A 72,089-nucleotide genomic window follows, 5' to 3' on the forward strand; every position below is an offset into this window, starting at 1 on the left:
AGATCTTGGTTTGGATGATTGTTAAACTTTTGTCAAAAAACATGAGTGATAACAGATGTTCAGTGCAATGTTGGGTCACTTTTTTGAATTGTTGGAGAAAGAAAGACCAAAAAACATGTTTTTGTTTAATGACAACCGAGAACATAGAAAAAAAATGCAATTATCATGATTCAGGGATTTGTTAAAGATCCAGTTGCAGTTAGGACTGAAGACAGCACCGGCTGGTGTAAGGATGCACTAAGAGCTGAAAACAACAGGGAATAAAGGGAGGAGTGATTGCATTATAGGAATCAGGTGGGTTATTTGAGGCAGTTTGGTATATTGGAAAGACATAAAGATATACAGCACAAAATACATGGGGGAAAAAGTTTCTGGACAGACTTTAAAATAAAATAGGAACTATGGGAAAAAAAACATAGTATTACCACTCACATCTAAACAGAAACAGATTTAAATACAAAACAGATGTACAGAAAGAACTAAATACAGAATACCAAACCAGAGCCACAAAATGAGTCCTAATGTAACATTTAAGTAACAAACATCATAGAACAAATACAAAAAAATAATATTTTCTTAGAAAATAATATGTTTGGAGTAAAAGGAGTAAACATTTCATGCTGAGAAATTATTTTTGAAACTTCATCCAACCAACAGCCTCATTTTTCATAATTAGGTTGTGTAAGGTTATTGCTCTTTTCAAGTAGTCAAAGGAAAAGTAGTTGGATTCTTCCTAGACAGATAGCCACTCTTTCGGGCACACATATAATAAATGAGACACACAACCATTCACACTTAAGGGCAAGTTGAGGGAATGACGGACCTGACATCCATTTTTTGGGACCCCGGTGAAGAACATCCCAAAAAAAAAACACACGGACAGAATTGAATTGACTGGAATTGAAACAAGCCATGTGCCTTTTAATTTTCCAACTTCTTTAACATATTAGTTTTGATCAGTTTTTTAATATTGTTGCAATAAAATAAATACCCACCAGAGGGCTCTATTGAGACATAAATGATTTTATTCCAAAATCTTAAGAAAAGCTTGAATTTTTGAAACATATTTTTAGAATTATTATTATTAACATCTGACGTCTGTTGTGTTTAATGTACAATGTATTTAAGTAGAATCAATGTGAAAGAAAATCTATTAACAAATAATTCTTTCTTCCTATAATATTTAAAGTGACCAAAATATAAATGCTTTACAGGGATGGATTTCTTGTCCCACAGTGTAATGAGACAATTGCTTTCCTTTGGTGGCTTGACTGTTATCATTGATGTGTGACTTTCATTTTCTACTTTCTACCTTTCGTTACACATTCCTTATTAGTCTGTCACAAGATTTTTTTTTAAAGCAATAACATCATTAAGCACTTGCAGTTTTACTGACAGAACATTTTAAGGACATGAAATCTTACTGGCTTACTCTAACCTACAAAATTCTCACAACTTTAAGAAACAGCTCATTTAAAAGCTTTTGTGTTTCCTTAACTTTTTTTTTTTTTAAATATTGTTTGTAATTATGTATAGATAAAGATGTATTTAATATCTCATGTTTATCTGCAGTTCTGTTAGCACTTTTGGTAAAAATGTTTTCTTTTTGTCATATGAACCAGATCACCACTTCACAATAATTTTGAGGCTATCTCTATCTTTCAGCTAAATTCATCAGACACTAAAATGCATCTGATCATCGGCAACCATTCTTCAAAGATTTTGCATACCAAACATTTTATTTCCAAAGCAACTGCTCTAACCAAGCAGTCCAACAACCAGGAGTGAGCAACTCCATGGGAACATAAATGGAAATCCATCTTGAAATTAAAAAAGAGACGCCACCGTCAAATTTCTATTTTATATTTTACCCTCAGTTCACCTCTATGTTGTAAACCCTCCAAATGCTGAGATATTTTTCTGATTGTGGACTAATGTTATTTCTACTGAAGCAGAAGCTTTTCTGTCAACAGTTTTGATTGATTTGTTTCATCTTTCACCATTTTGTCATCTGGCTTTAAACCAACAAGCATTAAACCATGAAACAGTTAGTTATACATTCTTTACATTGCTGTGCAGACTAGAGTTTGTTTCCCTCTGCTGTAAACATGCATTTCTACGATAATGTTGAAAAGCAAGCTTATTAGAAATACCAAAAGTAGTAACAGTCATGCAAAAATATTCATTTCCCTTGAACGTTTTCACATTTGGTCACTCTTAGAATGGCGCTTAGCGGCTGGATTAAGTAGGAGACTTGAGGCAGAGAAACGGTGCAATCCCACCAATATTTAACAGACAACCCTGCTTCACAATGACCTAAGGTATCAGCAGCAACAACTCTCAATGTGGCCAACACGCAGCCTTTTATAGTCCATGGCTGCTCCAATTAACAAACCTTCCCAGAAGCAGGATAAAACAAAAATACATACACAAACAAACTTGACAAACATAACCAAATTATCAGAATAATATATATTAGCCAATTTAAGCACATCTAAAAACACATTCCCAAATATATAAATCCAACATTAAACTTCTAAAGTGCATAGTTCTTTTGCTTCCACCCCTTCAATCCTCAACAGTCTCTTCTGGAACTTTTAATATCTGCCCTTGCCCCCAGGTAATCTAGAGCTGATCACTCGGCATAGGACGAGACAGAGAGAAGCCACATCTACACAAAGCCTCCAAACATTTCAGTGCATTTCAAACACTCACATATGTTTGTTTTATTTTAACAGAACACCACCAGATCCAGCTGAGCTGACACTGCGTACAAACACACAATCAATAAAATCCTTCAATCTGTTTGTTCCTTTTTCTTGTATCATTCAACACACATTTGAAGTGTTTTCCAGCCAGATAACGATGACCTTCATTTCAGTCACATTAAGATCTTAAACCTCAATGTATTTAATTCTGTTTTAAATAACAAAACAACAAACACAAAATACATCTGCTCTCATTTATCAGTCTTTGCTGCAGTTGCAATTGAAGTTTTTGTACTATGGTGTACATTTTGGAACATCTCAGGTCCCAGGAAAACGTTCTCACGCATTAGAACAAATAGCCTCAGATGTCAGACCAAAGACCATCAGGATGTTTTGTACACCTTATAGCTCAAGCTCAAGTCAAATTAGTTGGCGAGTTTTTGTAAACTTCAGTTTTCAAGACTTGTTTGATACTCTCATGGAATAGGTCATGAATATGCTTTGATCTAAACTACTCTCTTCCATTATAGCTCTGGCTTAAAGCTTAGGGTTGCGTTTTGTTTTTGTTTTGTTTTTTCTGTTGAAAAGTCTGCCTCTCTCCCAGTCAAGCCTTTATATCCATAATCCCCTGTATATGAATAAATCCAGCTGGTTGAGTTGGATTTGAATTGGGGTTGTTGTAATAAAGACATTGGAATAAAGCTGTGCATCACATTTTTCAATAGAAATCCCTATGACATACATTGAAAAATGCAGTTGTGATGTGATGTGAAAAAAAAAAAGACTTCAAACAGTGCGAATAATTTTGGAAGTCATTGAATTCGACTTCAGCTGCTCTTGTGTGATGAGGCTTCTAGTGCCCGTGCTAATTTCCTTACAGACGCTATTTGAAATGTTACAATTAAATAAATATATATTCCCTCAGTCTAAACCAAAATGAAAAAGGTAACCCAAACATTAAATCTACCAATAGAGTCCTGTCTTCACTTGAGCCACGGTAAATATTTTACAACTCAAAACACATTTAGGCATTCAATTTCTAGTGGTTTTCAACAAACCAAACACAGACCAGGACAAGTCTTAAAACCAAAGTCAGACAATAGACTTGTTTTGCCCCGAAGATGCTCATGTTTAAAGATCCTTAAAAGAATTTATCACATTCCTTTGATTCCACATCAATAGTGTTTTGGTTGCAAAACCACATACAGTCCCACGAACGTGCAAAATGTACATGGAGAGAGTTAATAGCACCAACACAAACAGACTGTGTGTACTGACACATTTTGCAGCTGATGTGTGATTTAGAGTGTGGGTGTAAAATGCAAGTGAACTGAAGAGGAGTGTAAATGTGACATTTACTGCATAATCGGTTACCAAAAAGTACCAGATTCATATACCTCTTTAGGTCGCTTTAAGGTTTTTTCTATTTGAATTTAAACATAATATAATTAGATATTAAAAGAGTCACATATATAACACTCTTCAAAGGTTTGTTTCAAAGGAGGCCATTTTATTGTCTTCATTAGTAGTTCTACCAGCTTTCTCTTGCTTAGACTTTCTGGAGTTTATTTTGGCCTTTTGGCTGTGCTACCATTCCCTGTACCAGACAATGACAGCATATTGTGTAATATGGGCTGTGATACTTTTATGATACTTTTTTTAGAAAATGAATAAGAAGGAGTGAAGGTACTTAACTCACATAATCACATTCATCTGAAAATATTCAGGGGTTGGACTAACGATGAGAGAAACAAAACCTAAAAACCGAGGGATAAGAAATGCTGAAGAAATTTTGCTCAGAATCACATTCACATCTTGCAAGTAAAATTTTAATTAAATCAAGAATTATGTACTACTTTTGTACATAATTTTCACAGTTCTATACAATTTATTATGACAGTGAAACCATGCAGAGACCCGACAGCCACCAATGACAGAAACTTGGGTCTGATCTGAGCAGCACACACATCCAGCCCTGAGCTCTGAGCCCTGAGCTCTGGAAAAAAACAAAGATTTGTTTTCTTGCTGAGAGCACTCATTACAACAGTTTAAAGACCTTACCACGAGCACAACTCCTTGACCTGTGCTGGGAGTGAATGAAAAGGACAAAAGCCAGGCCTAAACCACAGAGGCCAACTTCAAACCCTGCCAACATCACCAGAACCACGTCAGCCCTGTAGTTTTTGAAAGTTCTGAGAACGTCAATTCCTCTGATGGTGTGTTCTAATGCAAGTTTTATACACACGTGTATATATATATATATATATATATATATATATATATATATATATATATATATATATATATATATATATGATTTATACATTTTGTTCACCCAGTCATGCAACACCTCAGCCTACAAACATACAGTTAACAAGACAATGAAAATGCTAAATTACCATCAAGAGTATAATATCACTGACATTTTGGGTAAGCCAATGTCTACTGAGGTTTTAAGCAACAGACGTGGCTGCGGTGGACTGGAGCACTTTGTTAAATGGACACCAAACACAAAGTTGAAAAATATACAGGCCAGCACACAAAAGAAAGAAGAAATAAGGATCCACAAACCTGACTTTGTGTTTTATTGTTTGACACGTGGCAGTCTCTTTTCAAAAATCCTTCATTTTTTATGTAAAATTCCTAATACAATAGCTATACAAACTTGTGTTTGAGTGGTTTAATTGTAAATTGTTTTGACCCACCCTGTCAATCACATTATTTGATCAAATTAGTGACTAAAGGAGAGATTGATGCAGTCTCCTCTGACGTAATAAAGTTACATTTCAATCGAGTGAAACTCTTAATCTACTCATGAAAAAAAAACTGAAAGTAGGAATGCACCGATATGAACATTTTACTTTGGGGAGAATAGAACCAACAAGAATCAGATGGCAAAAAGATAAAAATAAATATTGGTTGTTCATATTGTCCCAGTTTTATTTATCAGACCAATGCCCGTACGTTAAAAAAATGACTAATATCATCCAATACCAATCTAGCTCATGCATCCCTACTTGAAATACCATTAAGATCTCCTTAGAATTGAACTAACAGTAGACACTACACAATCAAGTATCAACTGACATAATCTATACCAGGGATTTTGAAATCCAGGCTTCGAGAGCTGGTATCATGCAACTTTTAGATGTTTCTCTCCTTCAGCACACCTGAGTCAAATAATGAGGTCAATAGCAGGAGAACATGATTGCATGCTGAGGAAGTCATTGCCATTTGATTCAGAAACACATCTAAAATTTTCAGGACACCGACTCTCAAAGTCTGGATTTGAAAAATCCTAAGCTATACAAATTACAGATTTGATAAAACAAACACTGATTTGAGAAACCTTTTTCGTGAAGCAAAAAATGGGGATATTCCTCATTTGTCTTAAACTATTAAAGAACTATTGAAGAAGTAGACAAGCATTGTTCAACATAGATCTAATTATTGAACTAAACTGGTATGAGGCCTGATGCAATCTGATAACCATTAAAGTCTCAGCTAATAAAACTTCTAAATCTTCCCTCATTACTTTAGACACTCAGCTTTTACTCGTTACAAGTGCAGTAAATTAGTTTGATTTATTATTTACTTGTAATTGGAAATCCTTTTTAAAATACTGTCTATAAATTTTATTAACAGTTGCTTGTGTCAGTAACTTATGGTCTATTTCATAAATATTTTTAGAAAAACTTATTGGTAGAGTTTTGCAATATATTGAATTACTGGCACTGCTGGATGCAGGCACTGAACAGTGAATTCAGAACTGGTGTTTTTTGAGGCCTCTGCTTTTTCACATACTTATATGGCAGCTAGAGATCAGGGTGATGCTGATCAGGTGTGAATGGTCACAGCTCAGCAGCAGCTGTGACAATTACAATCATCAGTGAAAGTTTAATGTGTGGAATATCACAATCACACTAGACAGACAGGACAAACTACAATGATTTGTCTGTAGACCTCTGTAGAAAATTCCAAAATTCAGTAAGGCCACAGACAGGGATTTGAACCCAAAATGTGAGTTAACTGAAAATAATATCACAACATTTAGCACTAAAATTGAGGGCTTAACAATAGGACCAAAATCATAGCAATAATAAACAGATGAAACTCCTTTTTAAAATATAAAACAGTGACACACTGACATCAGTTCCTGTTGGATTTGACTGAAATTGTTAGAAAGTCCAGGAAAAGACAATTAACTTCACTTGATTGATGAATTTACTGATGAATGTATAGCATGAATTGATTATTAATAAACTAATACAATTTTACTCAGTGATAACATCTTTAACAAATTTAAGATTATTAGGTCTTCAGTTGGTAGCTTTAATAATAAACCTGATTATCAGGTAACATGGAAAATTGCTCAGGGGCAAAACGACAATGTTTTGTCTCATAATCATGTTTATGTTCGCATCCTAAATAAGAGCCATGTAGATTCATTTTAGACTAACTGTGGTGGTTGGCGAAGTGGAATGAAGCAGAATTTTTTAATCAGTTGACAAACGTACAGAAAATCTAGCAATAAAATGTCTTGGACATGTTTAACAGAGAAAAAAGATATCCTCATTTAAGACCAATCATATGATCATAAAACCATTGCTTTTAGAGTGTGTGTCCTGTCTGACAGTTCATTTTCAGCCTCTGACCCTTCATGTTAGCCCATCATTTTCCCTCTTGTCCCTTCTTCTAATAAATCCAGAGAGGGCCGTGTGTTAGCTGACCCCCTCCAGATGAAAGTGCCATGGAGTAACTCCAGATGTGAACATCCTCCCTTTCTGTCTCTCTCCTCTCTTTCTCCCACACTCATTTCTCTCTCTGTGCTCCACCATTGCCCTCCCCCATGCAGCTATGACTTTTCCATCTCCTTTTTTGGTGAAAAAATCTGAAACAGAGGCAGGGAGGAGGACATTTCGCCAACAGCCGACAGGAGAGTGGATCTGGTGTATGTGCACTCCATCAAGGCAGGAAAACAGTCGACTCAGCATAAACAGGAGTGCATTCATGTCCAATCAGGGGCAAAACGACACACACGCGTTTCTTTGTGTTTTGTTCTTTGTACTTGCACATATAATTATCTTAAGTGTATGAATACACTCGCTTTTTACTTCCTGATAAACATGCATGCTTTCTCCAACACTTTCTCTCACACACATTTTCAGACCCCCTCTCTCCTTAGCTCTACTTGCACACACTTTCTTTCCTAGAAAGACATTTTGAACACTCCAACGGGGTTTTCTTTGGCGCAGGCCTTAAACACAAGTCACCAGAAAGCCATGCTGGCTTAGACCAGCAATAGATCTTCAGCATAACCACAAAATCTAAAAATATAAAAAAGCTGTAAACACATATCAGTCAGTGTCAATTTGTTTAATTGATCTTTAAAAATAGAAGCAACAATTTATCCACAACAATCACAAACTGATTTACAGTAAATTACAAAAGATTATCATTTTGATGGCATATTTTCAATCTTAAAACATGTATTGGCCAACTCTGACTCACCAGCATCAAAGCTGAAAGAAACAAACATAATAACTATGCTGCTGTGAAAAATAAAGCATTTGCATCATTACTGATTGTTTTTTTTTTTTTTTGTCACACTTGAAAGTTTGAAATCATCAAACAAATTTTAATGCCAGAGAAAAATTACCAGAATAAGATAAGATAAAAAAAATCCAAAAGATTTTATTTAAAAGGGATAAAAGCTATGCATATCAACCCACACCTACAACTCATAAATAGAACCTGTCTGACAACATGAAGTAGGATTAAAAAAGCTCGAAATTCAAAATGTGAAAGGCATTGTTGTCTGTCTTCCCACTATCGACAAATAAATACAATATGGAAAGGTGGAAAATGTTCTGAAAAGTGGCTGGATGACCAGAATTACTCTACAAGCTCATCAGAAGATCATCAGAAGATCATAGAAGAGCCCAGCCAATATATAAAGTGAGTGGCTTCAATTACCTGAGTTAAGGTCCTTGTTCATCATTTAACACTAAGAAAATGGTATCAATAGGAAAGTTTGAAGGTGAAATTCACTGCTGATCTTTCAGATCTCATCTGTAAAAACAACATCTTCTTTCCCAAAACATTTAGGAAAATATACTGTGCATTGACTAGACAAAAATAGAACTTTTTGGAGGATGTGCATCCTGTTACATCTGGCATAACAATAACAGCTTCTTAGAAAAGAGCATTATGCAACCAGTAATACCGAGTGGTGGTAAAGTGACTCTGAGGCTGCTTTGCTGCTTCCTGATACGGATGACCAGCGATAAATGATGCAACCATAAATTGTCTGGCCATCAGTTTGTCAATTTGTAACTTTATCTGAACACTATGGTTATGCAGCAGAATGGTAATCTATACCATCCCAATATGTCCAACTCTGAAGACCTCAAAAAAACAATAAGGAAGGTTTGGAGTGGCCAAGTCAAAACCCTCAATTGAATTGAGATCCTGTGCAATTAACTTGAAAAGTAAGTTTATGCTGGAAAACCATCAAATGTTGCTGAAATAAAACAATTCTGCAATGAAATGTTTGAAAAAAAATCCTTGAAAGACTCACTGCCTCTTGTTGCAAATGCATGATGACAGTTGTTACTTCCAGGAGTTACAAAGCCAGTTATTAAGTGTACTTTTCACAATGGACCAGGTATATGGAATTTCTACCTCAATAAATAAAATTATGATGTCAAAACTGCCTTTCCTATTTTTCTCCAATATGGGAATTTTGTTTGATGACTTAAAATGTGTGACAAAAAAGCCAAACAGAAGAAATTGCTAAGAGTGCAAATAGTTTGTTGCAACACAGTAATTTTTGACATACATGACTGTAGCTAACAATAAAAAGAACAACAAATTAAGTAATGAGAGAAACAGTGGCAAATGAAGGCATGCATACTTTTGCAATGCAAAACAGTTTTGCATTTTCATTCAAAGTTAAACATATTGACTCTTTGTGAACAGATAATAAAAATACACATTAAAATATAAAAAAAGAAGACTGAACTGAACATTATGTAAAATAAGATAGGCAGACAAATGGCAAAAAGAGATCTGTTGCTTTTGCCATGTGTTTCAACTGTGTAATTATGTGCACATAACAGAAAATAATGAAAGCACAAAAGCACATTTCTTCCAAAGTGCAAATGACATGTCCTGAAAACCAAAAGCTTCCTACACCAACAAATCTTCTACATGTTTTCACTTTAAATTTAAGGAAAAGTATGTCCAATATTTGGCCACTTTTTACAAAAAGTGTCACACCTCCTTCTCTGTCACTGTGTACAGTGACCTGTTCAAAATGCATAAGGTAAGACATAAGATAATAAAGCAATAAGAGAAAGGTGATACAAAGGGACATTCAAAATGCATGGACCTGAAGTTATAAGAGCATTAGAATAGTAGCTCTACCATACAACTCAAATATAGACCACAGACACTTTATATTAGTGTTCTGAGTCTTTTCTTTAGAGCCCTGAATGAAATAATATTAATTAAGACATTTTTGGCAAAGTGGCAAGCATTTGCAGATTTCTATTTCAACACTAAATAACAACATGTTTGTAAAATAATAATGTTGGTAATAAGGCACTCAATTTTTAACTTTCGCTGATTTAAAAAACATAGCGACATCACGATTTTGAACACTAACATTGCTTCTCCTATATGACAAGGTTATTGAGAAACTAATGTCTTTATGTTAATTCGACCTGAGGCTGAATATTTAAAGCCTGTTGCCCTCCACGGCAAATCTGGGTTGTTTAAAAAAGCTGTTGAAGAACAAAAGGAATGGTGAGATCAGCTTAAGTAAGTGCTTTATAGGTTGCTGTTGCAGTCACGGCACAGAATCTTGTCGCCATCAGGGAAAAAGCCAGCGCCCACAAGTGAGATGGAGCACTGGGAGCAGGTGAAGCATGGCTGATGCCACTGACGATCTTCAAATGAGATGTACTTTCCTCCTCCAAATCCTAGAACAAGAAGTCTGGGTTTAGAGGACTGCTGGCTGATCTTTTAAATAAGTTTAGTTGCACAAATGTACACTTGGTTGTAGTGAAGTCTGAACCAAATAATCATTTTTCTGTTTGAATTGAGAAGATCTAGAATGGGTTCTAATTGTTGTTGTTTGAGCAACTGCTTCACAGTATATGTTAAGCCCTGATGAGAAATGAGGACAAATTGATGGAATCAAAATATAAATATCAGATCTTTTTACTTTTCAACTAAATAAGTAGATAAAAAGTGGGGAGAAGTTTTCGTTAGGGCCATTGAGTCAAACTTTCTTGAAGAACAAACTTTCGCTGTAATTGCAGTAGTAGAAACTCTTAGCCCTAAAACACTAAAACACCCACATTTCTCCATAAAGCCCAGTCAAGGTTTATCAAGGTTTATCTCTTTGAGACTTTCACAATTCATACAAAAAAGTTCTTCTAACCTACAGGACACCAACTGATAAAACTTTGTTAAATATTAAGGGGCTGTTTTTGACTTTCACAAATTGGATAAAGTAAAGTAATTTCATCTTGCCTGTAATTGGTTTGCTGCAGGCCTCACACTTCTTGGCATACAAGCTGCCAAAGCACTTCAGGCAATAGGGGCTGTCATCTCTGGAGGTGAAGTGTTGACCCGCCAACTGCGTCTTACAGTTTGTGCACACAAAACACTCCTTATGCCACGGCTCATCCCGATAGGTCACACCACCTTTAGCCAGGGCCTTAACAGAACAAATGTGGGATCATTTCTCACATGGGTTTCTGAAGCTTAGAATTTTTTCCTCTGCCTTACATAAAGGAAAGCATGTTATACTGTAGATATTTGACAGATTTACAGACCTTTTTACAGCGTGTGCAGCGGGGAGCAAACTTTTCCTCATAGCAGGGCACACAGTAGTGGTCGTCCTTGTCAGGAATGAAGGACTTGGAGCCAATCGGCTGTTCACAGCTGTGACAAATGAAGCAACCCTCGTGCCATGTGGAGCCTGCATACTCCAGTTTTCTTGTACCTGCAAAAATAGAGATCAAGAGGAATAAAATATGACAGGGTGCTCACTTAAAATGGGAAATAAGATACTTGATTGCACAGCAGCATATAAAAATCCTTGTATTTCACATTTTGATTGAATATGAATACTACACACCCATGCTTCTTTTCTACGGCAGCAAGCTTTAAACAAAAAAAAAAAAAAAAGCAATACAGTTTTTCCCTCTGTTACGCAAACCAATTGATCTTCCTGTAAATCCCCTGGATGTTGAGTTTATTATGCTGTGATCCAGTGGTTTATGTGTGGCTGACATTTCCACAGATTGCTTACGTTTCAGTGCTTCAGACTTTCTGTGCTGCTCCCTAATCAAAAACATGAAAATAACCTGGAAAAGTCTTTCCAGATTACAAACTCATGCAGGGCACACTGTGGCTCAAGATGGATAACAAAGCTGTTTGTTGTACATAGGTAAAAGCGAGGACCAGTCTGAAAGTCTAAAATCGAGTTGCACAACAACTGAAAAGTGTTTCTCAGAGGTGCAAAGGAAGAAAATGTTACACTCCTAGATCATTATGTAATTAAACATATTTAGTCATTTGAAAAATAACACATGAAAACCTGTAAATAGTTTCAGATTCCAAAATAAACGAGATGCGTTTTTAGGTGGTAGGGATCAGGGGCGGAGACACAGCCTCTCTTTATCAGAGGATTTGACTCCAGGATGAAAAGAATATCACTGACAATAGGAGCATTTTAGCAGCTAAATCAAATAATCTTGTTAAAAGCTTCTGCTAAAGACAATTTCACAACTTCCTTGTGAGTTTATTTATGCTTTCATATCAGCTGATGGTGTAAATCTGTTTGTTATAGATTTGGGTCCTGGCTGGATATCAACTTGAGAACATTAACATTAAATTAAATGTAAAAAAAAATATGTAGTAAACATACAATTGTGATAGTTAAGTGGTTCCAGCATTTCCTGCATAACTCACTCAGGTAACGCTGAGTGAGTTTGTGACCAACAATTCTGCATACATCTGAATGCTGCAAGAATTAAATAAATAAGTATTTTTGTTTCCATGTATTCAGTGAAATATATGGCACAAATCTGGTGCAAACATAAAGAACAGAGCATGCACAAAATAGTGGCCAAAAAGCAGAGCAAACATCACAGTTTTGTGAGGTATTTGTCTTTTCCTATAAACTTTTCCATCATTGCCGTAAGAGTCTATGTGTGACATAAAATAAAAATAAAAATAATAATAAAATTATTAGCAGTCTTTCTGAATTTGAGCCACTTGAGCTTTTCTACATAAACAGCAGCAGAGATGTTCTGGGCTCTGTAAGGTGTTGTATAGGTGCTGGCTAACTGACTTTATCTCCTGTTGTCATTGTTCTGCTGGTGGCTTCCATACCCAAGGATTCAATTTACTGACAACAAATGATCCAGAGAGATAAACTGTTACATTCATTCTTGGTGGCTGCTTAAATATTTTTTTTCCTGTTCCTTTTTTTTTTTTTTTTTTTTTCTTCCTCTTACTTTGTTTGATCTAATATGTAACAACTTTCATTCATCACTGAACACAGTTAGTTACCTCTCTTGCATGTTCCAAAATCATTTGCCTATTATCATTTACTACATGGTATTTAAGAGGAGGAACAATGAGGCTTTGTACATGAGGGAACATAAAAGTATGTATTGTATAACAAATATTTCCATAAGTTCCCAAATCTTTTTTTATGGATTTATGGGTATTTCTTATTTCAAAAAACAATTTAATCAGATTTGTAAAACACAACAACAAAAATTTCTGTCTATTTTCACCTTCACCTGGCATGACTATCTTGTCACAGGCGACGCATTTGGAGGAGAACTCATTACAGTAGCAGTCGTTGCAGAGCAGCGCATCATCCTGGCTGGTGAAGGGCTCATCTGCCAGCGAGCGGTCGCAGCGGAAACAACGGAAACAATGCTCATGATAATGTCTGTCCTCATAGAAGAGCTCCTAGAAGTGGAAAAGGGAAGAAACAATGAAGAGAGTGGAAATCATTTTTTACAGCTGTAAAATCTCCACACATATTAAGTCTCACTGTCAGTGACTTGGGAATCAAACAGGCCAAATAAGGGAATGACAGGAAGACTTAAAGTAAACAGGCACCCATATTTACAACAGGAGCAAAGAGGAGTTTTAAAGTGAAAACCAGATTTCTGCACAGTGAAACAAGGCAAACCTACAAATAAAATGAAATTCTTGGAGCTTGTTCACAGTTTGTTAGGTTACAACCACAGAATTTAATGTTTTTTTTATTGGGATTTATGCAACAGACCAACACTAATTACGACATAGTTGGGAAGAGGGTTTACAAGAACAAATAAAAATGTAAAAGTTGTGGTAAGAAAATTTGTCTTCATTGACTCTTTACTCCTAAATGTCATCCTTCAGAAGTCTCCTCCCTGCTACCTGCAGTACCTTTCTGCAACTGAAACTCAGTTCAAGTGCAGCTGTTCTGTGAGAGTCTCAGAGACTTATTAGAGAACATTAGTTCGCAAACAGTACCATGAAAACCAACAAACACAACAAGCAGATCAAGGAGAAAGTTGGGAAATAGGTTAAAGCAGTTAAGTAAATAAAAAAAAAAAAAGAAAATTCCCAAATACTCTGAACATCTTAGAGGAGGGTTTAGACTATTTTCTGGAAATGAAGGGATTAAGCTACAGCTGGATCTGAACCCAAACAGACAGGCTGGGCAAGGAAAGCACTTATCAAAATAGTATTCAAGAGGACCATGTTAACTCTGGAGAAGCTGTAGAGATCAATAGCTCAGGTAGGAGACAAGTCAACCACTCAATAAATAAAATTTTTATCAAAGAGTGGGCAAGAAAAAAGCAATTATTTATAGAAGTACATAAGAACTCCTGTTTGCAGTTTTTGAAGCCATATAAGCAACAGCAAATACATTTACAAATGAGTTTTTTCATACATCCTTTCTCTTGAGCAATTTTCTTCATGTACAATTTGGAGTTGGAGCCCTTACCCTTGCATCATGGCCAATTAGCTCTTTGCATTCGTCGCAAGTGTTTGAAAACAGACTGTCGTAACAGGGGATGCAGTACGGGTTGTCATCAGATTGGATGTACTTGCGGCCATACAGGGATTCTTTGCAGTTATCGCAGTCGAATCGGTCAGCCATTGTAGTTTTCTGAAAACCTGCAACCCAAAAAGAGGAAGGTCAGCACAACAGTGTTTAAAAAAAACTAATGAAAGAAAAAGAGTAAATAAATCAGAAAGATGCAGAGATGAGGATGAGAAAATGTGGAAGTAATGGAGTGAGAGTCACAGCATCAGCAGTAGCAGATGTTATAACAACAATAATTGGCTGTTCTCAGCTTGGATGAAACCCTGACCAAAAATGGAACCTAATGAAAATAAAGAGTAAATATCCTGTTGCTAAAACTACAGAAAGGACAAAAAGCTTTTGCAGTCTTATCTTGCATTAGACACACAACACATAAGACACACCTATGAATATATATAAAGTATTTATGTGTTTACCTGTCTTTGTAAATTAGGCTTTGAATGACACGATTAGGTAAGAATCTCTCGCTCGATACTTCATGTGGTTTTCCATATCTATGCCTGAAGGGAAGCACACATAAACCCGACTACTTGATTCAGTAGAGTACTTGATTAGTTATAGCCCTAATATAAATACCAAGATCCCTGAACAAATAGCTCCTTTTCAGAATAAAGGTAAAACTACATAATTCCCATAGATTTAGGGGGTGCATGATCTACCATCCTTGTTGGCCCCATGACCATGACTGAGCACACAACAAAGTCACAGAATAACATTATGAGAGTATTACGGCAACAATATCAGGTTGCCTAAACGTTACGACATGGCTGGAGGGCAGCCCGGTGATAAGTGATCCGGTCCTCTGGCAGAGCACACGGCTGGATATCCATTCCCACCACCCAGGAATAATAATCAACACTGATATAGCAATCAATCAAACTTCAAACCAGACTCGTGCTGCCCATCTTACACAATCAAGTGTAATACACACACAAAAGCGCACAAGGGGGATGTAAACACACTCCCACACAAAAACACAGTGACATAGGAGAAAAGGAAAAAGAACAAAACGAGACAAATTGCACACAATCCATCATCAAACAGAGAATCAAGTTTGTGTACGAGCCTTCTGCAAGACAAAGGCTCCTAATGAGTCGGGGTGAGAGAGTCATGATCCAACAGAGTTTACCTGCTCTCAACCCCTATGTGAAGCCCTTTGACAGGCTTTTTGCTGTAGAATGACACATCTATCCCTAAGGCACTTTCACCCCTTTCAGTGACCTTAAAACATTAATTATGAAGTCTAAACTCACGACAGCCCTGCAGCCCAGTGTTTATAGCACCGTAGCTCACATTACTACAGCAACATCTCTAAGTGTACTCAGAGACTTGGCTAAATACATCACAAATATCTAATCACTCATGTTACAATATCCATCTGGAGGTTATGGCTAAATATCTGAGAGAGCAGCTGTGGTTGGTCTGTGAAATGCAACATTAAGGCAATGAACTTGTCTGCATGTGTTCAACATCCGCTGAATTTCACAAGTCCATCCATCCCTAAATTCCAGCAATGTTGCAACCATAAGTCTACATCAAGATTACGAAGAGATTAGATCAAGAAGGTATATTCCTAAAAAGGAGAACTCGAATCATGTTGTAATCAGCAGTGCCAGGTGAAAAAGGTACAGAATGTGCTGTCTGCGCCTGCCGGGTGAGTGAACGAGATGAGGCATGACTTACAACGACACAAAAGCAACACTAATTTCCAAAGTAAATTGTACTGCTAAGATATTTATTGCCTCTAAATGCGCATGTATAATTTACGTATCAGCACGCTAGAAATGCTGCAAGAGTGAGTTCAGAAACTACTAAGTCAAGACAATTTTACATCCTGGCACATGCTACTTGAAATACAGTACTGTGAAGAATAATTCTTCGTCTTACAGATGTATTCTGTGTTTTCTTTTTGGCCACACCAAAATCAGTTTTATCAGATTATAAAACTGATTTTAGACAGTAATAGTTTTCAAAAAAAAATTTGAATTTCTTAAACCATTATTCAAAATATTGTGTTCGTATATGAAAATATAGTGCTCCCGTGTTCCTTGTTAAATCCTGAATTAACTGTGATTAACCACATTTTTGTAGTTTAATTGGACAAGCAGTACCCATGTCTGACTACTGTCTGACTAGCACCTGTACAACTAAGAAACCAGCTAAAAAGACGATGTTTCATAACATGAATTAAGTCATGAGCAACAAAGCATGTTTCGACTTCTGTCTGTTACATCATATCTAACATTAAACAGCATTTTAGTAAAATAAAACACAGTACTGGCAGTCAAATAGCTTGGTGGTATGTCATCCTGTGGGAATGCTTCAGAACTGAAAGATTTGTTCATGAAAAAAACTAACTTTGCTTGTAAAAAATCCTGATTAATGATGTCTATTCTGCTGGATTTTTATAATGAGGAGTGATTATGTATCGGCACATAATCACATTTTATAGCACAATCACGTAACATTGTCACTGTCAGTTGTTATGAAAGTGTTGTATATATCAAACTTAACTTGACTTTGCATCATAGCCATAGCTGATTTCATGAAATCAGCCTGTGACTCTTTAAGAACCTCCAATCTTCTCCAGCTCTCTCCCTTCATCATGTTATCACAGCAATGCTTCTTCCTGACATCCACTGATGCAAATTGGTCTTCAGAGTTCAACAGACATGCATTTCTATCACGTTTGCTTGTTGCTGCTGCTGCTAGTCTGGTGGAGCTGTGTGGGTGAAGGGGTGCTCTGTTGAAAACTTGGCCGAGAATTCCAAGAGTAACGTGAACAACTACTTTTTACCATTGCAATTATTTGCTAGCAGTTGGTGGTACAACTACTTTCGAGGGTTAGGCAGACTTTCATTGCATGAGGCCAACCTAATGTGAAAGATTTTTATCCCCCAAATAATCTAATGATAACTCCAAAAACCATTTGTAATGTAATGTCTTTGATTTAAAACGTTGTGTGATGATCAAAAGCATTAAAAGGTAACAAAAATATGTAAAAGTGGTAGAAATCAGCAAGGGGCAAATACCAATAGGACAAAAAATTACAGTTTCCCTTCAAACTTTGCGTTCTCAGAAAAAATTAAATAAAATCTGAGGGAGCTCTAGTGATTTGGTACACCAATTAAGACTGAACAACTGTGAAAAAGACTAGAAAGCCTAAAAAACACATATTACCCCATAAAGAAGAGTGAATGCTTGTTTTTCCTTGCAGTTTCGTCTGCAGATTTGCTTCCAGTATCAGTGTTTGACAAGCCAAAGTAAGGCCTGTAATGAACTTCCGATGACACGGTCTCACAGAGAGGGGCATGACGTCAACCCCCTGACCCCAGGGGTGATGGACAAAGACGTGAGTGCATGCACATGTTGCTGACCCGAAAGAGAAGAGAGAAAAGGTTCCAGACGTGAGGCTGTGTTTCTCACAGCGCTGTTTACAGTCTCTACTCTGGTTGTTCCCAGCAGAGGTCCATCTCCTTTATTTCCAGTGCTCACAGACGAAGAACTTACTAATAATCCTCCAAAATACCAGAGCTATGACTGATTTTAGGCCCCTGGGAAACTTGTGGGCTTTTTCAAGGAAATCATTATTGTACCAACACAGAACAAAGAATCACGTTTATTGTCTTGAGCTATTTTTGGTATTTTTCAACCTTCCTAAGATTATACAATGGTACGCATTATTACAGTCAGTCTGTGTTAGTATTGCAGATGATTTTAGTACCTTTCAAGGGCCTCACATATATATTTTTTACCTTTTTAGGAAAAATTCCTACTTTTTTCTGAAATCCCATCACAAAGCAAATTATGTATTACAAATAAATAACTATTCAGACATAGAGATTCAAGACATTACAGAATACAGGTAAAATGCAATATGGTTACTACCAGTCCCAGATGTTTACTATAACAGAGGACAACTAATGTAACTTTTCATATTCTCATAGAGAACTGCAGTTATTGTACTTAAAAGGACAAAAATGTGCATTTAGAAGCATGAATAATAAACATGAATGTATCTAGTACGGTGTTTCTATTGAGGGTTAAATTACTCTTAAACTATTTCACATCTTGCTATTAGGTTGGCATTGTTAAGAAAGGTGTTTCACATAGGGCTGAGCAATACAACAATAAACAAAGAAAAAAAAAACTGAAAATTATAAAAAAAACAAAAAAACAATGATGAACGAAAGACAATTTTTTAGCCTATCATTGCTGGTGGAGCCACCATTAAAAGATGGAGAAGAGATTACAGCCAGTAATGTAAACTTCAGTTGCATTATTTTATGTGCATTTGTACATAAAAATATTGGTAATTGAAAAAGTGTAACATTGTACACTTTTGTGTTACATTTCAAATGATAGATTTTATCATTGCATTCATATCTGCAGTCAATATGCCAGATTTAAGTCAATGTAACACAAGGTACTTACGCTTAAAAGTTTCCTGTCTTTTTATAAAAAGAAAAACATAATTTCCTGTTGCTTGACAGAATTTCCTAATTCTGTCAAGCAACAGAATTATTTAAAATTATTTTTTAGCAAATCAAACATTTTAATCTAAGTACACAGGCAAAAAATGTTGCATATTTAGGCATATGTGAACTTGCACAAATATCACTTACAAGCAGCCTGCTGGATTCTTAGCTTGTTGTGTGGATATGAGATAAGGCAAGAATGTGAAGGCTGCACTCTGCTAGTCATCACAATACTCCCTGATTGGCAGAAAAAGGTTATATTCGGGACAACTGAGACACCACAGAACAGATTGATGCTTCCAAACCAACATCAAAGCTGTTCCAGAGAAGCAGTCATGGACAGCTACTGGAGAGTTAGCATGCACCAAGTTCAGTTCTTTCCCACAGGCCAGAAATCCCCAGCTCAAACTTTGCTTACTAGCTGCCTAATTCTAAATGACAAGCCTTAGAAGCTTGATAGAAATAAGACTCCCAGCTTCCCATTTTTCTGCCATCCACTCGTGGAAAATAAGGCTAGACAAAGCTTGACATCCATTCTTATGACCATAGTCACAGAAAGAGCTCATCCTACCTCAGTCAGCTTATGTCTCAGTGTGATAGTAGATGTGCTGATCTGTTACATGTGCACAACTTTTCTGCCTAACCATCCTGACGAAAACAGAAATACTCCTGCGGTGATGAGTTGCTTCTCGTCCCATGATGACGTCATTCACAATTAACTCAATTATACAAACATCCTCCAAAGAAGTCGCCATAAATATTACTTTCAAACTTTTTCTACATTTCAATTCAGCCTGTCATGAAGATTAATATATTCAATGACAGGTATTCACATTAATTATTTATACATGACATTTGGGAAACTAAGTGGTTTATTATAAATGACCTTTTTATTATGAAACAGTCTGATGATGGATGTTTTTATTCAACCATCTGGATTTATTTTAAGGTTTGTGTAATATGTAGCTACAGTACTGAAAAGTAGAATTTTCCGTCCTATATTAAGCTGTCTGGTAATGATTTTACTCTGAATTGGGAGTCATCTCTTGGATTATAGGTATCAAACCTGTAGGCATTGGCATCAAGCCATACAGCTGCCCACTGCTCCAGACGTCTCTGTCTGATATGTGATTTCAAAGATCAGCACAAAAGTTTGTAATAAAGTAGTTTGATGTTTTACAAAGCCAACCAGAGTGGATAGGCACAAGGTTAACTGCTGATATTGTTGGGATTGCATTTTATAGGCCTATTATGACTGAGGGGCTGTTTAGTTAAAGTGGATACTTCAGCATGTGTGGATTTTACTGTGCTCAGTAACATTTAATGTACTTCCAAAGTAGCAGCTAAAAAGGGCACTTGATCGCTTTTGCCTGGACGGATCTTCTGGCAACAAATCGACTCAGGCACCAGTGGAAGAAGTGTGTTGCAACACTATGCCTGGTTTTTTTTGTTTGTTTTTTTTTTAAATTAATCCAGAAAAGGTGGCGGTCAAGGAGAAGATTGAACCTTGGGTAGGATCAATAACTTATAAAAACTGAAATCTCAAAGGGGCAGTATTATGTATTTTCCAGGCACATGGTACTATTTTGTAGGACTATCAAGTAACTGTTACCTTTAGTTATTATAGAAATACTGCCTATATCAAACATAAGAAAAATTTGATTAATAATTTTACACATTGAATTTGGACTCTCACTTTAAGAAACTCCTATTCTTCCCAATACTTTCCCTTCAGGACGCCATCACAACAATGGCATTCCATTTTGCTGTTTACAACCGGTCTTAGAAGTATTGGACTGAGAAGTAATGTGTACGATAAGCTCAGCAGGCACCCATTTCGAACAGGTGTTTGTTAATTGTTGTTGCTGCTAGTCTGAAGGAGCTGAGTGGGGAGATTCGTGGATTCTGCATGAAAGAATAGAAGCAACACTCTAGGTATATTTTCAATGAGGGAATAAATGTTATTAATTCCCTCAAAAACTCAAAAAGTTTGATTTTACACATTACTACCCTTTAGAGAAAAAAAAAACTTTGGGACATCATCACATTGTATCTATTCAGTTTTCTGGACATGTTTTTACATCTTAAGTTGACCTCCTTGCTTCAAAGTGAGGTAAAATAAAGCCTCAGAAACAAGAAAACCCCCTGACAGAGATGTAGTGAAATAGATTTTCCACCTCATGACCATGAAATAATTTTATTTTGCTGAGTATAGACAAAAGCTAAAGTGTGTGACAAATACTCCCAAATGGTTCAGAAAGAGAAAATTACAACACAGCATCAGAAGGATTCATTTGATGTTTTTCAGCACATTATATACTTAAGAATCAGACAAAACTAACCACAGCAACTAACTGTTGTCTACTTGGTTTATAAAAAAAAAATAACATAAAAACGTTAGGATTTTCCAGGTCACAGAAACGCAAATCAGAGCTGGATTCAGAAAATGTGTTTGTGTGTTTTTTTTTTTGTCTTTTTTTAACAAATTACCTAATTACTTCAATGTTTTGTGTTCTGGTTTTACTAGATCAGATAAATGTAGAGAAATAATCAAAATGACACACTGAGGCAATGAATCTTATCACAGGAAGAGAGGAAATTGCTCATGAAGGGGATCTACATACAGACTCATTTTATAAACACACAGTCTTGTTTAAACAGTCTTCTGATGGCTGGTTCTGGAAATACAAATGATTAAACACTGAATCAACCTGAATGCCATTTGTTTAATTGGAAGTTATTGTCTCAAAATACATCTTGGTTTTATCTGACCAAAGCACACAATTTCAGGTTCAAAAGAGTACAATAAAATGTTCATTCTTTCTGTGTCATGTCAGCATCATTTCCTATTAAAGCAAGAAAATATGAAGAACTGATTAGAATTTCTTAGGCACTCACAAATCAACTGTTTTTTTTCTCCCCAGAATAAATTAATGTACTGACATTAAAAGCTGTATTTCTTTAAACATAAATAGAGTTGAAAAATCTTTTTGCATTAAAAGATTTATTTATGCTAAAACACATTTTTAACAGCAGTGCTAACCTAAAGCTTTTAAACAATCTCCAGTCCTCCAAGTTTATACTATTAGTTTGGAATTGAGCCACTGTTAAAATAGGGCTGCTAAATATTGGGATTAACTATGAATGTTGTCATAATTGTTCTATCTCCTTCTTGGATAAATAATAACCAGGTCTGCCAACAGCATATTACCAGGATGATAAAGGTTTGTAAGAACATTAGTGACTGAGAATAAGCAGACTGAGGTTAATCCAGGCACACCTGAGATCCTGAGCTGGGTCAGACTTGACGACAAGGTACATGCTGCAGGACCAGACACTGGAACACAAACCTGTTATTGTCCCTGAGCTCTTAAACACCACCTGGTGTTGAGTGGGAGGTGACAAAGGGTTCAAGTCAAAGCCAGCATCATAAACAAAAGGGAAAAAATGACTACCTGTAGCAGAAAATGACACTTTGCTCTTTGTAATTTATTCCCTCTTTGGCAACATTTAATAACTATGCTATTGAGCAGATATGGCTTGATATTAGCCTGTACTGTATTGTACAGTGCCCGCTATGGGGTTAGAGAAAAGCTATTTGTAGGCTAAAATATTATAACCTCATTTATCAAATGGACTAGATCTGCAAAAGATAAACAAAGGTCTGGTAGATAAAGTGCTGACATTTATTTAGCTAAAGTTAAAACGCAAATTTGTCATACTGCGACAGCTGTTTGGCAAGTTTAGACTCAAGGATCTGCTAAAGAAAATAACAGCATGTGCAATGCTCACCCCAGCATGCAGTGCTGTGAAAACATATTTATCCCCTCGCAAATGTCTTGCTTAACTTTTGTGACACTATTAAAAGTTTCAGATCATCTGACCAATTTAATTTTTTGACAAATTAAGCAGCATAAATACAATCAGAAAAAGTACCACACCCAGTTCTGCATGAAAATATATTCAACCCCCTTGTTAAGTCATAAATTAACAACTATCTGACCAATAGTATCAGGAAACAACTTGAAAAGAACTTGTCTAACAACATGAAGCAGGATGAAGACCTTTAAAAGTAAAACATACATAAGAAAATCAAGAACATTGGAGAATCAGTCTCCAAGGCTTGGAACAGGGGTGAACCACTCCAAGAGAGGTACAATCAAATTTGTTCCAATAATGTGCCAAAGGCTTGTCCATCTAAGGCACTGTGGTACTCGACGACTTGCAACAATGGAACCATGAACTCTGCTTTCTATTATAAAATCTTAATGGAAAATGTCCAGCCTCAGTTTGCGGCCTTTAGTTTAAGTGCAATTTGCTTATGCAGCAAGGAAAGTTAACTTGAATTATACCAGTAAATTTATGTCTTAATGTCTCAAAAAACCAACAACAGAAGTTTTGAAGTGGCAAAATCAAAACCCTGACTTAAATACAATTGCGATGCTATGGGACAACTTTAAAGTTCATGCTCCATAAAACATTGCCTTTACTAAATTAAAACAATACAGTGAGACAGACTCATTGCCAGGAGGGGATAACCAGTTATTAGGTTAAATGAGTAATTGCTTTTTGCATACAACCAAGGTGTTTGGGTAGCTTTTTCTTTTTTCAAATGAAGTAAGCATGTGAAAACTGCTTTTTGCAATTACTCAACATATGTTGGTATAGGATTAAGTTATTTTGATGTGGAGAAAAAAAAATCAGAGGTAAGTTGTTATGGGGGAAAATACTTTTTCAGAGCATTGCAGTTCAACTAGAAAATGTGACTGACTTGCTAATGTCATCTTTTTCTTTCCAAAAGCTTGTTCCACAATACTCTGCCAAACAATAACATTGCAATTACTGCAAACCATGCAGTACTGACCCAACCACCCTAAGAGGAAGTTTGAAACTGAAATGACTGTATTTATTTCTATATCATCATGACTAGAGGACATTTTTAGCCTACGTTTGTCTTTCTTTTGGAAAAAAAAATATTGCCATACATTAGTGCTTGACATCTGGTTTGCATTGACGAAACTATGCAGTTAACTCCTGTGTGCCAGTGGAGTGTCACTGCTTTCAAAATCCACGGAAGAGTGTCCTTTTTTTCCTCCTTTTTCTGTGCTGGAATTTCCTAAAAAATTGTTCAAATGACAGAAAGAAACTGGCAAAAAGCTCATCTTCACAGAACAAATGTCAGGAAAAAAAAGCTCATAAAACTATTTCTCAGTCTGAGATTATTTGTCAGTTTTATTTGACTGATCTAAATCAGTCATTAAAATTAACCCATTAATTTTAAGTGACTTGTTGTCAATTTCATTTTATCTTCACATCCTCCTTGTCATCCTAACCTTTTTTTTCCAAAGGTGAGGGAATCCTTTTGAAATTTGAAGCCATACCTTTTAACTGGAGCACCATTTCCCTTTTTACACCATGCAGTATTTTGCTCAAGAGTATTGTTTTAAAACCTCAATGAACATTTTACTGAAAGCCCACACAAGAGACAGTCTCAGATGAGAGTCAAGTGAAAAGTATGCTAAGTGAGGTCAGAATCCTTCCACTGGCATGCTGGCTGATTTAGTAACTAGTTTGTAAGCCCCCAGAGAGGATGTTGTGCTCATAAGACCACCCCCCATTCTGATGCAATACCTTCAGTGACAAAACAGGAAAAAAGATTTTTCTTCTTTCTAACTGCTTTTGCTTTACTGCCAGGCAAACTCAGCAAATATATCACTAAGTCAATTGTTCCAACTTATAAAGCTCAGTTCTCTAAACTGTCTGATCCCACAAAAAATTAGGGGCCAATTTGGAAAACTCCCTCTATTTACACATTCTTGGATTTGAGGCACGTGCCTTTGACGGACTGCTGTGGGATTTTAAGACCACAAGAATCTGAAGACATAAGAGTTGGAGAATGCTTTGACCTTGTTGTTAATGGCTATGAGAAGATAATAATATTTGCCATAAAAGCTACTTTAATTTTGCATTATGGTGTTTACACCATTCTTAAAGTATTGATTTATTCAATTTGACGGAGATGGGAATCAGCCAGTAAGCAGTTCTGATCAGTAATCAGCAGGTCAAGTACTTTTTAAACACATCAGCCAACAGCATGTGGTTTTGCCTACTTTTTAAGAAAAAATAATTTTTTTGTGTGTTTAGCTTTTTGGAAATATAATATACTTTATCTACCTGAAAATGCAACCATTTAGAATTGATGTAGAATTGCAAGTTGGTACAATACTACTTGATATCACAGTTGGATCCTTCTTTAGAGTCCAGTGAAAGAGATCATCATTACTTATTTTATTTAATTATGGACATAAAATTGTTCCTTATGCTTCCAAGACATTTATCTGAATGTTGCTGAATCAACACAAACTGGCAGGGCATTAAGAAAGCAATGAAAGATTTCACAGACTGCAAAGTCAGAAATGAAAGAGCTGCAAAAGCTGCAAGCAGTCATTTATAACACAATCAGACTTATAACTCATGGCGACAGACATCAGGTCATAAGAGTTAAGCCTAAACCAAAAATCTTATTTTTTCAATGTAAACAAACATCTCATCATCCCCTGCCATAAATACTAAGAGTGTTATGAGCAGCATGTAGATGTACTATATAACTGTTATTAATATTGTTACACTGCAAGAAAAATCCACATTTTAACCATACTTAAAGCCAGATATTTCGATACAATGACTAAAAAGACATACGCATTTTTTCTCACTGTCTGTCTAAATCAAACTAAACTTATTTTTTAGGTTAGTTAGAATTACTTAAACTATTTCTATTTGCTAAATTCCACGGAAATCAGCAAGAATATTTTTTAGACATTTTTTGTAACTTTTTACAAATTTATAAGTTTACATACATTTGGTCAGTATCAATTATTTTTTAGTTAATTGGGGGTACACCGGTGCCTGATTTTAAGGGCACAGCTTGGACACACTGCTTTCTTTTTGAACACAATTGGAAAGTCAAAAGAAATCAGCCAAGATATCAGGAAGGTAACTGTGCAACTGCACAAGTCTGGTTCATCTTTGTGAACAATTTCCACATGCTTGAAGGTGCTGCATTCATCTGTTCAAACAATTACTTGCAAGTACAGACATGATGGGAATGTCCAACAATCATACCGCTCAGGCAGGAGACGGGTTCTGTATGTCATAGATGAACAGGTTTGGTCCAAAATGCCCAGAACAAACGCCAAAGATATTGTGAAGATGCTGGCTGAAGCTGAAAAGATAGTGTCATCATTCACAATCTAACTCTCCTATACCCACATGAGCTTTTATTTCAAAAGAAACATAAAAAGCCAGATTGTCGTTTGAAAATGCACACAGGTACAAAGACCTTCATTTTTGTAGATATGTCCTGATCTGATGATTGGTCTTCCAAATTGACTAACCATAGAGACTATGTGGTTAAAAAGTGGCTTATGGACAATAAAGTCAATGTTTTGGAGTAACTATCACAAAATCCTCATCTCATTCCCATAGAGAAGTTGTGGGTGAATCTGAAAAGGCAGCCTATCTAACAAATCTGACTGTGTTACACATGCTCTGTCAGAAGGAATGGACCAGAACTCCATAAAACTACTACAAAGCCACTTATGGAAGAAAATACAAAAGGTTTGACCCAATACATATAGTTTAGGAAACAATTATCCCTGATGCTAACTGATAAGTGAACTTCTGAAAAAATAAATAAAATTTCTAAAAAATATCCTCACCAAGTTTTCTGGCATTTAGCAAAGATAAATAATCTGGTTAAATCTAACAAGAGAACTCTGGTCTGATTGAACTTCAAATAGTTGCATTAAATCATGTGATGCGTATGGTTCAATTCTATCTATCAATATCTTTCTAAGTCACAGGATTCAGCTTTGTCCACCACAGTCTATAAATCAAGAGGAACTGACTGAATAAACATAACACTGTTTAAATTTGGGGAGACCTGGGATGACCAATTCATAAGTCATTTCCAGTTTAGTAGTCAAACTTTCCTTTCTCTGACTTGTCTCTATGGATACAAGTAAACAGTGGCTACATTGCTGAGGACTATAAAGCTTTGGCAGTGGCATTCAGTCACACTTTATGCTGCATGGTCTTAACTTAAGTTCATAACCCTGAGGTTTTATTGAGAGCATGGTAGAAATGAGAAATACAATCATTTATGTTGTAGGAATACATATCTGAAAAAAATGACTTCAATACATTTCAATACATTTTAATAAGCTGAAGAATATACATTTATTGACAATATGGCAAAACATATTTAAAAAAAAAAAACTAATAAAACACAGAACAAATTGAAGACCTCATGTGTAATTGAAGGTTTACCTCAAAATATCCTTCAGAGCTGTTTCCTGTCATGAAAAACATTGTGTCTTCTTCCTTTACACTGCTCTTATGCTAACAAAAAAGAAAAAAAAGACAGCTTCATTTTTCTTTGGCCAATGACCCGGTCCACCCGCACAGGGCTGATAGTAATGTCCAAGACGCTATGAATTCACACTGTGCTTCTTCCTGTTACCCCAAACAGAGCTGTCTCTGGAACTCCTCAAAAAGACTGCTGAACATATACATACTAGCACACAGTTACAATAAAAAACAGCCTTGTTATGTCTAAACACAGACATTGTCCTGCACAAGAACCAAGACTGGGTGACATGGACACACCTGCAGGCTCTGCAAGTTGCCAAACACATCCAAGGCGATGCAATGAATTTAGACTCAAGAGCTGGTATTTACTACTGTTATATCAAACATCTTTGTCTTCAACATCACATAAAGAGAGGTTAAGTCATATTGTGATTCACTCACCCCCTTTAATTCAGTCACAATATGATTATGCATTAAAGTTAGAGATTCACAAACAAAAGAAGCAGGTTGTGGCTGGAATCCGCCTCTTTAGACTGAAAATGCTTGACCAATGATTTTTGACTAGTCATTAGTGACTAGGACCTCTAATGCTTTCGAGGGATTTGGTGGGTCAGTCAAAGACTCAAAAACGTTGTATTGCCAATTGGTGAACTTGTAGACACTGTCAATATGTGAACCTCTCTGTTTGAGGTGTGCAGCTGGAATATTTCCTTTTGAAAAGCTAGATAGTACAAAATCTGTAACCTCTGGATACATCACAAAACGTTTGGCATGCCCCAAACCTGTAGTACATATATAAGTCTGGGTAGAAGGTAGACAAAAATAGGGAACAGTATTTTGTGTTATTAAAAAAAAAATCTGATTCCCTGATTGCACTGACCTTCAAATATATTATTGATAAATGAGTGACACCCACACTGGAGATTGGAGCTGCACATTTTTGTGTGGTGGAAAGCAAATGCACATTAATGATTAACTAAACCTCCAGCTGTTTGGTACACTGGTAAAGATTAATGAGCAAAAAAAGGTTTATTCTCTGTCACTTAGCTGGAAGCTGAATGTCCAGGCACAGATGTGTGTAGACGAAGACTTTGAAAAATGACTCACCAAGTCATTTTTGAGCTCACTTTAGAGTTATCCATAAATCATACTGCCATGAGTGCAGACTACCGGCAACATTTGAGCACATCTACCTCACTCTTTTCTGTTGTTCTGTTGTTTTATTAAACCTTCAGCAAAACAAAATCTGTTGTGTTTTGAAGTTTTGGATCAATAAATTGGGCCTTGAATGAACGCTTATGTAGGAAGCTTTTATTGTTCATGAATATTGAAAAGAATGTCATGTTAAATCCAAAATAGCCCTACTGTGAAGAGTGAGGTGACATTGTTATGCCACTTTAAAAATGATCATTGTTATAAAAAACCAAAACATTTTTATTAACATTAACAGCTGAGTCTTAAGAAGCCCTTCAAGTTCAAAATTATTGCAGTTACTTTCTTGACTTTGTAGAAAGAGAGCTGTAATCCTTCAGACCCTTATCTGCGTGTCACACACCAGGATCTCTTTATCATGCACTCATGCAAAACACCATTCATCTTCCCCCACCTAATTCATTACAAGTGATAAAATGCAAAGTCCTATCTGCTTATGTTAAATGGAGAGACAAAGAAAGAACAGGTGCTTTGGTAAATACTGATAGCATGGTTGAATTACCCTGCTTCGCAGTGCAGACCAGTCAACATCTTCCAATCTATCAACAACAAATCTTTACCGACCTTATTTCAATTTTATCCTGCTCTTTTTCCTATTCAGGGGGAATACTGGCTTCCATGGTTATAAGGAAAGCAAAGAACCCAAAACAGACGTAAACAAAAACACTAGCATGCAGAAACCACAAAACTCTTGTTGTGGCTCTGCAGACTCTTTGTCATTTAGGTCAATTTTAAATATGATTCACATTTGAGTAAATTAATAAGATATTTAAGTATTTCTACAATCTCTGGACTGGAAGGATCCAAGGGTAGAAATCTATCGAAAACAAATCACATATGTGGTCTATTACCAATAAATTCAAGGCAAGATGCGCCCAGCAGTCATGTATCAGATCTTATACTGCAACACATTTACTTCATTCTTTTTCATCAATCATTAAACATTAAACAGTTTCGTCTCACCAGGGTTGAAACAGCAAGCAATGGGATGAGGAAGGGGATTAAGGGGGCCAAATACTTCAAGAGTGAAGTCATGGTGCTTGTGTCATTGGCCCTCTGCAGTGCTTTGCTCACCGTCTGGCCTGCATTTTACCCATTGATCTAATTTCCATTGCCAACAGTGAATGTTGCTCTTTTTGAAGCAGAGTGTTTAGGCCCATTAAAGTCGCAGACAGACAGAATTGCAAACGTATGGTGGACCTAAGGACAAGCAGAGAAGAAACAACTAGGAGATATCTGTCAGGCTTATGAGAAGTCCAACGTAAAAAGGAATCTGCCATTTTTGGAGGACTTCATTGGACAGGAAAATGCACAACTCTGTGTGTACTTGAAAAATACATCAAGACATGTGCAGTCAAAATAATGAGTGTATACACCATGTTCCAAATTATTAAATTTATAGATGATATTGTGTGCCAGGGTTCTTTGAATCACTATAATTAATTTCAGAGAGCTGGATTGATTATTTTGTCTGGTCAGCTCATTTAAAGGAAATCTCCTTAAGAAGGATGTTCCACATTATTAAGCAGGCCACAGGTTTCAAGCAATATGGAAAAATGAAAGGATCTCTCTGATGAAATCCATTACAATCACATATGTGGTCTATTATCAATAAATTCAAGGCAAGATGTGACCAGCAGTCATGCATCAGAAAAAGCAACATTCACTGTTGACAATGGAAATTATATTTTGCTGACGAAAATCATCAGACAGTGTAGTGTCGTATAACAAGGTTTGAAAACATTAGATATTTAACAAAAACTGAAGCATTATTGTACTGTGATATGCTTTTATTGTACAGATAAAGGCATAATGAGGAAGGTTTCTGTTAGACATATTCATCAGATTAAGAGAACATCTGTTAAAATGCCCTTACAAAGCAGCAAACAGTTATTTGAAGCTGCTGATGCCTCTGGAACCTCAAGGTGGAGGATCCTCCAAAGGCTTGCGGTGCATGAACCTGCCATTCGGCTACCCCTAACCAGTGCTCACAAGCAGAAATGGTCACAGTGGGCCCAGCCGTAAATGAAGATTAATTTTCTAACAGACTTGTTAACTGATGACTGCTGTGCAACCCTGGATGGACCAGATGAACACAGTAGTGGATTGGTGGTGGATGGCCACCACATTCCAAAACAGCTGTAATGTCAGCAAGGAGGTGGTGGAGTCATTTTCTTGGCCGATATCATGGGGAGAACTGGTCAGTCCCTTCGTAAAAATGACCTCAGCAAAGTATATGGACTTTCTGACTGATCACTTTCTTTCATGTTTCAAAAAGAAGAGCCGTACCTTCAGTTTCAAAATCATCTTCATGCATGACAATGCACCATCTCTCTCTCTCTCTCTCTCTCTTCTCACCCACCGCGGGTGGTTCTTATCCTCTGAGCTCGGGTCCTCTACCAGAGGCCTGGGAGCTTGAGGGTCCTGCGCAGTATCTTGGCTGTGCCAAGGACTGCACATTTCTGGACTGAGATGTCTGATGTTGTTCCTGGGATCTGTTGTAGCCACTGCTCCAGTTTGGGGGTTACTGCCCCGAGGGCCCCGATGACCACAGGCACCACTGTGGTCTTCACCTTCCAGGCCCTCTCCAGTTCTTCCCTGAGGCCCTGGTATTTCTCCAGTTTCTCGTGCTCCTTTTTCCTGATGTTGCAATCACTTGGTATTGCTACATCTACCACAACGGCTTTCCTCTGATGTTTATCCACTACGACAATGTCTGGTTGGTTCGCCATTACCATTTTGTCTGTCTGGATCTGGAAGTCCCACAGGATCTTAGCTCTGGCGTTCTCCACCACCTTTGGGGATGTTTCCCACTTTGATCTCGGGGTTTCCAGTCCATATTCTGCAGATGTTTCTGTACACTATGCCTGCCACTTGGTTATGTCGTTCCATGTATGCTTTCCCTGCCAGTATCTTGCACCCTGCTGTGATGTGCTGGACTGTCTCAGGGGCCTCCTTGCACAACCTACACCTTGGGTCTTGTCTGGTGTGGTAGATCTGGGCCTCTATTGCTCTGGTGTTTAGGGCCTGTTCCTGGGCGGCCAGGATGAGGGCCTCTGTGCTGTCCTTGAGTCCAGCTTTTTCCAGCCATTGGTAGGATTTACTGATATCAGCCACTTGGGTTATTTGCTGGGTGGTACATCCCATGTAGGGGCTTGTCCTCCCATGATGGTATCTCTGGCACCTCAACCTCCGTTCCCTGTTGTCTGAGACATTCACTGAGCACATTGTCTATTGAGGCTTTGTCCCTGATGTATTTATGGATCTTAGTTGTTTCGTCCTGGACAGTGGTTCTCACACTCACTAGTTCTCTGCCTCCTTCCTTGTGGCTTGTGTACAGTCTCAGGGTGCTGGATTTGGGATGGAACCCTCCATGCATGGTTAGTAGCTTTCTAGTCTTGATATCTGTGGCTTTTATCTCCTCCTTTGGCCAGCTAATTATTCCAGCAGGGTATCTGATTACTGGCAGGGCATAGCTGTTTATCGCACGGATTTTGTTCTTACCATTGAGCTGGCTTCTCAGGACTTGCCTTATTCGTTGGAGGTATTTAGCTGTGGCTCCTTTCCTTGTGGCCTCATCGAGGTTGCCATTTGCTTGTGGTATACCTAGGTACTTGTAACTGTCCTCTATGTCTGCTATTGTTCCTTGTGGGAGTGAGACTCCTTCTGTGCGGATCACCTTCCCTCTCTTTGTGATCAGCCGACCACACTTCTCTAGTCCGAATGACATCCCAATGTCAGTGCTGTAGATCCTGGTGGTGTGGATCAGTGAGTCGATGTCTCGCTCACTCTTGGCATACAGCTTGATGTCATCCATGTAGAGGAGGTGACTGATGTTGGCCCCATTTTTGAGTCTGTATCCGTAGCCAGTCTTGTTGATGATTTGGCTAAGGGGGTTTAGGCCTATGCAGATCAGTAGCGGGGACAGAGCATCTCCTTGGTATATGCCACATTTGATGGACACTTGTGAAAGTGGTTTGCAGTTGGCTTCAAGGGTGGTTTTCCACAGCTTCATCGAGTTTGCAATGAAGGCTCTCAGAATCCTGTTGATGTTATACATCTATAGGCATTCAATAATCCAAGTATGCGGCATTGAGTCATAGGCTTTCTTGTAATCGATCCAAGCCATGCACAGGTTGGTGTGTCGGGTTTTGCAGTCTCGGGCAACTGTGCGGTCTATGAGGAGTTGGTGTTTGGCTCCTCTGGTATTTACACCGATACCCTTCTGTGCCGTGCTCATGTGTTTATCCATGTGTTTGCTTATCTTGGCCGCTATGATGCCTGACATGAGCTTCCAGGTTGTGGAGAGGCAGGTTATTGGTCGGTAGTTGGGTGGGACTGGACCCTTTGATGGATCCTTCTGGATTAGGATTGTCCGCCCTTCAGTTAACCATTCAGGGTGAGTCCCACTTTGTAGCAGCTGGTTCATTTGGGCTGCCAGTCGCTCATGGAGAGCAGTGAGTTTCTTTAGCCAGTAGGCATGGATCATGTCAGGCCCTGGTGCTGTCCAGTTTATCATACCTGAGACTCTTTCTTGAACATCTGTCACAGTGATGGTTACCGGGGCTTGCTCAGGGAGGTTGCTGTGGTCCTCTCGTAGAGAGATCAGCCACTGTGCATTGCTGTTGTGGGACGCCTCCCTTTCCCATATGCCTTTCCAGTATTGTTCAGTCTCCAGCCTTGGTGGGTCTGCTCTGTTGTTATTACCCTGCCATTGAGAGTACACCTTAGCTGGTTGAGTGGAGAAGAGCCGGTTAATCCTTCTGGATTCATTCTCCCTTGTGTATCTCTTTAGGCGGCTGGCCAAGGCTTGGAGCCTCTGTTTGGCAGTTTCAAGTGCTTCAGGTATGGGCATCTGCCTGTACTTTCTGGGTACTGGTCTTTTCATTATACCCTTGTGGAGCTCTGACAGTTGGCTCACTTCCCTCCTTGTTATCTTGATTTTAGCCTCTAACCGTCTTTTCCATGGTGGGTATTGGGTCTCATATATATATATATAAAAAAATTCCCTTCTCACCCACCTCGGGTGGTTCTTATCCTCTGAGCTCGGGTCCTCTACCAGAGGCCTGGGAGCTTGAGGGTTCTGCGCAGTATCTTGGCTGTGCCAAGGACTGCACATTTCTGGACTGAGATGTCTGATGTTGTTCCTGGGATCTGTTGTAGCCACTGCTCCAGTTTGGGGGTTACTGCCCCGAGGGCCCCGATGACCACAGGCACCACTGTGGTCTTCACCTTCCAGGCCCTCTCCAGTTCCTCCCTGAGGCCCTGGTATTTCTCTAGTTTCTCGTGCTCCTTTTTCCTGATGTTGCAATCACTTGGTATTGCTACATCTACCACAACGGCTTTCCTCTGATGTTTATCCACTACGACAATGTCTGGTTGGTTTGCCATTACCATTTTGTCTGTCTGGATCTGGAAGTCCCACAGGATCTTAGCTCTGGCGTTCTCCACCACCTTTGGGGGTGTTTCCCACTTTGATCTTGGGGTTTCCAGTCCATATTCTGCACAGATGTTTCTGTACACTATGCCTGCCATATATATATATATATATATATATATATATATATATATATATATATATATATATATATATATATATATATATATATATATATATATTTTTTTTTTTTTTTTTTTTTTTTTTAAGTGTAGAGTGGATATGGGGTCATGAATATCTTCAGTATAAGTATGGCTGCTTTCAAATTGTTTGGAGACATAACTAAAGGCATTTTAAAAAGAAACAGATTTTTAAATTGTTCTGTTTTTTCAGGTGCATAATTGTTGGCTCCTGAACTATTTCAAGTTTCCAAGTTCTCTTTAAGAAAACAGCTTACAGACCCTGGTCCATCTGTGTATCTTTCCCTCCCACCTGATAATCTCCACATAAGGTTGAGCAAACTAAAAGAAGTTCACACTTTGCAGAAAAAACATGGTGACAGTTCTCACCACTTTTTTAATACTCCAAAGATATTGTTACTTTTTAGCTCAGGGAACTGATAGTGCTTGTCCTGCTTTGTTTTCTATTCAGACATTCTCATCCGGATTTCTTTTTTCTATAATTTTCTAATTAGCCACAGGGTTTGTTAGCCTATTGCTCTCCTTGCAGTTTTTTTCAGTCATGTCTGTTTAATTGTGCAACAAACTGTCCAATTGATGCAAATGTCTAAATGGAGTCTACATCTGTTCCTGACTAAGAAATGAATGAAAACCAGGCCTGGCTCATATGCATACAGTTTCATAAGGAATAAGATCGTAAAAATAATGACACAACAGCTGGTGAACAAAGCAGGTGTCCACAGATTTAAACATAATACTACACTGTGTGTTGTAGTGTGACTACTAGTGTTATTGTTCTTCTTAGTAAAACACTTATCATTATTACAATTATTATATCAAACCCCGCTAAAGAATTATTGTTTTTAGGAAGTTTCTCATTCATAAGTCAGACCATTTTTAATGAAAGAATAATGTTACAATTTGAAGTTGCTGATGAAACCGAACCTCCTTTTCTGTCGGTGGTTTTGCTAACAGCCCAAAACCATAAACACAATATCAGTAGAAATACAGAACACTTAATGCTCAAACAATATAACTTATGCAGTATGGTTAAGTGAAAGAGGTGCAATCCACACCTGATTAACATTTAGAACATATTATGGTCGGTTGCCTACTCATGAAGAAAATCAGGACGATATTACTGATTGCTTTTTCCTATTCAGCCTCTATGCACCTCAAATCTGGAACAAACTTCCATCACACTGCAAAACAGCTGAAATGCTGAGTTTCTTTAAATCAAGACAAAAAAATCCACCTCTATACAGTTGCTGTAGAACCCCAATAAATGGAACACTGACCAATGTTTTTTTATGTATATTGATGATTTTTGCGTTGGAATTTGACAAAGTGTAATCTCTATCATTAGTTTTTACAACTGCTGACTATATGACGTACTTTAAGTTTTCAGATTGTAAAGCACTCTGAGCTGCCATGTTGTGGAAATGTGCTAGCTCAGCGTGATTGGCATTGAACCTTCTGTTAGACAAAAAGGAGAAAAACTGCTTTACTTTTGTGGACTCTTTCGTAATAGGAATATAGCAAATAAATTAAGCAAGTTATAAAATGCTTCAACATGTAGTTGAAGAAAGTTATACATAGTGGATTGGATTTCAGCAGATAAATATATACAGAAAATTTAATTTATGTGAATTTCTCATTTATGTCTCTGTATTCACCTCCCAAAGATCCATTATTTACATATTTGAGAAGTTATTAGATGCTCTCTCAGTCTCTCTTCACAACAACAGAATAAGCTCTCTGTAACTATCCCGTGTCGTACCTCGATGTACAGTGTCCATGCAGGCGCTGATGTCCTTTTATAGACACAGGACAGACACTTTCTGCCATTTATGGCTCCTCTAAAGCACACTATGAGGGAGGGTCAGCATCCAAGGTGAGAGAAGGCAGAGGCAAAAAAGGACAAGACAGGTCCTGTCAACTTCATACTTCTTCACACTGAACCTTTGACAGCTTTAAAAATGAGTTTCATAGCAGTGCCAAGTGCAGTCTCCTGTGTGTTTTGAAAAGCACCCAACTGTCATATACAGTTCAATTAAGTAAGAGGCATAAATCGTCACCTCAGTGTATCTAGCAACCGTGACTTGTCTAAACCTGCCTCGGTTGTGGAGACTATTGTTTCTTTCTCGGAGCCAAAGAGACAAAAGTGAGAGGCCACAGCTTGCAAAATGTGTATGCTTGTAAATACTAGTGAGTGAAAAGACATAAAAAGGCAGTTGATGGAGAGAGATAGCGTAATGCATTCTGGGTAAGAAGCCACATTCTTGATAACTTACTAGTTTCATCATGCACAGCAGGCATTTTCACAGTGTTTACTTTGAATGAGGGGAATACTCTTTCCAGCAGCTGCACTGTAAATAAACACCACTGCACTTATCACAGAAAGGCTAATGCACTTCTAATCTGAACAAATAACGCATTCTCACATCCTTGGGTTTCCTTCCTGGAAGATACTTGTGCAACATGCAATGCATTCATGTGCATTGAGATAATAGTGTAAACAGACTAATCACCAAAATCCTTAACAATATTTTTTCTGCTGTAATGTCATGGTCTCAGTTCATTTTCTCTTTTTTTTTCTTTTGCAAGTGTAGAATCCCTCTCTATTAAATGCTTTGGAAGCATGTCAATGCCTGTGCAGTTGTGGAACTGACGTTACAAGCCATATAAAACTGAGAAATCACAAAGGCGTGAGATCCAGGTGGGCATATATGAGGGAACAAACAGTACATGGATATGAATGCCAATCTTTAATTATCTAATGCAAAAAAGAGCAAAGTTTTGCAGGGCAGAGGAAAAAGTAAAAAAAAAACAAAAAAAACAAGCCTATTCAGAAGACCTATATTGTACAGAAAGATGGCATTTTGAGCTGTGGACACTGTTGAATCACTTCATGCCAGGTGCGCAAGTGCTTGCTTGAAAACTGCATAGCTGATGCTTTGAATTTATTGCTTAATTTAGTCAACCTAGAAGGACACTCAGTGGGAAAGATGACGAAAGTGTTGCTTCTACAGAAACAAATACACTTAGTCAGATTTATGTTCCCTTAGGCTTTGCATGCATAAAATGTTATTTGAAGTTAAGAATGTCATGGTATGATGAACATGTGTGTTGAACAGAAAAACCTTAAATATAACCCCTCACACACAGGGCTATTTCAAGGACTTTGAAATATATTTGCTGAACTTTTAGATTCTCCAAGAAACCTCTTTCTACATCTTGATAACATTTAACAAAGTCAGAGTTTAATCTTAAAAACTCTAACACGTGTTAGAGTGAATTTTCATGTTTCAAATGTTCATCTTCAACTCAAATTGTGTATGATTGGAAAGCTTGGGATTTGAGACCTTGGATGTGCAAATATCTCTGACCAGCAGATTATTTATCTGTAATGATTTTTTTTACATTTCAGATTCAGATTGGTTTAGTTGTCATGTGCAGGTTAACATAATTTCAACAATGAAAAAAATGCTTAAGATAACTTCCTACAAAATCAAAAAAAATTACCAACAGGATGAAATAAAATAAAACAAACTGCACAAAAGAAATATGAGTTCTCTCTGATTAAAATTATGTGGCAGAAAAAATGGTTCCATACATTAACATGACATGTTATGTATGGAGCCATTTCTTGAAATTCCAGAGATAGTAAAAATTGTGGTGAAAGTTATACATTTAAAATCTTATGTTAGTAATAGCTTAAAATTTCAGAAAACTACTTGACCCATTATAGATTACCACAAGATGATATCAGCTTGCATTGGGCTGTTTAATAGACATCCTGTGGTTTGTTTGCCAACTTTAGTTTAGAACTGTGAATAAGAGTGATGAGTCAATCTTTTAGCTTCTATTCCACCACGGTTTTAAAGTTTCATAGCAAAAACTACGACTTTGATACTGATAACAGGCCCAAGTCTACTCGTAGTTCAGTATTAAATTCTATACTAAGCTGGCAAAAAGTAAGGCATACCGCAATTTAATAGTGGCATACTCTGGACAGAAGCTTTGATAATTACAGGCCAGGGCAGCAGAGACTCCTCCAATAAAAACATGATTCAAGAAAAGATTGTATTTTATCCCACGTAAAAAGGCATTACATCATAACATCCAGGGCTTAAAATTTTAACTTTTTCATCATTCTCAGAAGAAAAAAGATCTGTGTAATTTTTTTTTCTACCTTATGTCATTAAAAATGCACCTCTTAGGTTTCCATGTACAGTGATATGGACATCACAGTGTAACCATTAGGATTATGATCTGGAATCTGGATGATAAGTTGTATAAAACGGCGGTGATTTGTCTCTTTCTGTGTTTTCAAAAAATGATCCACCATTTATGCCCTCTGTAGAAGCAAACTATTTTCCCAGGATAAAATCTTATACTGGTGCCAGAATATTAAGTAAGTCATGACGTCAACACAATCCTAAAGCGATTTCCACACTTTCAGCACACACTTTGTTTACCCGAGGCAGAGGTGAATTGATTTTTATGTACATCCAGACAGGTTCTTCTTGGATCTCATTCCAATAAACAAAACAAGTCAGGTTTGGATGAAGGAGACAGTTAACTGCTGCAAGTTTGCATAACATTCCTTTAGTCAGGTCTTGTTAATTTGTGTGCATGCCATGGACTTCTGTTGCACAGCCCTGCCCTCCTCCCTTTAGGCAAGGGTGCAGAAGAACAGTCAGGCCTGACTCACGTTTCCTTGACACAAGGCTAAATGTGATGATGCAGCTGTGAATCGACAGCATTTCTGCACCCAGACAACATCTGTTACATGAACAATGTTTGAGAAGGGACATGTTCCTTCACTTCACGGTGTATGAAATATAATAAATATCACGTAGTGAGGGGTCAAGTGAGGTGTACCAGCCCCTTTCTTTCATGGCATGTAATTAGACTGCATTAAACCATGTAGTTACAAGGCATCTGAAATTCGGCCTCACAATTTGGTATTTCCTCAAAAACAGAATTTCCTTTGAGTGTAGCAGGTAAGTGCTAGGTATGGACCTGTAATTGTATCCCTAGAGAAATGTAATTACCCCCATTAGCAGGGGAGTCGGTTCCTATTCACACTATTTAGCAGACTATATCAAGTTTATGTTTTCTTTTTCTCTGAAATCTGGCACTGACTGAATGCTGTGGAGAAGACAGATTAGCAAGTGAGGCGAGATGACTGGACTGTGAAGAGGGGGGGCCAACACCTCCCACAGGGGCCCTAACTTAAGGGATCAAGTTTCAGACGTTTACCAACAGAAGCATCCATGGAGGAAGTCTCCAGACCCCCACGACATTACTGCACCTGGCGATCGCCACACAGGAAATCTGAGGTCACTTCCCCCTTTTCAGAGAATGTAGACATGCTATTCCATCCAGCCACGTGTCCCCACATCCTACAGAGGAGGGAACTGGCTTACCATAACAAGCTACAACAGAAACTTATGCTGAGTGCTAAGCTTGAATTTAATTTAAATGCCCTGTTGATTTATAGAAATAAAGTGTTGAACACTGACAGTGATGAAGAAAATGCCCATCAGGGACACTCCTGTCTTGTGAATTTGATGACACATGCCTGCACTAGCTGTGTAACAATCAAATTCAAGTGCCACCCCATTCTGAGTTGAAAACTTTTCAAAATCTTTGAGATTAAGTGCCACTGAGTAATTAGCCAAAGAACAACTGTACCCAATGCCCTCACAAACACCATTTAGGAATGGTCAGCTTCACAGTGTCAAATCGGAGCAAGTCCAACACAAATTTAACTTGTTCCTAAAGCACCTGCAAACACTTGACCACTGATTCCTCCGTCATTATCGTTGGCCTGTTTTCAAACAGTGCCAACACATAAAAACTAGCCACAACCAGTCCAGGTCGTTTAAGCTGCAGTTCAGAACTGGCGTGGTTCCAATCACCATGCGGGGGCTAACCTTTGGAAAACACTGAGCCCTCTGAAGAATGTAACCACGGTCAGTGAGACGGAGAGGGAGAGGAAGAAGAAAAAAGGCAAACAAATACATTATACAGCCCGTGGATTCTGTCAAGGCAAACTTCCCAGATGCTAAACGGGACAGAATGGCTGGCTTTTTTGTTAGTAGAAAATTATTTGTGCTTGTTACTGTGACAAAAATGTTGTGTAAAAATAATCTGCCAGCCATGAGAGCACAGTGGGGTTCCTCAGAGTCCAAATTCCTACAGGGTGTAAATTTTGCAGCAAAACAATAAAGATGCTAAAAGGAGTTTTGCTTTGGTGTTTGTTAGGCTGAACTCAAGAACAGAAAGGACACTGATATACCACCAAAATGAGAAAAAAAAATAATTAAGTGAGTTTATTGAGGAAAAAGATGGCTAACTACTGGGACTGGACCGTAGGGCTTTTGTAAACTTTATAATGACTGTTAATACCACTGATGTTTTCTAATTCAAGTTCTAAAATAGTCTGTGAACAAATGTGAACTTGATCATTTTACACTAAGACATTTAGCAAAACACAGTAAGCAATTTAAGAAACATTAAAACCAGGCATTATCCATTGACTTACTTTTAAGTTAACATCACATGTATCAATACCAATGGATTTTAATGACCCAGAAAGGCTACACTTTCTTAACACTTGAAGGATGAGTTCAGACTTTTTAAAGTTAGTTTATGCAGAATAATCATCGGTAATCTCCTTACTTGTAGCAGAGAGATGTCTTATTGCTGCGAGTTTGTTAAATAATAAAGACATTCTCAGAAGAGGCACTATTAGAGCTAGTCCGGCAAATTCTGTAGGGTCTTCTTTACCAAACTGTGATAATGCCAAAATACCTTCAAGTAACTACATCAAGTTCAGCTGATTAAGAAGCTGATTAAGAAGCAGCAACAATAATTTCCAAACCGAACTACAGCAAACAAATGGCAGTCAACAATAAAATAGAAATTTGACTCTATTCTTGGCAGGTACTGAGCAGACTGGCAAGTCTCAACTAATTATTTTACAACAGGCATTACAAAACAATGTCACATACAGGTTGTAACGTGGAAGATACTCAACAAAGGAAAAAAAAAAAAACTCATCCAGAAACCTCCTATCGAAAGATACACATTTAATATCTACTAATGTTGTATTGTAAAATGTTATTTCCTGCTAACGTTATCAAAAATTGGGGTCTATCTGAGTAGCTGTGACCCATAACTTATTCTGAGGTATTCTTGACTTTTCTACAATCTCACTTCAAAATGACACAAGTCTACAACAGATAAGGAAACTGTTACAAATAGTAACCACACAGAGCCTGAGCTGAAAAATATCCAATTCAGCTTTAGGTTTTTAAGACTTTCCCACTAAATGTTCTACAAAGTCAATCCAGTCTTAAATGTGCCATATTTTGTTCATCGCAAGTTTTATTAATGTTCTTTCAATAAATACAGCACAAAACACGGAGGCCTTCTGTGTGAACTGATACATAAAGCAGCTTCTCCATCCTGGTATTGTTCCACCACTGACAAGTCCCAACACTTTGCTCTCCCACCATGCCAACTGCACGTCTCCATGAAGCAACAAGTGCGCAAAAACAGTCGTCATGATGATGACAACACTATGAGCTACACAGTATTGATGTACTGCCAACACAGCTCCACAGACACTGCAGCACAGACACACCCTTTGCAGACTCACATTGCCATACTCCACTTCCTCCTGCCGGAGAGCAGACACGTTGAGCCTGAGGGACTTTGCTCTCTGAGGTTTTCACACACCACTCAGATGGGAGTTTCAAAAGTTGCTCCATAATCCCACCTTAGACACTTCATTTGATAATGCAAGCCAATGCTTTCTCCAAAAAGACAAAGTGATTGCTACTCTTAATTTAGTGGAAACGTAGAGGGATATAATCAGAAGTGATAAGTGAAGTGACAGTTGGTTTAGAAATATCTTTCGCCACTTAAATCCTTATTTGTTTGAATTTTCACTCTATTTTTTTTAAACTGTGTACAATTAAAAGGGAATAAACATGGCCAACATAAACATGTGCGAAAAAACACTAAAGACTAAACGTTCTAAATGAAAGCAATGAATTATTTCAGGTACCAGAGTCACAATTATCAAACAAATAACACTGACATGTCTACCACCTGTCCAAGCATTTTTATCTATGCAATCTCTCTGTGATAACAAAGCTATGGAAACTGTTGATTCTATGTGCAGAGTCTTAATCATTTATGCTCTAAGAGGGTTCTTTGTAGTTACCTTAAGCACAGACAGCAATTATGGGTGAAAAATTACAGCTTGGTACTACATTGTATTGATTAATTTTAGAACCTTTTGTTCCACATCAACTGTGGTCACTATGATTGCAACTTTTCCCATAAAAAAAAAACAAATAAAAAAAATTCAATCGGAAGTAGGTTGTATATGGATGAAAGAAAATTTCCAAAGGAAAACTGGCAAATTCATGGATAGATACAACTAAGTAAGAAACAGGGAGGAAAAAGTTGATTGAAGTCTTACCAGGAGTAATGTGTGAAGTCTGGACTCGCCTTCCCAACGTGTCTGCGGTAAGTCTGCTGCTGTCAGGATCTGATCTCAGATCAGTTCGCTCCTCTGACGGGTCAGGAGCTTCACTCTTCCAGCTGGAAAACTTTCTACGCTTCTTCTAACTGCAGTCAAACCTCTGTGGCGAAGATGGATGCGGCTTGCCGGCTACTTTTGTCCTACTACTGAGGAAGTTGCTTGTGAGTCACAAGATCCCGCCTCCCAAAATACATTCCTCCCTCCCCTCCCAGCCTCTGCGACTTCAAACAAGAGCAGAGAACTCCAGGCAGTAGGGTAGCGTTCTTCAGGGCCCTTTGTGTTGTTCAGAGTTTAAGTCCGTGTTAAAAGTATCTCACTTTCCTTTTTAGTGGATAGGCAACATTCTTGTATATAGGAAGTAATGAATCAAAATATTTTCAGTTGTCAAAGAGGAAACGTCTAATCTCAAAATATAAAACTTGGTTAAAAAGGGATAAGTTTGAAACAATTAAAATTTATTTATTAACATAAAATGTTAATAAATATTTATTTAGACCTTTTTTTACAGGTTGAAAAAATGTATGTTGTCTTTATTGGTATTTCAGTGACCACTGGAGACAGGCACCAGCACCCCTGGCGACCTCTCTATAAGGATGAACGGTATTTCAGCAATAAAATCCTTTTTCTTAAATTGTGGTCCAGCTTTTTACATTTTTTTTTTTTTTTTTTGACGTTTTATTTTTGGCAATGGACTCCACATCTTAGAAATTGGAAGGCCCTGCTAACATCACCCTAATCTTTACATGTCTTCATGAAACTTGAAAACATTAATGTTGCTTCCACTAAGATGACATATGTTAAAGAATCTAAGCAATTACTTAGAACCTAAATCTACCAGACGTAGGAATAATTTTGGGCTCCCCTGCCCAATGGAATTTATTCAACAATGTTAAATAAATTATCAGAAACATTATCAGAAAATGGTCCATATTGACAGTATCGCTCAGATTTGTCAGCTTCACATATATTATGTTAATCAGTCATTGCACTTCATCCTAAAGGTGCTCTACTGGATTGAGATCTAATGACTGTGCAGGCTATTGAAGAAAATATCATTATGTTAAAGAATAGGTTGAAATAGTAAAAGTTTTTGTCATAGGGTGCATTTACCATCTGGAGGTGGCAATCAGAATGGCATAAAAGTTTTACCAACTCATTAATCAAACATAAAGTAGTGTATCTTAAATAGGTTTTATTATCTCCTACATCCCCAAAAACTGTAATGATACATGTGATATTTGCCTCACATTTACATGTTTGTGGTGATGATATTTCAGTCTTTTGGTTTTACCAAACCTCTTTTATGTATTTATCTTTGTTATTGAGATGTTTTAGGATAGTTTTAAGTATATTCATTTTGGACAGATGAGTTTGTCCTCCATTGAGTTTCACTTTTATTTAGTTACTGTGTTTGTTTGTTTGGTTTGGTGGACTGTTTAGTTGGTTGTTCATATAAACGTTTTACCATAATACTCGTGAATAGCTTTGTCTTGCCTCCACCTCCAATCTCTCTACATGTGATGCAGGGTATGTCTCCCAAAGTACTCTTATAGCCCCCGTCTGATCACCCCTTTCCAAACTTTCTCCAGCCACGCTTAACCATTCCAGGGAAACATTACATCCAAATAAATACTTGTGGACAGACTCAGCACTGGCCAAACCATAACATCTCCTGCACTCTGTGACCTTTGCTGATCTGTCTGTGTCCTAATATGACTAGAGCAGATTCAGTAAAGACCAGCCCAGTTATTGAATTTCACTTCCCTATTTTACAATGTGTGCAGTCCTGATGTTTCATCTTTTTCATGACTCAACAAGACACAGCCCCAATGCAGAAGGCTGTGTCTGTTACTCAGGAAAGGGTTCTCACCTCTGATCAGCTTAGTCATTAGTTACTCAGTTACATATTAAGAGAGAGAGGTGACACCTTATTTGAATGGTCATTTTACTATTGCGTGTGTAAGCAGATAAAATATTAAAATGAAGCCTAGAAGGCTCAATGTGACGTATTTTGGTTTTCATTCTTACTGGCAGCAGCTCTAGGAGAGAAGGACTTTCATCTACAGGAAAATCAATTGCACTGTTTTCTGCTTGCTCATTTCAAATAAAATTTATATTATTTAATATCTGTTTTTCCTTATGCATATAATGTACTGTAAATAGTCTGTCACATCTTTTTAAAAACGCTATCTTACTCAGTTATACATGCCTTTAATGGTGAATATAATATTGATATTTCTACCCAACAATATGTTTATATTATAATCTTGTACTGTATATCATTATTATTATTATTATTATTATTATTATTGTTGTTGTCATTGTTAACCTTGTTTTTTCATATATTTCTAACACTTTTGTAACACTCTACTTATATAAATGCTGCTGTTACACGTGCATTGTCTCTCTGTAGGACAACAAAGTTATTTTTATTCTATTCTATTCTATTCTATTGTAGATGTGAAATTGCTAAATAAATACATATCGGTCAAAGCTTGTGACTTGTGTTTTTCATGGTCCTGTGACAACTAGGAGAATGTGATCTCCACCGCGCTGACCCCTTAACTCCCCACAACCCCTTAATTATAAATTCTACTTTTACACTCCAAGGCGTGGCCCTGTCAGGCTGTATGCTACAAATTAAAGGATACACATGCCTGTCAATTCATTGAGGTAGATTGGGTCGGACAACTTGCACATTGCATCTTGCTTTGAAAAAAGGTCAAGGGTGGCTGATTTAAAATGCCTCTTTGTTTTGCATTTGAGCAGCAAGCTAAACGGGTTACAGTGAGATTTAATTTAGCGCCACAATGCAAACATTAAATTTTCCTAAACATTTGCAGTTTTAGGACACCTGAGTAAAATTAGCTCTAATGAGAATCATGCCCCTGAGCACAAGACTAAACTTTATACTGCTAAATCTTACACTTCAGTTATATGGTTGTAACTTGGAATCAGATGACACCATTTTTATGACAAGCTGAAAAGTAACAAACTATGATGGAGAAATCCATACTCAAAAGGCAAAGATTTTTTGCAAAAGATGCAGATTTTTTGTGCATTCTAAAAAAGATATTAATTGCGCTTAAACAAATTCTGCTATACCACAGATCTACAAATGTAACCCTAATGCTCATTCCTGATACTTGCTGTTGCACTTATTCCAAGGTTTTGCATATATTGCAAAACACTGTGGTGGAAAGCAACCATGACTTCAGACCAATCTTAAAACAGAAAATGGAAAAATAAATCAAGTTAGGGATATCCAGATACAAACTTGACTTGCAATCTCATTCAAAGAATAAAAAGTCCCTCACTAAATGCACTTCTCAAGCAAGTTGTTGGACTTGAGTTTGTACAGTTTTCCCTGTAAACTTCAGTCATTTTTGTTTTTATAACAGTCACAAGCAATATTGAAGCCATCCTTACAAGATATAATTGTAGTTCAACCTTAATTTTCTGCTTTGAATCTGACCCTTTTCGCCATTTACAATGACTTTGACATTGGGAGAGAGGCTGCAGCAACTCCCTGTCTGCCTATGTCATATGACTTACCATTTGGATGTTAATAACTTGAATGAAGAAGTTCCATTGGGACTCTGTGTCACAAATTACTGCCATCCCTATTTGAGAAATCCTGATCAAAACATTTTGTCACTTTCAAACTAAGTTATTCAACTAATTCTTAAAATGAGTAAGGTGAAGTAACGCTTTGTGAAGCTATGTAATGAGAAAACATAATCTGTCACTCTGGATAAAGAGCCCCCCTGTGTAAACAGGGTTTACATGACCTTTTTAAGCTGCTTCCAATTTCTATATTAAAACATCAACATAGCTCTAGTTTAGATGAACAAAGAAGTTTGCCATTGTTTCCTATCTAATAAAAGTGCAATTTAGATGTTTGGTACAAAGTTTGGAGGTATGTCTGGTTTTCACTTTTGGCCTCATTCCACACTAAATAGACTGGTTTTGGTAATTATAACTTTATGAAAGACAAATCTGATCGTCTCTTGCTGATAATTTCATTTTTAAGAATTTGTGCTCAGCACGCTATGCTAAAAACTATTCCACTAGTGTCCTTAAGTTGTACTGGGATCAAACAGAAGAGAACAAAAAAAGGATGTTCAGAACTGCAAATCGAATAGTTTCCATCAGTGTCACACGATGACATTTACATTATTAGATTGTGGATACCGATGCATCAAAACGGTTCAGATAGAGTTCTAAGTAAATGTAAGTAGTTACCACATGTGCCACATGTTGGTGCCATTAAAAAAATAAAGAAAAGTCTTGGTGAAAAGACAAGATCTTCAAGGGACTTTGTCAGTGATAACTTTTTAGGAGAGAATATGCACTTTGAAATTGGACTTTGTGTTATAATTAAGAAGATGAATGAGAAAGAACAGAGGATTTACAGCATTACGTCATGAAAAAAGATGCCAATGAAAGCCAATGAAAAAAGATGCATCTAAACAACCATACCGGGGGAACTTTTGTGTCATGCATTTTTTGACTTGGCTTGCTTGGCAGCTCACTCTAGATGAGGACCAACCATAGAGTGGGGAGACATACCAAAGTTGTGAGCTAAGCCTGAGCACAGAAGTCTTACAATATGTCAGCAGTGTTATTTTTACAGGGTCATATTAGCAAACCAAACGGTTCTGCATCTGCTCCACAAGGGCATTCCTCCACTGCTGACCCTGAACAAACCCACATGCTCTTGTGCTCCTGCTCCTGCATCAGCTTCTTACGAGCCTCTGATTTCCAAAGTAGTATTTACCCCTGCTGTGGCTCACCAGGCATTTCACTTGTAATGATAAATACTCACATGAATTAAACAGCACGGAGCCCAGTAAGTCAGAGCACAAGATGTTTTGCCTGCTATCTGTATTTGCCTGGTTGAAACATGCTAGTGGTTGAGTGGATCAGACAGGCCTTGGGCTGAAACCTTCACAAGAAAACGGGGTCATTGGCCATCAGACTGATAAACAAGCCTGTGACATAATGTGGAAACACTGATCCCATTCACAGTTCTGCTCACCCACAAAACATTCTGCATGCCAGGTGTTAGGGTTAACACTGTTAAACATACATTAACAAAGACAGAAAAGACAAAAGAGTTAGATTCTTCTTTCACTCGCGAGGAGAACGGACAGAGATGTGCTTCAGTTACAATCTCCTACCGCTCTGAAGCACATTTTGTCTGCTCCTCTATTTTATTGTTTCTAGGATCCCTAATCACAAGGACGCTGTAGCTCTAAAGGGAGGGCAAACAGCTACAGCGTCTAATGTTATTCACTAACTAACACACAATCATTCTGTACTAGATAATGTCCTTCCAGGCACAAAGATTAATAAAATATGTAGTGATCTTAGCAATGATGGTTTTATTGGAGGCCAGCAACTCAACCGAAGCAGAGCTCTTCACCAAGAGGTAAACCTGCAGGAAGATTTTGTTTCTGCTCTTTGTCAGTGAAGCCTTCTGAGAAAAGAATCAGAGTAAATCAACAATACAAGAAACATTCTTAATTCTATAATGAGATTAACTTTAAGGAAAGCATCAATTAAAGATACATTATAAAGATCAATGAGAATAACAAATAATTGATTAATAATATCACAATTTCTCCAACATTTGCCCCCTGTTTATCAAATATTTGTTCTAATTCTCATATCCTTCCTAAACAGCCACTTCAAACAATTTTCAACTAGGAGTTCATTTTTAAGAAAGCAAACATGTTTACATTCAAGGTTTATACTCAGTCCAAAACTTAGAATCAGGATACACATCAAAAGAGTCCTCATCAGAGCTTTCTCTGTCAGACTCAGGATCTTTTACTAGTAAAGGATACATCGACGTCATCTGGTTCCCCATGGGCTAAATTGCTGTAGTGATGAGACGATTAAACAAAGAACGCAGGCAAGGAATACAACAGCATCCACACAAGGTTAGAATGGCAGCAAAGACAGCCATCGACACTAAAGCAGAGGACACAAGGGTTCGGTACTTTCCAAAAACATTCATCCAGTCGTCCCACCTGGAAGTATTCACTCCAGAGAACTCCTTCATCTTACCATTAAGAGTACGGAGCCCCTCAATGGCCTTCGTCAGGCTGCCATCAGCCGCTGTGTTGTTGGGTAGAAAAGTGCAGCATCCTTCACCAAAGATTGCACACACTCCCCCTCGTTCAGCCAGCACCATGTCAAGTGCAATACGGTTCTGGAAAGCCATCAGTGATGTAGCGGTCAGCTGCTCATGCACCGCCTCGAAGCCTGCCTGTGTCCAGTTGCCCAGTTTTTGTACATTGTAATGGATGTAGTTGATTCTGTCAACGTTTTTGTTTAATGTACACCACCAACAAATTGTGGACTCAAATCCTGCTGCAATTTGGTCGGCCAATTTATACTCATCTGGTACACCACGGGGAACACCAATGGCATCGATGTATGTAGGATCATTGTTCCTCCAGGTCAGGTCTCGCTTCTGCAACTGACGCCACTGCTGAGGCACAACATCAGTTAAAGCATGAATTAGATGATCAGCAGTCATTGGATAAACAGAAACAGGCAATAATAAAGAAATTAATGCAGACATCCCTGTTACCTTCCTAGGTAATCTATTAAAAATTTTGTCACCACTGCACCACCACCAACATCTGCACGAAAGACAGGGTTAAATTCATTGTTCACAGAGAGAACAGTCCAGTGTTAAAACATCATTTGTCATACATCAAGTTTAATCTCTGTATTTTGCCGACGTCATACTTGCCCAGGAGACTAAAACAATGATAACAGAACTAGGTGGAAAACACACCTGAATACTCATCCTCATTCTGTAAACAGTGTTACAAGAAAACATTTTTATTCGTGACGTGAATTGTTCCCAGATGAAAACACAAAATAAAAACAAAAAGATATATTCACTTGTTATTTTCATTAATGTGCAAGTTCGTTCTGCTCCTAAAACACTACAGGGTTGTGGACAATCTTCACCAGTTTTGAGATGGAAAAACTATTTGGTTTAACCCCCTTTGTAACCTGGACTTTGCCCTGTAGGTCGGTGAGCGTCTTGAGCTTGCTTCCCAATTACTTTTGAAATTAAATTACTTTTTGCAGTGTGTTAAATGTATCCAAGTTGGCTTTTCTGCTGCATCTGGGTTTTTAGTGAAATGTTCAAACCATTTAGAAAAGCATCAATTATTTCTAAACAATACTTCACTTTTATTCAATTCTATGAAGTCCATGTGCATTACTTGAAATGGATATTGCAGAGTAGGAACTTTCCTCTAAGTGATCTTAGATTGCCCTGAGAGTTATGTTTTGCACATATCAAACAGGTCCTACAGAATTTTTTTTTAAATAAGAAATAAATCCATAAGTAGTGTAATGTTGATGTATCCTACCATCCCCCCTGTTGAGACATGCGAAACGCCATGGCTCAATATTGCAGCCCATTTATACACATCTTTTTCTTGGTAAAATAGGTTCAGTTTTATATAATTTTCCAATTTTGCTCCATTTTTTTTATCCATAAATCCTTTTCATTTTGAGGACTTAATTGTTGCATGTCTCTTAAAGTTTCTTTCATAAATTTAATTTTTACGTCCACATGTAATACATTTATCTCTCCCTCAGCTGCTTTTTTTTTTTTTTTTTTGTCTTTGAAAGCATTCCCTAGGACACCTTATCTGTCCCTGCAGTGTGCGCCGCACATTTACAGATTGCTAGTTGTTTTGGTAGGTGCACGACTTGTAATAATTCTTTTAATAATTCTGCATGTGTTACTTTTAATGTTAATGGGTGAAACAGAACTGTAGGAGCTCTAACTTCTACTGCCATAGAAGCAGCAACTACAGCTCTCACACAATGTGGTAAGGCACACGCTACACTATCAAGTTTTGAAGAAAAATATGCTATTGGTCTCATTTATCACCATGCTGTTAGACTAGCACCGAGGTCATGACATGACCTTTACAATCCACCATCTGAACAAAAGGTTTTCTTTTATTGATAATCTGGTAACGCTAACGCAGCGCATGACAAGCGGGCCTGTTTTAGTTTGCAAAGTGCTTCTTCTGCTTCATCTGCCCACAACAAAGAAGACATTTTAAAATCTTTTATACATTAATTTATTCAGAGCTGCCACAATTTCTGCATAATTAGGCACCCAGTTTCGACAATAGTTAGTCAACCCCAAAAAGGACATCATCTGTTTTTTTTTTTTTGTGGTTTGGGAGCTTGGAGAATTGTCGTTTTTCTATCCTCCGCTATGGTTCGTCCTCCTTCACTCAAATTACCCCAAATATTTTACTTGTCGTTTACACAGTTAAAGTTTATTTTGTTAACCTTATGACCTTCTTTAGCTAAATGTTGCAGAAGTGCTAAAGTGTCTTGCTGACAGGTTTTCCTGTCTGGAGATGCTAACAAAACGTCATCTATGTACAACAAAACTTGGCTCCCTCCTGGGGGTTGAAAAGTTGACATACTTGCACTCATTACTTGAGAGAAAATTGTAGGGCTTTCACAGTAGCCTTGAAGTAGTCTGGTGTACGTGATCTTTTCCCTTCAAAAGTAAAAGCAAACCAAAATTGGCTCTCTTTCTCAATTGGTATTGAGAAAAAGGCATTACTGATGTCTACAACCGTGAATACTTTTGCATCTGATCTAAGAGAATTCAACAATGTGTGTGGATCAGGCACATGTTTTGTGTCTGTGTACAGATAGGTCACAGTTATCTTGGCTGGGGTGACCTTGTTGAGTCTCGCTTCATAGTTCCTATCAGGCCCAGGAACTGTTTTGAACCAAAGTGTGACGTGCAAATCATCAGGAGACATTTGATCCCGTAGGCAGAAATGGCTTTATGCCCCTCTGCCAGAAGTGTTTTGTGCAGTGTTGTGTGGGGGTTTGTTGGGCACATCCAATGAATAAAAGTAATACAGTTCCCTGTGTCCCTGGACAACAAAGAAGTCCCCTTCTTTTATTCCTGTAGCTGATCTTGACATTTTCACCACAAATATTTTACCCCAAGAATGTTTTCTCTACATGTTGTTCTACATGCACCCGTGTCACAGAGGAAATTTACAGGTTTGCTATTTATTAGGAGAGTTATTTCAGGTCTTATGCTGTCCATAGAAAGTAAATCCTGAAGATTTAACTGGACCTCTTCACTCCCAATTTCTCTGATCTTAATCATGCTGACTGTCCTGTGTTTTTTGTTTTCTTTCTTGGGCAATTTCTGGCTAAATGTCCTTCCTGCCCGCAACACCAGCCCCGAGTAACTGTGCCTGTAGTTTCCTCTCCCACGTCTCCCTTTTAAACCTCTAAGGTTCTGACCTCTGCCCTAAAGCCTTCTTTTCCTCTCCTCTCCTGATAGAACATTTGTTCCTCATCCTGGAAAAAGGCTCCTGGAACCTTTTCCTTTTCTTTTGTAATTTCTTTCTCCCCACTTTCTCCTTTTTGCGCTACTTCTAACCAAAATTGTACATCATCATACCCTTCCTCGTACAATTTTTTATTTGAATTTGTTTTTTGTTTTATTTTATCCTGATCTTTAATAACTTTCCAGTCGTTTGATTTTAGACTGTCTGTTGGCTTAGTTTTACTTATTCATTTACCCATTTTTTTTATTTATTTAAATTTGGACCAGTTTTGCCGACTCCTAGGGAGTCCTAGAAACTGGAGATCTGATTCAGTAGGCCAGCAATTGAAAGAACCTGTTGTGGTAACTCTCACTTCAACTCTTTCGAGTGGAGAGTTCTTGCCTGTGCATCCACAAGAGGTTTGCTGCTCACAATCCTACTGTTTTACATGAGATAAAATACCAAGTGGTATTTATACCTCCAATCACGCTCACATACACACACTTTTTTTTTGTTTCACGGATTTGAAGCGCCTGTTATCGCCGTCCGTTTAACCACGGGTATTCGTCGGGCCCCGTTCCCACAACAGGTGGGGTTCGTAAGATCTCAAACCACGTGAGGTTGCAAAACCCCGAACCAGGTGAGGTTTGCAAGTCCTCGTCCCAGTAGGGTTTTACAAGACCTCCAGCGAGGTAAGGTTTACCAACCCTTATTTTCTAGTTTATTTTATTTTTTTATCACGGAATTTAAGCGCCTGTTATCGCCGGACTCCGCAATCCGTTTAGCCTGCAGGTACTAGTTGAGCTACTGTTACTGCTCACAATAGTACAATTAGTAATTGGGCTGCTGTTACTGCCCAAAACAGTGCAGGTATTTTGTTGGGCTACTGTCATTGCCCACAATAGTACAATTGTTGGTTCCCCAGAACAGGACAAGGCCTCCAGCCTTGAAGCACCAGGCTCCGTACACCTTATCGCGGAACTTTTGCGCCAGGACTCCGCTGCCCTACACGGATTTTGTGCAACTATTTTTACCTGTTAGAGTCTAGAATTGACAGGGTTTTCACTTGTGCGCGCAACAACCTTCAGTCAAGGAAAAAGTCACTCTTCTCTCACACAGAAGAATGACTTACTCTCTAAAACGTCATTCGCCACTTTTTAAAGAAGAATCACTCACCCTCTCTTGTCTTTCCCTGGAGTGTCGTCAACCTTCAGATCCCAGCAGGCAGGCCGAACCCAGTCCTTTAACAGGTTCTCTTGCCGTGCGCACGGTCTTACTGGGGTCCGCCACACCTGCCGGAATCTTTCCAGTATATGACCTCCGGCTCGAAGGACCAAAAAGTTAGGGTTAACACCTGTTAAACATACATTAACAAAGACAGAAAAGACAAAAGAGTTAGATTCTTCTTTCACTCGCGAGGAGAACGGACAGAGATGTGCTTCAGTTACAATCTCCTACCGCTCTGAAGCACATTTTGTCTGCTCCTCTATTTTATTGTTTCTAGGATCCCTAATCACAAGGACGCTGTAGCTCTAAAGGGAGGGGGCAAACAGCTACAGCGTCTAATGTTATTCACTAACTAACACACAATCATTCTGTACTAGATAATGTCCTTCCAGGCACAAAGATTAATAAAATATGTAGTGATCTTAGCAATGATGGTTTTATTGGAGGCCAGCAACTCAACCGAAGCAGAGCTCTTCACCAAGAGGTAAACCTGCAGGAAGATTTTGTTTCTGCTCTTTGTCAGTGAAGCCTTCTGAGAAAAGAATCAGAGTAAATCAACAATACAAGAAACATTCTTAATTCTATAATGAGATTAACTTTAAGGAAAGCATCAATTAAAGATACATTATAAAGATCAATGAGAATAACAAATAATTGATTAATAATATCACAATTTCTCCAACACCAGGCAAATCTCACACATATAAAACAAATTCCTTGTGGTCGGCAGGGGATAGTGACCCTTCCTCGAGGGGGGGGATGGTTGTTGAGTGGAATATTTCCCTGTCTCACTGGCTTCTTCTCACATCCACAGACAGCTTGAAATCTGTGTAAGATTAGGGGACTGGTGCCACTGTGGCTTTGTCTTTCGTTGCAGCAGTCTATATCATCTCAGGAAGTGGACAGTGGTTTCTCCCTAGGGTAGAGCAGTGACCCCCTAATCTTCTGAGTTCCTGCAGGAATCACTTAATGGAAAAACAACAAAGAGACTCCATGTGTATCTGTCTCAAGAGCAAAGTACTGATTGTACAGTTCCTGTGTGGTTCAAATTCATAATATGCTTTAAGTTCAAATGGGAAAGTTGTACAGTTTGTTTCCTGCTTGAGTTAATCTCTTTTAAGTCTGTTGAGTAGGTCCATAAATCAAACAGAGTTCGTAAACCCTGAGGAACTAAACTAATGTTGGAAAAATACAAACCTGTTACCAAATTAAACTCAACTAAAACAACTAATCCTTATCATAATTACTAAAATAATTTTGTGTCCATAAAGGGCAGCCAATACATATATTTTGCCTGGCTTGTGGTCTTTACAACTAAAAATGATTCATCCCATTATTATTTGGAGTTAATCTTTGTTGTGCAGCTTTTATAGCTCTGAATACTTGAAGATAAATGAATAGATGAAGAACTCTACTTAATGGTTTGCATTATTAAGTAATGAAGTAAATATGTTTTTATTACACAGATATATTATTATAAAAATTGGAGATCCAGTTGTTGCAAAAGAGCTGCAAATGTTGAATCTAGCATACTATTCCTGCAGTGTGAAGTAAAAGTCAGTAAGTTGAATTTAACTTACACTCACAATTTTTGTTTGCATGCCACTTTGTAGTTTAACTCTACAGCAAGAGTTTTACACAAATGAACACAACAATGAATCCATTCTTCAATGATAAAGACAATTCAATAGAAGTTAAAACATATATTTAAAAAATCATTGAAAAGTGAAGTCATGGTAATTTTAAAAGGAGGATCTGCAGAGTCTCCTCTATACGTTTGACTTTCATACAAAAAGTGGCAAGAAAAAAATAAGGGTTAAATGAAAGTCATGGTGAGTCCAGTATGTGGTTTACAGAAGGCCATGCATGGTACCCCATTAGCAAGAGGAAGAAGGTGCTTTGGTGAGATGAGATTATACTGAACTTTTGAGCCTAAATTCAAAATATCACATTTGATGGAAACTCAGAGAACACAATTTCACTCAATAGAACATGGCATAGACAGTTTAATGCTTTGGGGCCTTAATCAAAAATTGAATTGGAGTTAATGTTTATTTTAAGTACATTGTGAGTATTTGTGTACAAACCAAAAAACATGTGAAAGATTAAAGACATGACGTGATTGTAACTATGCTCACACAACAACAAAGAATGAATATTCTATACACTATCACAAAGTACACTTGCAAGTTACCTTAAACGTTTGTTAATCTTTTTATTTATATATAAACAAATATTAAACCAAATTAAACAGTATTTTAATTTTCAATAAAAAAAATGAAAATATTACATCTATTGCCTGAGATTAAAGCATTGATGGGAGGCCCCTCATGGACTTTGGGGCCCATAACAATAGCTTAGTTTGCTTATGGCACAAAAACAACAAAAAACAAAAATCAACAGTTTATGAAAAGGTTTGATAGAAAACAAAATATCAGCATTCTAATCTATTAGAAAACAAAAAAAAAAACTAACAAACACAAAAACAAACAAACAAGCAAAAAAAAACAACTGGTGATTTGCGTTTGGTTTCTGAATTGTGAAAAGTGAGTTCAGTCTTTCCTAAGACCAGCAGGAAAAGGGGCAGACAGCTATTAGGATTTAAGAGCTTAATTAAATAACATACTTGTGTACAGGAGAATTTAAAACATGGACATAGGTAAAGGATGCAACACATACTTCAGCACTATACTTACACTTAGTGATTCTTGATTATAAGACGTTGACTACAAAAATTAAAGGCTATACATTAAATAACAGTTGCCAAAGCTATAAATTACCCAAGCTTAGAAAGCGTCGTGTCTAAAGTTTTAATGTTCTATGCAACAGCTCCCTCTGGTGTTCTTATACTTATCTGCAATACCCACAAACGAATACCACAGCAATTTGACGAAAGGGAAAAAAACCCCAAAAAACATTTATTGTTCTGTATTGTCTTTTATTTAAGTAAGTAATAATATAAATATAAATAAAAAAATAGCATTTATTTGAAATTTCATTATCCGTTCGGTTTCTCTTTTGTAAAGTTGTGCTGTAAAGTAGCGAATCTGTGGTTAGGAAATGAGAAACACGCCTTGAGTCAGGCAGGAACCCACGTGCTCACAGGAAGTAACAGAGCTTGCGTAGTAGTTAGCTTTCTTTCTTAGCTTCACAAATAAAGAAACAGCATTTATCTATTTTGACGGTTTTTAGGAGGTTTTCGGTCTGTGAACATCGACTAAAGATGTCTTCATTTAGAAAAGCGCTTAAGTCCCGACAGAGAAACCACCATGAGAGATCTCAGGTAAACATTTAAATGTTCTCTTGGTTAGCTAAGCGTTTATACTCAAATTTAAGAATTTGTGGTTGTGTTTTCGTTTCAAGACGCATTACTAGTAATATTAAATTCGTATTAATGGCTTCAATTTGTCCAACCAGCCTGGTTTTAGGAAAACTATGGGTTTGTTGGAGAAGAAGAAAGACTACAAGCTACGAGCAGAGTAAGTTCTGTTTTATTCCTTTTTATGGTTAAAACTAATACAAAACATGCTTATCACTGTGCTTTTTGATGTTGTTATAGGGATTATCACAAGAAACAAAACACTCTCGCTGCTCTGCGAAAGAAAGCTCTGGAGAAAAACCCAGATGAATTTTACTTCAACATGATCAGCTCCAAACTGGAGGTCAGAAGTAGTTCAGCATAGTTTTAATCATTTTATATAGATTCCTCCATGTCTGGATCTGACACAGTAGTTGTGTGCTGTGTTCTGTCATACTGACAGGATGGAGTTCATGTGATGAAGAAAACTGAGGAGGAAGTGACGGAGGAGCAGAAGAAAATGATGAGGACTCAGGACATGAGATATGTGGAGATGAAACGGGTTGCAGAGGCAAAGGTATGCATTTGCCTCTCTGGTTATTTCCACAAAGAGCAGTACTGTTGTACTACAATAAAATGAAATATTGTCATAAAGGGAATGTAATTATGTAAAAGTAATAATAATAAAACTGCAGTTTATAGTGAGAGTTCCCTTCTGGTATTAATAAAGTATATTCATTTATGATGTACATTTACTAAATAAATTAAATCCAACAGATAATTAAAAAAATTACATGAGACCAATACAAATATTTTAATACACCAATGTTACAGTCAGGATATAAGCTACACAATTATGACAAAAATCTCTGATTTTACATTAGTTATGTCGGTAGTCTGATGCACTCCACAGGAAGAGTAAGTCACAAGATCCAACTGTATTACTAAAAAGTTGAGTGGAAGAAAAACAGTGCATAGGAAACAGGCATATCTGTGACCGTGTGAGTATTGTAAAGCTTAATACCTTTTAATTTCTTGAAACTCAGAAGGTGCAGTTGACAAGCTACTGAAGGATTACATAGAATGCATGCACGATTTAAGACAGATGGCTTAAACATATCCCTGATAATAATGCCTTCTTTCCAGAAAATAGAAAGACTGAAAGGAGAGCTTCATCTTCTGGATGCAGAGAACAAACACAAGAACAAACACACCTTTTTTGTTGATTCCAAAAAGGAAGGTAAGTACAGAGGTTTAATAGATAAAGATTTGAATAGTGATTGCTTGGAAGATGATTACTGCTCACTTAGGTTGTGTAGAATAAACAGTTCTGCAGAATTGATTATGCAAGATCATTTTTTAGCTTTTATTTTTGTGCCCTCAGTGGAAACATTTAACCTGGCCAGCCACCTTGGTACTGATCCAAAGCTGGTGGATCGAGTGTACAACAGACCAACTCTGCAAACATTGGAGACCAAAAGCATCAAAGGAGCTGTGAAACCAGATATTATTAACGTTAGTTTTTACTGTGTTTTAGTTTTGTTTTTTTGTTTTTTTGACTAAAAATTCACATGTACTATTGACTGACAACTCCTTGTCACCTTTCTTCAGTGTTTTGGTTAATTATTTTTCTGTTGAGCCCAGTAAGGTAAAAATCCCTTATGTTTGCTTCACCTGTAGAAACTGGCCAAGCAGAGGAAGCATCAGTATAAAATCCTCTCTCAGAGGATTGACAGAGAAAAGAAAATGTTTGTCATCAGCCAGAAAATCCAGTCCCGTAAAGACCTACAGGTGAGTAGTGCTAAACACTTGAACACCAGAATCCTTATTGTCAACATATTTATTCTTCTATATTTTGTTTACTTTGGCTCCAGGATAAAAACAAGAAAGTGAAGGTAAAGAAGGAGACAACTGACAGAGCAGCCATTTACAAGTTTGAGTCCAAGAGGAAACGCTAAGAAAGGACAACTGAGGACCAAGTTAGTTTTTGGATAGGATGCCTACAAAGTACTGAACTCACCTTTGATCCCAGGAGATCCAGAAGAGAAAGAATTTTTTTCACCAAACTGTTGGGAATATTGCCATGTAGTGCATATTTATGCAAATATTTTAGTTTTTTCAAATGAAAATGTAAATGCAAATAAATTTCTCATTCAAGTAATTCAGTGAGAAAAGTTGTTGGCTTAGCTTACAAATGTCTGAGTTTTCATATTTTGGAGAACAAGTGGATGATTTCTGAAGCTGCCCTGGGCTGAGTTTGAAAAGATGCAATCTGATCATATGAGGTGCTTAAATGGTGGAAATATATTTTAAGTTACCACTAGGGGGCATTAGTGTTCTATGACTAAAAAAAATCTATCTAATAATTATAGAGAGAGGAACCCAGGATGTTACTTTCGTGATTTACATTTTAAACACCTTAAATATTTATTTTAACCCTATAGAGTTATTTAGTAGTCTTTACATATTTTAATCTAAATATGAGAAAATCAGTGCAAAAAATCCTTAACCAGATGTAGTTTTTTTCTGTTTTTCTCATTTTCTGATTCTATACTGGTGCAGTCACGTTCAATTGCAGTGGATTACCACCACGTTGTGTTTTGGGCCATAGCAAGATAGTTCAATAAGTAAGTTAATATGATTTGTGTTTGATAAATAACCATCTGAGTTTTTCAGATGCACAAAAATTGCACCTTTTCAATGGCCCATTCTGCCATTTCCTTCAGGTCTTGCTCAGTTGCTGTTGAAAGTTTTATAAATGATGGGTTTGTTTCTGGAAATTAAGTCACATTCACGACCCTACCAGTGGTGCCAATCAGTGATTTTTACTTTTCTGAAGTTGTATTTTCGCTTCAATTCAGCTTGCTTAGAACCTTGGCCAAGTAGATAAAAGGAGCTGGTGCCCTGAAATCAAGTTAAACTGTGTTGGTACATGTGGAAATGTGGCTTTTTAGAGCAAACAGCATCACACCAACCAAGAAACACAACTGATATATGAGGGAGAAGTGTAAAGTAGAGTTAAAATAAAAAACAATATGCCAAGCTTTAAACATCTGATGAGGCATTGTTCAATACATCATCTAAACATCCAGGAAAAGTTTAGATCTAAATCCACATTATAAATTTTGATAATAAATAGAAACTGCACAATACAGATGCCCTCCATTTAATCAGATTGAGCATAAGCTAATTTGCAAAGACAAACTGGCAAACCTTTCAGTGTCTCAATGTGCAAAACTGGTAGAGAGATACCTCAAAAACATGTAACTGCTGCCAAAAATTTAGTTTTTTATATAGAAAAAAAAACTTTTCAGGATATTATAGATAGAGCAAAACAACTAAACTATCAACAACTCATCCCATATGTGGGATGTGTTTACACTTCTGTGTGGTGTTGAAATTGGAGACTACACTGAAGATCTGGCTCCCAGCAGCAGATCACAGTGAAGCTGATTTGACTGTTCATTGTGGTTTCACCAGCTTCATAAGCAAAGCCCATCCATCACCTTCAACAGGGAGACACTGAAAGGAAAGGAAGGAGAGAGGGCAACGGACAAACAGCTCAGGATGAACCACTGTTCACCTTGTGTAGCTGTTTAAATTTTAAATTAAAGCCATCAGCTTTGAAATCATTGAAAGCTTGAAAACAAATCATTTAACCTGCGAGCAAGTGGTTATTTAAATGTTTAAATTGAATTATACAGACACTGGAGAGCTTTACTTCCATGTCCCAGAACTCGATCATTCATTTCAGACCTGATGTATCCTGAATGCGTTAGTGAATCACATTCTCAGCTTGTCCTGTGATACTGCGTCATGATGCCGAGAGAGCGTGCGTGAACCAGGACCCCCGGGCCCACTGTCCGTAAGCTGAGGGGGTGTAGGTCGTTAAGAGGAGCCCAGGGGTCAAAACACTGTATGCGCAGTTCCGGGACCCCTCCCTGACTATGAGACCTTAGCACAGACAGGCCTCTGTCTCTTCTCAAGCTCTTTTATTCCCTCCTCCACCGAAGGGGCTCTTACGCTGGGGTGCAGTGGCAGAGCTCAGGGGTGGGCAGAGTGTGACCTTCTGATTTTAAAGATATAAACAGGCATTCCTTCCATTGTCGTAGACCTCATAACTCATTTGGCTGCTCGCACAGGCCATTTTTCCATCCCATATGCCATCTCTAAAGTTAATGATCCGTGAGGTTTGTTAACGAATAGTCACTTTTTTGAGTGGGAACTGGAAGTGGAGGACAGAGTATTAACGGCACTGCTGCAGGGTATGACATTGACCCTGGTACTTTTGAAAAGGGAAAGTGTAGCCTGGTTAAGAGGAAGTAATGAACAAAAGAGCTTTGTTCACCAAATGTAGGTGTTAGAGAATATGATAGTCCAAATTCACACTTTAAAGCTTTTTTTTATTTTTAGTATTGTATTATTCAGTTGAAATGTCACAAGTTCTTACATTGAGATTTATTGTTTGCATCCTTCAGAGCCCGAAATTAGTTTTGTTTGCCCAGTCTTGTGGCACCACTACAGTTAAAAAAATAAGAGTAAACTGCTTGCAGTTTGGAAATGTTTGAATATTATGACAACTATCAGATTTTCTAGAGTGCTCTGAACAGTGTATCTGAACTAAAGCAGGCAACTATGTGAATAAAACCAAATCTCTTATAGATGCTAATAAATGTGTCATCTCCTTGGTGAAGATGTGTAATAAGAAAAAAGAAAAACGTCCAAAGCAAAAAGTACAAAAACAAAAAAGGAAAATCCAACCTTTTTTGAGCAATTTTTTACTTTTTATTTTTCTGCCAACAAGGGGGGTTTTGCTTGTAACAAGAAAAATAAGTTTCCTTTCAAAATAAGTTAAACTCAACGTGAACTCAAGGCACTTCTGCTTAAGAATCTACAAGTTTCTGTTTCCCTGGGGGGAAAATATGACACAAAACAGAGGGACCATTTCTTTTAGCCACTTGCCACCATGCACATGGAGCAGAATGGTAAGGGAGGCAAAAAAACAAGTAGTAAGCCATGGCTTACTGTGTGACACATTGGGGACACCAAGTCACTAAGTCTCAGTAACTATCAGAGACTATATACCTGTCTGTCAGTTTTCTGAGAGACATGCCAGGAACAAGTACTTTCTGTGGTCTTAAATAAACATAACATGTAAAGTTTACTGAACTACAAAACTGTGCTTTGTTCAGGTGGACCACCTCCTCATACCCATTGTTGGGTACAGAGGAGGATGTGTGAAGCTGTGGGTCTGGGAACCTTGCAAGGATGTTATCATTAACTTAAAAAAATATGATGCCATCTAAAGGTAAAAATTGGTTTAGTCTGATAAAAAACAAAAAACTAAAAGCAAATCTGAATTTGGTATTTCAATAGGTTAATAATCCAAAACACAAATCAGTCTGCTTTTCACCTACCAGATCTAAATCCTATGGGAAACCTGTAAGGTAAAGGTTTTTTTTACACATACTGACCTCAACAAACTGGTGTGCGTGTATATTTATATACAGATAATGAGTTGTGCTTCTATTTCTCACTCATAAATGATATAAAAACGTAGTTCTCCAACACTATTTTAACCTTGCACTTGCTCCTCTGAAAATCACAAGTGCAGCACCTTCATCCAGCTCCTCCACCAGGTTGCCCTGCATACTGATCTGAGGTTAAGGATGGTTAAGGACAGTGCTAATCGATCCCCCAATTACTGAGAGCTGAAGAACGAGAGGTGAGGAGACGAGAGGTAGCATGGGATTTTAGTGTTAGGGGGGTTCCAAAGGGACGATGAGAGCTAGTATTTATCTGTGAATCCCTTCTCTCCTTTAAGTTAAAGCTGGGTGTCATGGGGCTTTTGAAGTTGTGGAAAGACAGTAGGGACAGAAGAGTGGGGGAAGGAAGAGGCAGTGTCTTTCTCCATGCCAGAGGGAAGATGTCTGAAGGAAAATCTTTGCGGCCTTGACAGTGCCCCTGATGTGCATGCCTTTTTTATGTGTGCATGTGTGTGTGGATATCAATATGTATCATAGCATGTTTGTGTGGGTTTGCATGTGGATGCCCGAGTTAAAAGTCTGGCTCTTGCGAAGAGGTGGGGATCACAGAGCCTCCTTTTTAAATTGCCGCTAATGAGCCCTGGCTGGCGAGAGGTACTCGAATTGATTAAATTTGCATGGGAGCCTAAATCATGACAGGGGCCTCATACTTGTGCACCCCACCTCTAGATGTGCACACACTCACATTTATACACACAGGACCCCTGCTACGCCCCCTCCTCCCCATCAGACCTACAGGGGGTATCTCTCTGCAGGAGAGAGGCCCAGGATGCACCAGGGGGAGGGTGCGTGTACACACCAGTGTGCATGCGTGTGTACGTGTGTGTGGTGTTGAACGGGGCGTGGAGCTCACCCATCTGCCTCGGCATTACTGTCAGTCCATCATTCAGGGGAATGCCAGGTTCGTGCCTTGGGGACGTGTTCATTACGCTTTAACTACCGGATCTGTCCTTGTCTTGCAGCCTCCTTGTGTCATTGTCTGCCTCAGATTGCATGTATGTATATTTATGCATGCGTCAACATGCATCGCAACATTTCCTTCACATGAGGACTGGTATTTATGGAGTTTCAAAAGAAATCAGGGATTTAAATAAAACACACAAGAGGACAAGTTTATACAGTAAGCTGTGGGTTTGTCATGCCCCTTTTCACTCCTTTGTAATATTCTCAGCATCTTAATCCACCCCAACTCAAAGTTTTTAGTGTGTTTCTCTAACCTTCACTTCTCTAATGGGAATTGTGTGACAATGCATGATGAGAGCTGTTTCGCGTCTGCACCGATAGCACCGTGGTGTTAGGATGAATGTGTGCGTGCGCTGGCAGGGGGACAGCGCTCGTGCGTGGTTAGCTGGGTGATTGCAGTAATCAGATGGTTGTGTTAATCAGAGTTTGTTCGTCAGTGGCCTGATGAGGGGCGACGAGGGCCGCTGATTGTAATGCGATGCTTCGATCGGCATCTCTGACTACTTACGCAGACAAACTGGCAAGAGAATCATTATCATACAGTTTTGTCCCCCCCTTCCCCTTTTTGGTTATCCGCTCCTGAAAACACCATGGAAGAAGTGTAAACAAACAAGCAGAACAATACGGTGATAAATGCAGAGAAGTACTGTTTTACTGGAAAGATCCAAACTCAATTATTATTACACGGAACGTTTTCATTCCAGTGGACGGAGCGGCACATTGTGATAGGATGGGTTATATATCACTGTTTAGGTGTCAGTGTCACCCCGTTTGAATAACAAAGCCAGGGGGAGATATGCGAGAGGGGCTGGGGGACGGGGGATAAAAATGTGACCCCCTGGTTTATAGTCTTGCATCAGATCTTTGTCTACTCTCCCAACCTCATCCCCCTTTCTTTTTTTTTTTTTTTTTTTTTTGCGGGAAGGAGTTGCTGACGCTATTATGGCTGCCTCATCAGCCAAGTCCCTACAAGGGCTGATACAAATTAATTAACCTAATTAGAGACTGTGATTGCGGGTGTGATTATAGGGGATGGGAGCGAAGGGAGGGAGGGATTGGGAAAATGTGGCAGGAGGGATGGCTCATGGAGGTGGGGGTGCGCTGGCAGCCAGGGCCCAGGCGATGATGAGCCGGGAGGTGTGGGAGAGGAGCCAAGATGCTCTGCATGACTAATGAGGAAAGCCATAGCCAGATTCACTGCCTCTTTTTATTTTCTTGATTTTTTTTTTGTTTCACACATTTTATTTACTTTTATTTTATTGTTCTACTTTTCTTTATATTAAGCAAGGGCTGATACCCAATCAAATGTATTTGGGAATAAAAAATAAAAAAAATGTCACTGCATATCATTGACAGTTTTTGTAATAGACCAACACAGACAAGTATGACATGCATGGATTTAGTCCCTTACAATACAGTAACCCTATATAACATATTATAAAAGTTAAATAGTCAGGAGTATGCTACAACTTCAAACCAATCATAATATGGCTGTCCATCTATAGCTCTGGAGGAGCTGCAGAGATCCTCAGCTTGTTGAAATAATTCCATTAGAAGTTGGTAGACTAGCACACATCATGTAGGAAACACACTATGGTGAAACATAGTGAGTTCAGTATCCTGTTATGGGGATGTTCAGTTTAGCATAGACCAAAAAACAGGGTTGATGGGAAGAGTGATAGAGTTCTATATGACCTTCATGTCAGAAAAAAAAATCATTTCTGAATCTATGGAGTTCAGCTCTATACTGTCTCTTAACTGGACTCCCTGGAACAAAACTGCCTTGTGGAAACACACATAGAGTCGCACTCATACATACAAGCTCATGCAATATCTCCTCCTTTCATATACATTCTGAACAGAAGCTCAGCTTCAGTTGCACAGAATCTCTTCTTTACCCCACAGGCACACAACAGTAGAATTGCATTTTAATCTCAGTTTATTTGTACTGGAAACAAAACAAATGTAGTCCTCAAACTGAAGCAAAATATATTTTTATGCTGGCTTCAGCAATTCTAATTTTTGTAATGAGCTGAAGAAGAAGAAGGCTGAGTGTAAACACGTAAGTATAGGTAAATAAAAAGAAACACCTTAGAAGGTGCTGTTTAATTTTTTTGTTGTGCCTAGAAGTACAATAAATGCCGGTAGTGCTCACCTGCATTGTCAAGTTTGAACGTATGTATTTTTTTTTTTTTTTTGCACCATTCTGAATTTTGCCTTTTGAATAGTTGCTTACTTTCTTCATTCTGTGTTATCAAATATCTCCCCTGTCTTCTCCATTACTGTATTATTCAGTCTCAGGCACAGCATCCGATGCAGAGATACAATTGGAAGCTCACTAGCAGTAGGATGACTTCATATCACTACTCTAATCTGCAACCCTACTATTTTATCCTTTTTTCAGATAGTACTGTCTTCAAAGTACTATTACTAAACATCTTTAAGATGTGTCCTTTCAGTGTTGGTCCTTTTTGGCAGTTTTGTCCAAATTCAAACAAAAAAGTCAGGCCTTGCTGGCTCATTTTTTTTTAGCTTCAATAGTATTTAAATGATATAGAAGTTGACATATTCATGTTATCAACTACTCACCTTTAACAATTATCTGTTTTCATGCGATGTTTGGAAGGACAGTAAAATTGTCTTTTGGATGTCTTTTCAGCAAATTCTACTTGGCTGCCTTGTATTTCTCGCTTGAAGGTCTACAGCTTTAACTCTTAACTATTTTACATGTGAACATATGAAGGGCAAGTGTTCAAGGAAAAAGTAAGAGAAACAGTAAGAGGGTAAAAATCACTGCAAGAAATATGTTACTATTGTTGTCATATGCCCGTGAATATAGCATATACTGTGCCTATGTTTCAATAAAGAAGCCAATTTTGGACTTTAAATAAATACTAATCATTTAAAATTATTTTTTTTTCAAACTGGTTTCAAACAGAAAATTGGCTGTCTAAAGATGTTGAGGGATTTTTCTTTCAAAAATGTTTGTCTTTTGGTTTAGAAACAGTACAGATAAGCAAGAGCCCTGTCAGGTGGAAGGTAAATACAGCACTTAAGGATTCCCCTTTCATTCTGTGTTTATACGTTTTAATTAAATCCCAGAGAAAAAGAGGACAGGTGAGAGCGATAGCCCTGCAACAAGCTGATGCTATCAGGAGTTCAGGTAAAACCTCTGGGAGATATACTACAGATCATGTCTATGTGTACACAGAGCACATACACACAGTTGTGGAAATGCAGTATATGTTTAAGCATCCACATATTACATATGAATGCCCACATCTACAAAAAAAGTATTTGTGTGTTTGTGTACATGTAGTAGTTTCTTTGCAATGCTTTGCCAGCTAAACTGTTGTAGCGAAGCCGCTATCAGGTATTTACAAAGAGTCATGAATATGGATGGGTGGTGAGATGGGACTGATGTTTGTCCTCTAAGAGAGAATGTAAGGAGAATGTGCTCCCTTCCCTGAAAGATCAATTCAGAGCCGCTCACGGAGCCGGAGCAAGAGCTCTGGAGTTAGGTGGTGCTTGTGGTTCTGGATAGATGGTTAATGAAATGGGATATGGAGTATCCACATAAAAAACATGTTAACTATCACTCCCAGTTTCAAGATGAGTATAGATTTGCAGAGTTTCATTGTAGACCTTTTGATATGGAGACAACATATTACATGCAAAGCTGGACAAAGCTGGCTTTGATGTTTCTGAGCACCTGTTTACTGAATTGATAAATCTGGGAAGCATCAATCATTTAGATTAATGACAAAAATGCTGTCAAATTTGTTGGATTTGATAAAGAAATAATTTGATGAGTGTCATAGTCGTCTATGAGCATAGCAAGCAATTTAAATTGCTTGCTATGCTCATACATGACAGTAATTTCATAGACAATACTTGAAATATTTGGCTGTAAAACATGTGGCAGCTGGAAGTAAATGATCAATCAAACAAACAGGGACATTCAGACTGAATTTTACAGAATGACATACTTTGCAAAGAGCTCAAAAAACATCATTTCAGTAAACCATCTATTTTAAAATGAATCTTCTTCGACATAGACAACCAGACCCACCATGCTGTTCAAGAAGCAGGACAAAACACATGGAAGACATTATGAGAGTATAATTATAAATTTTTTAATTCCCATCACATTTGACTATGTCACCTACCGTATAGACTGACTCCATTTGAACCAAACTTATTACCCATTTTTAAAGCTATGTCTCAGTCATTATCTTTCCAGGTAATGCATGTTCAATCCAAGGTTGTGCTACTGATTTCCTGAATCGAACATTTGGTTCTTTACAACTGACTAAAAAAGTCCATAGCAGAGGTCGTTACACTGAAAAAGGGATCAGAAGACCTGGAGCATAGGGGCAGGCTGCAGCGCTGTAGTACAATGTACCTTTCAATGCTAATCACTGAGTCATCTATCAGAGTTAATATGTGGGCGCTAAGCAACCTGTACATGCATTAGACCTACCCAATTATCATAATGGGTTGGTTTTTAATATGGTTAATAGGCTGGCACGACCTTGCCCATTCACTGAGAAGGTACATGAACCCTGGTGATGTGGGATGGACATATTTAGAGACTAAATGACCATTAGAGACTTTTAGCTGTTATGGGTCTAAAGTAATGCATGTGAAAACGGGAAGCTCGATTGAAGGACAGTCTGCTAAATGACAAACAGGAACATTTATGACATAAAGTTGATGACATTAAAGTGGAGAAAAAGCAGAAAGGGTGACGTCTGCTGCACAGAAAGGATATTATTGTTTGTTTGCTTATCTGGATGCGCATAAGGGTACAAAAGAATTTTTAGCATGCAGCCATCTTCACATCTGAGAGTGCTGCTGTCGGAGCACCCTGTGGGCACCACTGGGGAACTACGTCAGCGTGGGTGCAATGTGGTCTCAAAAGGGCGGCTGGACAGAGATGAGAAGGGACAGAATCTGAAAAATGCGCCTCCACAAAACCCCGGGAGGGGTTAACATTTTGGTTTTCTCTCAGTCTTTGTGGTGGTGGACAAATGATCCCAGGAGTCGGACAATAATGTTTTTTATGGGACTCTAAATGTTGAGCTCAACGAGGTCATTGTGGGAGTGTAATGACCAACACGTGGCCAGGCTTGAACTCCAGCAGCCTCACAGTTGGTCAGGGGGGCAGAGGGGAGGAGAATAGGTGGGAGTGGAGCATGGAGTTGCCCCTCCGGGTTTTCTAACAAGTCCTCACTTTGTTCGTATGGGCAACAAGAGCCACTCAGAACAAAATACCTAGATGGTAAAACTATGTCAGGCCTGAGCAGACTTGGTCTCGTAAACTAGCCGGAGAGATAATGTTTCTTTGGTGCTAATCTGTTCCTGGGTGCCCACGCCGTGGACGCTGGTGAACAATGCTCCCTTCCTGCTTCAAACAAAAATCCTTTTCTCAGTTCCTCTTGTCAGATTTTACTGCCTATCTCTCTTCTTCTTCTGTGTATGTGATTTATCTGCTCTAAAGTCACAATAAAGAACTTCACTGTAGTCTAGCTCTCCACGTCACAGTCATGTAAGAAAGCTCTGTGTACGCTGAATGGAAGATGTTGATACATCATATTATAAAACAGAACTGCTGATTGCATAAGGAAACAGCATAAGATACTGTGTCAAGCTGAGAGTTAAATTTTATTTTTTTTATTTTTCTAATTTATGACTGATCCATATTAAAATGACCTGACTTTGAAAATAATATTCTCCCAGAAAAGCTTTGTTTTTGAATTGGATTAACATTTAGGTCTGAGCATTGAAAGGCCTATTTTGGATTCCTAAATAAATACAAAACCTTAAACACTTTCACACATTTCAATAGTGGTTAACATTTATTTGAATGTTGCATGAGGGGGAAAAAAACAAGTTCAACAATGTCCCCTGAGCTGCAGTCTCACTGACCACTTTTACCTATATCAATGAAAATCTACATCATCCTTATGAAAAAAAGTTATACCCTAAACCAAATAGAGCTAATTTTCCTAAGCCAAGTTCTAAATTATGCATCAAATTATCATTAATTCTTCTTTGTTAAAACTTAGCTTGGCTGGGGAAAAACTGATGATAAAACTGACCAAACTTAAAAGGTTTACGACAGGATTTAGTTATAGGTTTTGACAAAAACTGATGGTCATTGGATTCTTCTCAAGCAAAAAACAAACCACCACTAACCAAACAAATGTTCAAGGAGCAGCACCCATAGATTTACTGGCACTAAGTAATGAAGAAGCCTAACAAGCCTTTGAATCTGACGGGAAATGGGGATAAAACCATTTTTCTCTGCCTCCAATAACAGAATATAGAATATAAATAATTGAATGACAAAACAAGGTGTTGTTGAAACACTAAACAAGCTATTCATCAAGGGCAGTCATGACAAGACACACAGCTGAGCTGTTCATGTCAAGTCACAGCCTCACAGACAGTCAGCTTTTTGGGCTAATTAAGGATGTGCTTATGATCAACCAGGTTAGCATAGGCCAGGGCCGACTCAATCAGTAACAACAACCACTGAAAAGCACTAGAAAAGGCAAGTTTAAATTGCAAAAAAAAAAAACAACTCACAGACCAACAGAGTCTACACAATGCAAAAACCACAGAGTAAATCAGTGGTGTCCAAAGTCAGTCCTCAAGGGCCACCATGCTGCATGTTTTTGTTTGTTCCCTGGTTCAACATGTCTGAATCAAACAATGGTTCATTAGCAGGCATATATTATGAGGAGTAGTTGGACCATTTGAATCAGCTGTATTGAAGAGGAGACAGGCATAAATCTTGCAGGACACTTGCCATTGAAGACTGGAGCTAGAGACTCATTGAGTAAATCAACCTACAAAAAGCATGCTCACAATGACTGAAGGTCTTAGCAATGTCAAATATATAAGGGCATCATAAATTACATCCACAGAAGCCCCAACAAGATTTCAAACAATCGACCAGAGCCACTGCTTTGACCAAAATTTATGAACTTTTACTTATGCCAGTGCAGTGGTGTTTAAATCCAGGTAATGTATGTACCATTTTAGATGCACAAATATATATGACAAGATAAACAATGTGATGATACCAGCTTGAGACTGGTCTGAAGAAGTTAAAAAGAAAACACGTTTATCTGCAACTCATCTTGAATGTACTTCACAATTACAAACAAATTAGACTTTACTATAAGCAAAAAAAAAAAAAAAAAGCCCCTAAACAGTTGTTTAAAACAGTGCAGTAAGAGCATACACTCTTTTTTTGAAAGTCACCACAGCAGCACCTGTGACTGAGTTGCTTGTAATACAGAAATGATAGATTTACTGATCCGTTGCTGACAAAATAACTGAGGCAGCTGAGTTCAATTTGTATTTTTCTGGAAACATCAATATGATGGAAATTACAATAAAACCACGACTAATACACATAAGAAAATCCTGGATTTATGGACTATTTGAACACTAAAGCATTTTGACTTATAGTTCAAATGATAAAGACACCATGTTAAGTAATTGCGCGGTCTTGAGTTTCAGCCCAGCTTGCTCCACTCTTGTTTTACGCTTGTCGATCTTGGCTGAAAATAAATATGCACTTAGACGCAATGTGTTATAAAACATGAAGAAACCTTTCACTTTTAAACTCAATATATATCAGTTTTAACCCAGATGCTTGGGGATCATTTAGATATTGCTTGGATGTATTACTATCTAAAAGTGCTTTGTGGGATGGTTTCTTTGTAACTTGTTCATTTCGCTGTCATTATATCCCCAGTGATCTCTGAGTTTTCGGCACCTGACATCACTTACATATTAGCTAAGAGACACATCTGTCAACCTGTCAGTCACTCTTTCCTGTTTACTTTAAGTTTTTTGGGCCTCTTGTTTTTTTTTTACCAAAATATTTTATTGAGATTTTCCACTTTGGCAAAACAATCATGTAACGAACTTCTTGTTTTTAATAAAATTTTTATTTGTCTACCTGCCTACATTTGGCTTCTTTTTTACAGTTTCAAAAATGTCCATATTTATGTAGTCCATGATGTTTGAAAAGATTTATTTGTGACTGTGATATTGATTCAGCCAGACTTACAGTAAAAAAAGTAAAAATATTTCCGTTTTCTGTAAATGTTTTCTTAAATTTGAAAAAAAGAAGAAAAAAAAAAAAAAAGTCTACTTAGGCCAGGTTAGTACAGTGGTGAATTCACGTTCTTCAGTGAGCTTCTCCCATCCTGCTAAAGGATGTCTGACTTGTTTGTAACACTGAGCTATATTTCATTTCAAAATGGCAAAGGTCACTGTTCCTTTGGTATTTTAAAGAGAGCAAATGTTTTTAGTGTCCTTTCAAACATCTGTGCCTTGGCACAACCTTGTGTCACAGGTGTGGAGAAAGTTCTCTCACCCTCAAGGTCTGTTTTTCAGACTAACAAAAAATAATTTACTCTGGGAAAGTATTGTAAACAAATGGATTCCAGGGAAATATCTAGCCACTCTGTTTTCTCTTACTGATAGAAAAATAATGCAACTATCCTTAGTTACAATATACCAGTCATGATTTTATTGTTGTTGGTTGTGATTTTATGACATTGTATTTGTAAAAAAAATGTAACTTCAAAGCTTGTCTGCATCAGAGGTACTCTGACAGTGCAATTTAGCAACAGGGGTTGAACT

At 37.7% G+C, this 72,089-nt stretch overlaps 2 protein-coding genes across 3 annotated transcripts; one reads left to right on the top strand and one right to left on the bottom strand.

Moving 5' to 3' along the window:
• Positions 1 to 8,069: 8,069 nt before the first annotated feature.
• On the bottom strand, positions 8,070 to 43,158 carry fhl3a (four and a half LIM domains 3a). Of its 2 annotated transcripts, none has more exons than XM_055046996.1 (6): positions 42,964 to 43,158; positions 14,740 to 14,912; positions 13,535 to 13,709; positions 11,555 to 11,724; positions 11,250 to 11,436; positions 8,070 to 10,693 (listed from the first exon to the last, which is right to left on the bottom strand). In XM_055046996.1, exons 2-6 carry the CDS (start codon positions 14,893 to 14,895, stop codon positions 10,542 to 10,544), a joined length of 840 nt encoding a protein of 279 aa, XP_054902971.1. In that variant the 5' UTR covers positions 14,896 to 14,912; positions 42,964 to 43,158; the 3' UTR covers positions 8,070 to 10,541. The 2 variants fall into 2 exon arrangements, with proteins under 2 accessions (XP_054902971.1, XP_054902969.1); XM_055046994.1 differs by having other exon boundaries at positions 13,529 to 13,709.
• A 13,550-nt stretch (positions 43,159 to 56,708) lies between these two features.
• Positions 56,709 to 60,564, top strand: utp11 (UTP11 small subunit processome component). Its single transcript, XM_055046997.1, has 8 exons — positions 56,709 to 56,895; positions 57,030 to 57,091; positions 57,172 to 57,274; positions 57,374 to 57,487; positions 58,057 to 58,150; positions 58,295 to 58,425; positions 58,591 to 58,701; positions 58,785 to 60,564. The coding sequence occupies exons 1-8, from the start codon at positions 56,836 to 56,838 to the stop codon at positions 58,866 to 58,868; spliced, it is 759 nt and encodes a 252-aa protein (XP_054902972.1). The 5' UTR covers positions 56,709 to 56,835; the 3' UTR covers positions 58,869 to 60,564.
• Positions 60,565 to 72,089: the final 11,525 nt, after the last annotated feature.

The sequence above is a fragment of the Poeciliopsis prolifica genome, unplaced genomic scaffold (assembly GCF_027474105.1).
Source record: "Poeciliopsis prolifica strain line A6 unplaced genomic scaffold, Auburn_PproV2 SCAFFOLD025, whole genome shotgun sequence".
Classification (NCBI taxonomy): domain Eukaryota; kingdom Metazoa; phylum Chordata; class Actinopteri; order Cyprinodontiformes; family Poeciliidae; genus Poeciliopsis; species Poeciliopsis prolifica.

Bases quoted from the DNA above. Each gene is read 5' to 3' on its own strand.
- utp11 (XM_055046997.1), top strand. From the start codon at position 56,836: ATGTCTTCATTTAGAAAAGCGCTTAAGTCCCGACAGAGAAACCACCAT. The intron at 57,092-57,171 runs GTAAGTTCTGTT...ATGTTGTTATAG, and splicing joins GACTACAAGCTACGAGCAGA to GGATTATCACAAGAAACAAA. The intron at 58,702-58,784 runs GTGAGTAGTGCT...CTTTGGCTCCAG, and splicing joins AGTCCCGTAAAGACCTACAG to GATAAAAACAAGAAAGTGAA.
- fhl3a (XM_055046994.1), bottom strand. From the start codon at position 14,895: ATGGCTGACCGATTCGACTGCGATAACTGCAAAGAATCCCTGTATGGC. The intron at 13,710-14,739 runs GTAAGGGCTCCA...TTCCACTTCTAG, and splicing joins TAATTGGCCATGATGCAAGG to GAGCTCTTCTATGAGGACAG. The intron at 11,437-11,554 runs GTCTGTAAATCT...TGTTCTGTTAAG, and splicing joins GCTGCACACGCTGTAAAAAG to GCCCTGGCTAAAGGTGGTGT.